Source organism: Ruditapes philippinarum, unplaced genomic scaffold (genome assembly GCF_026571515.1).
Source record: "Ruditapes philippinarum isolate M1 unplaced genomic scaffold, ASM2657151v2 ctg2912_1_1_1_1, whole genome shotgun sequence".
Classification (NCBI taxonomy): domain Eukaryota; kingdom Metazoa; phylum Mollusca; class Bivalvia; order Venerida; family Veneridae; genus Ruditapes; species Ruditapes philippinarum.
The window spans coordinates 42,803-114,891 of record NW_026855282.1 but is presented as its reverse complement, the minus strand read 5'-3'; the positions used below and the strand labels follow the sequence as shown (position 1 = coordinate 114,891).

The following is a 72,089-nucleotide window of genomic DNA, read 5'->3' as shown; positions in this document are numbered from 1 at the left end:
CCTGTACTGATTTGTTTATTTATAGTATTATAATACTTCATTTTGTACATGTCCTATAAAATATCTTGTAAAATAAATATATTTAACATAACAAGAACCGAATGATTGTTTAATAACATTATATACACCTATTGCATCAACAGTATATTACTCATTATGCTGGTTATAGAAACATGTAAGCTTACTTACATGTTGCATTACTACTTATTTTTAATTCTAGATAAAGGTATTGCTTTCTCTATGGTTAAATCTTTCTATATTTATATGTAAACATTTTAGATTATATATATTTTTAAATAATAATGTAGGAAGAGTCGTTTTGTGTTACCTTGACTTGTTTCACTGAAATACCTGATACAGTTTAACAAAAAAGCGAGTAAGATTGAATACGCTCTTTGTGTGAATAACATTTTTGTTTATGTTTATTTCCTTCTTTGTTACAATATAACAAACAAACAAAAACAGAAAAATACAGAGGCGTACAATGTCCTTTCTTTACAACTTTCATAATCAGTTAAACTTTTTTTAATAACCAAATTAATAGCTTGCTATATTTTTCTGGTTATTTGCATTTTGACTTTTATAACAAACGTATTCCAGGCGACATGTAACATAGTGTTCACATTTACCTTTACAAATTTAAGCCTACAGGTTAAGAGTGCACAAAAGTACTGGTGTTTCTCTATGTGCATATATTTGGCAGATATTTCGACAACCCAATAGATCTTGTATTGGACAAACCTGTAGAAAATACAAATACATAGACAATTTCTTCACGATGGTTTGTTGTATCTTGGGTTGCGTTCTATTAACTCTGCCTTGTCTTGTTTATGTTTGCATTTTTTGAAGAACATAAATCTTTAGAAATACATGACTATGACAGAGGAAAAATAAGATAAATAATTATTTTAAATGACAGAGTAACTGTACCCAAATTTTGAATATGACCCCAAAGAAGTAAAACGTAAATCACAAAAGCCTTAGACTGGTCCAATGGTGACGCTCAAGAATATTAATGATTGCTTACAGAAAGCACCAAAGTCACCCGCAAAAGTAGAAGATCATGACAGACAGAAAATAACAAACCTAATTGTTATACATAAAAATGTCTAAATCATCAACATTTGCCTTCCATAAATAGTATAAACATGTAAACTCTTTTACAACAATAACTCCTAATGTTTTGATTATCTGCTTTAAGTAGTTCCACTAAATACGAACCATAAAACAAGCAAATCTTCACATAACCTAAAATATGGAAAGTATTTTTCAAGCTGCCAAACATATATAAGTATACATAATAACATGTTTTCCTATATACGAATTTATTATCAATTTTATACTACAGGTGGATTGTTACTGTCACCAACATTCCATAGTAGTATTTATTTTTTAGTGTATTTCATATTATTCTGTTATAATTTCAGAAATCCACAAACGTCCTTCAACACCCTGGAGATTGGAGAATATATCTTCAAACTTTTCATTTTGGTTTTATTAACCAATTTCTCCAGAAAGATATTTTGTACACACAGTAAAAAAAAGAAAGAAAGAAAATAAAAGCCAATCACTCAGTGCAGATGTAAAGATTGCCAAAAGCAATATGCACCCCGAGATAGAAGATATGCGAAGATGGCAGGAGGAGAAATTTGAGATTTGTAAACCTTGGGGGTATTAAATATTGGCCGTTCATATTATGTAAATTAAAGTTGTTATGATAAAATATTGTCTTATATGATTTGACGCATTATGTGTGAAAATTAATATAGTGTCAATTCATTTGATTATGAAAATAATTAAAAGTTACAAGCTATAATTTAGCAGTTTTTCACTGTAAGGAATGTTGGGCTAAGGATGCAATGAACAATACGTCTGGTTAGACAGCGTAGTTAAAACTGCCGCTTCTCCGGGAGTCCAACTATCATCAAACAACCAAACTCTCGATTCAATGAAGGTTCATATAAATGTAATCTTTATAAATGAAATTATAGAACTCTTTGTGTGTGTTTTGAACGTGCTTTACCGGGTAAAGGAGCGTATATACATGACCGTTTGTTTGTTTGTTTGTTTTTTAATTATGATTAAGGTTGTAAATATACAACATCTATTTTGTCAATTCTGACAACATATATAATTTTACTTATTCTTTTTGCAAATATTTAATGAATTGTAAATATAGTTTAACTTTAATAATGTATTCATAAGTATGAATATGATAATGCAACTACCATCTACAAACAAATAAGCATACAGGCCAATTATCATATGATAGTTATATGATTTCAAAAAATGCCTCGTGATTATCGTGTTTCCAATGACATTTATAGGTAACAATGATAAAACTTTTTTTTACTGTAATCATACTTACCGCCCACCTGAGGCTTATTTCATGTAAGTGGGATGCAAACACAAGTTTAAACGCACACGGGGTCTGCTAGCCCGGACATACTTCTGTATCAACACGTGGGTTCTTCACAAGAAAATGAAGGAAAAACGGGATACAAGGACTAACACTACGGACAATTGTAAAAAAGTAATTTCAAATATGTTATAACAAACATAATGAAGTATCTAATATGTAGATGATGGCTGTGGTTCCTCGCCTTAGATAAGGAATTCATCTATGTTACATCTAGAGTAGTAAATGTTTAAGTTAAAACAATGTCATATCTTGCCTGTGATCTAGAACAAACGTTATGGTATGAATGCCATGAAACGCCATCAGATCGATTGGTATCTCAATGTTAACTATACATATGATGGTATTCTACCCTGTTTACCCTTTTATTTGAGAATCATTTTATGGGGCTAAGGCTATGGAAACTTTGTCTCTGGTTAAAATCTATCATAATATAAAAGTATTTCAAACTACATAACTAGTTAGATATTTTAATAAAAAGTAGTTATTTTCGTCGTTATTTGCGTCGTTATTTTCGTCGTTATTTAAGTCGTTTTTTTTTTCACTTGACTTTCTTCTGATATATACAAAGGTATTTGATCGGTTTTTGAGCTTTTTAACGTTTTTTATGCTAATTTAATTTTATTTTAATGTACCGGTGGACATTGAAATGGATTTAGCACAGAAAAAAACAAAATAGTTCCTTGGGCGTGATAGGTCTTTAACGTAATATGCAGGAAGTAAAATAATTTTCAGCTAGCAGTTTGCGTATCTTCAGTTTCGGTTATTTTTCTTTAATTATTACAAGCTCTCCACGAAGTATGTCTTTAGCTAAACACGTAGGTCACATGTACTAGCACATCAAATGATGACATTTTCAAACAGGACGTAAACTATACACTGTCACGCATTCATTTTAAATGATTTGTGGCGTGATACAAACATAGAAAACACACAAACGTATAAAATGTCGGTCAACTTTAAAATATGTTTTCAATCTGTCCTTGCTCTCGACTTAACAAAGTAAAATTGACAGCTGTTTAAGATTTTGTTTAAAGATTATTTGTGTTCAATCGTTAACCGTTATCCGTGTTCCTTTATTTCTATAGGCATTTATGTTAACTTCAAATATATGTTTTCCATAATATCATCCACATCATATGTGATTACATGTAAAGATCTCACATCCATATTTCCAGAAACAAAATAATGCCCTTTAAATTTAGTCTATTCCTTGAAAATAGATAAGCAGCGTCTTTTTCTATAGAAATTATCTTCAAACTTCAATTATATGTTCCTTAACCATCACCCACTTAATGCGTGTTAAGATTCGACACGCATCAGTTTTGTTCAGAAATATTACTACGTTAAAATTTTAACTTCAGTTTATTTTTTTCATTGATTTTCTTTCAAACAAAGACGTTGAGAGTAAATTGTAGGTAAGTGTTCACCAGTACAAGCATTTATTAAACTTTATTGATCAAGAACGGCACTCGTAGCTAAAAGTAGTTTTTTGCGGTTTTAATATGGCCGAATGGCAAAAATAAATGTGTGAAAATTCATTTGAAATACATCAATCCTATTGACAAAAAAATTAACTAAAACACTCAGTGTCTTACGTGTTCAGCTTTATTTGTCATTCAATGAAACAATTGTGTTAATTTTCATAGAAGAACAAAAGTCGATACTATATCGATTATCGTTCGTAATTGCACTGTCTTTATATAGATAAGACTCGTGGCACAACTACTGGTTACCTACGATATTGGATTTAGCGTCCTGTCACTGTATAAAACGAGTATTGTACTGGCGTAATTAATTGTTCGTGTCGTAATGGTCTCCTAGTCATTCGCAGCGTGAATCTTCACTTGTTTTTATTGTGCTAACTTTAGCAGTAGGTTATTTGTTTACACCTTGACTTCCGATAAGTAAGATAAAATGTGCCAATTCTTTCTCAGTATTTGTCGGACAGGTTATCCATGTGCTATTTTTTAACCAAGCATTCATAAAAAAACATACACTAAAGAGACGCAACTGATATATTTTGCTCGTTATTAAATTTCCATTTGATGAAGGTCTAGACCAATCCAATTGCTTACTATATTCTTCTAGAATAATTAGTCTAAATGTGAAAAATTGACCCAAATTGAAAAGCGTTGCAACGATTTTCGCTCAAATCAAACTAAGTATCTCACAAAGTATGATTTTCAAATGTTTCCGAAGTTTTATTCTTTTGTATATATTTATGTTTTAAGTGCAATAGATAATAAATTTCAAATTTTATGTTTCAATGCATTTGTACATTTGTTGAAATCCTGAAATGAACATAACCCATAAATTTCAAGTTAATTATGTATACAGCGAGAAATATTTTTCTTCAGATATACGCATTCTTGTTATATCCAATATCATAAGTGTTTTGTACAACTAAATCATATTTAATTTAAAATAAAACCCTCAACAAAGAATGAATGATTGATCACGATCCTGTCAATTTAAATTAACAACAAAATATTGAAGGCAAGATAAGAATGAAAAATATGCTTATAAGAATAAGACAGTATGCTGCATACACATGTGTGAGATGAAGTGAGATGAATGTTCTTGTAATAAGTTTATTCTCGATACATTTTGTTATTTAGATATCAAAAACATATCTACAAAATCAATTCAAAATCGCAACAAGAAAGCATAGTTGAATCAAAATGGGTAATTTAGCCAAGGAATAGAGCTACATGTAAAGTTTTAAATAACAAAGGAGCGCGTGTCGCTGTTACCCTGAAGCACATACCAAAACTACGGAGCCGAGGACCTCTGACAATGTGAAATCTGTTACCTGGCTAAACATCTAAAAAAATGGACATGTCCATTATTCAATCTTAACTAACTGAAATAGTTCGACAACATGGTGTTATACCTAAACAAAATATATATACCTTGTTATCTTTGATAATGTATTATATGTCTTTTTATGTCATTCAATTTTGATTGACATTATATTTCACAAGCATTATCTGACAAATATTTACAATTTAAATATGTCCAGTGGCGTAGAATTTATATACAAATACAAATTTATGTCAACCAGTTTCGGTTTCTGCAACCATAAAAATATGTATAAATTATATGTTTCTGTTAATCTATACATTTACTTAATTAAATTTTTTTACTAGATTAAATCGAATAACTTGGTTTAAATCCCCAAGAAGTACATCAATATCTGTTAACGTGTTTAGATTCTTAGCGTACGTTAGGCCGAAATGCTGTTTCTTATTTTTATGCTCGAAGTCTTTATTGAAATTACTGAAAATGACTTTTATTTTGTTTGCAAATTCTCATTCTTATTTCATCGAAGATGTCACCACAAACAATATGTAACAAGCATTCTGGCTTTAATGATTCTGGCTTTAATTCATTTTCCGTCCTGTACATCTGATGTAAATTTTACATGCAACTGCTTCCTTTGTACAATGATGTTGGTCTGGTCTTCTTAGTAGTTGAAATAGATATATGTTATATTACTGATGATTATTGTTATGATGATGAGTGGTGCATTTTTACCCTGCAACATTTGGCATAAAAAACAAAAGAGGGGGTCGTTATTGTATCAAGTATGAATCTTTAGAGTCGTGCTTATTTTCATGATGATCTTACCGTTGACCATGACGTTATCCTTAGAAAAATGATTGTCATCTTTATAATTGCAAAAAAAAATTGTTTGTTGACGATGATGATTTATTGATTGCATTCATTAGGATGAAGATACTTATAATAATTAGACTTATGATTGTGGAGGTAATAAAATATGTTGATTGCTATGCTAATGATAAATACAATATGACGATATAATTTGCATGATCTTAAAAATAAGATGAAAACGTTTTTTTGTTTTCTTTTCTTTTTTATACCGAAACCATAAATTTACCGCAGTAAGGTAAAATGAGCTGAAATTGTAAAATAAAATGATGCTGTACTATTGTGTACTTCCGCTACATTGCTTAATCTACATACCTACACATTCATGTATAATATGAAGTTTTCTAATAAATAAAATCTATAAATGGGATCTTGGGGAGGTAAATTACTACTTGATATATCCTACTTACGAATAAAAATAAACCAGGTATATATATAAGTCACATTCCTCCATTTACGGGGCATCGGTCTATTTAAGACCATACTTGTGGGGTTTATATTTAATGTGGGGCATACATAAGGCCTCGCAACTCTGGCATGTTTAAAACGATGTATGGGGGCGTAGGCTACCCTTCTAACATAGTGCCCGTAGGCCGGTTTTAGTAGTAAATGATATATGTCCCACAAATGTATATATTTTTAATGGGGTTTTATGTTATTGGTCAATATGTTTTCACCTATGGTAAAATTAAATATATAGTTGATATATATAACTTAGTACCCCTTAGTTCTGTTGTTTGGAAATGTCATTATATGCCTACATAGTGGCATATATAAAAACTGACTGCATAAAATAATGCCACTCAACTCGGTCTTATGAATAGGCCCCGTAAGTGAAGATATGTGTGAATATATATATGTATGTCATAAGTTTAAGTGGTATAATATTCTTAAACCTAGGTTAACTTCATGTAGGTGATTCGTAATATAACATGCAAGCTATTGAGAACAAATTCTCAATTTTTATTAGTAATAAAGGTGATTTTCTTCAATTAATTTCTTATTTTAATTGGTATAAACAAAATTGAAAAATCTTGAGAAAACCGTATTATTTAAGAGGGTTTTCTTATATAATGTATTGGTTATTTCACTCAACCAAAGATTTCGACAGCAGTAAAAAAAGTTTATTTATAGTAATAAATTTGTAAACAACCTGTATATAATCTGGAAATCCATTTGAAAAATACTTTTCCATGAATTCAAAACATGTTATTATCAAAATTACTGAGTAATAATATATCATTATCTTATCTACAATACATGGTCTATTTGCCATTGACTATGACTCACATGGATGGCTAAGTAGCACTTCTTTCTGTGGAAAATGTTAAATTGTATAAATTTACATTCACAGTGCTAAAACAGGAGGGCAGGTATTAGTTTACAATTTGATGAGCGTAATGTCTCTTAAAGTTCGGTTCACTTTATTAACTGGTATTATGCATGTAGAAAAAGGAACAATCGATATATAAAGTTACTTATTTGTGCATTGTTTTTTTTAGGGATCGTCTATGTACTCTGTACGTTTAAGTCATTAAATAATAGAGAAATCAACTCCTTTATATATTCGCTGTTAGAAGAGAGAATATCTATTCTGATATAAGTGATATAGTGATATCTCTAACGAGTTCAATTTATACAGTTATAGCTTTAAGAAGCATGCACTATGCAAAAACAACAACAACTACAACAAAAACGATGTGTGACTTAAATATATTAAATAATTGAAAGTGTATTGCCAAAATTAAAACATGTTCAATATACAAAGGTAATGGTGTGCTTTTTATTCAGACTGTAGAGAGAGAAAACAACTATCAAGTAATTTTAAGGACATCTTCCAAGTTTAAAATGTATGTCATAAGTTTTTACCCAGTTTATTTAGATATATATCACAATCTTTTCCTGATACGGCGACAATACGAAACACACACCTGAAGGATAAGATGATTATTTACAAAGAGAAAAAATCCCCTTAAAATTCAAATCAAGTAATTTGATAAACAGTTGATATTTTGTCCTGGTATTTATTTGCTTCCTGTACTGATTTATCTACTCATGTATTTGTAAATCTCCTTAAGACCATCACGTCATAATATGTTGAAAATTGTTGTTTACATAGTTTCTTCTAAATTTATTTCAAAGTAATTATTTTTAAGATCATTTTGTCTAAGAGCGGTTAAAACATTGTAATATTAAGATTTTCTTTATTGTTATATCTATATATTGAAATAGGATGTCTTACTAACACATAACCAAATACTAACTTTACTAACTTTGCACGTAACGCAGTAGGTAAGGCTGTCGGTTAAATGTCTAGTTGAATATCAATGCAAGACAGGTTCGGTTAGCAAAAAATAGATAAATACAGAATCCCTAAAGAAAGCCCAAAACGGCAAAATTGAAAATGTTGCAGGCTCGGTTTGATTGAGCCTGTTCATGGACGGTACTGGAAAGTGCAAGTTACCGTCCACGTCCCCTAGCACCGGCTTAAGCAGAATTCAACATTTAAACGTGGAAAAGTATAATTTTGAATTTAGAAACATCCGCAGATGTATTCATACGGCGGTTATCATGGAGCCTTCAATGTGACACTTCCGTGCCATTCCATGAAAAGCGGCGTATGGTCCCCAAGTAATAAAAAGCGTGTGCCCTAAACGAGAAACAATGGGCAAAAACTAAAATAAATGGGGAATTTTGAAAAAGGGGATCAAGAGGTTATGAAGCCTGCGTATCACAGATAAGACGTCAAAAGACAAATTTAAAAAGCAGGCAACATATCCTAAGGGTGATTCAACATTATTCAAGTAGGAATATTGGAACCACCCAACTAGAAAAGGCCGAACATTTGAAAACTTAAAATACCACAAGCACAACAATAATGTCGGTGCTGAACGATCTTCAAGGATCGAAAATATAACATCAGTTTGATTAAATGTACGGGGAGACTTTTTACAGCCGCCACACGGCACAAATAACACGGATGTGATCATAAAATAGATAAATACAGAATCCCTAAAGAAAGCCCAACACGGCAAAATTGAAAATGTTGCAGGCTCGGTTTGATTGAGCCTGTTCATGGACGGTACTGGAAAGTGCAAGTTACCGTCCACGCCCCCTAGCAACATTGTTTATGTATGAAGAATATGTTTTTATTTCATGTAAGGATTACGAGTGTTGTATTACATTTTATTTACTTTTCATTTGACTATTTTAATTTGTTTTCAATGTAGGCAACCTTATACTGCATATTTCAATTATATTTCAGTTGGCGCACTGCACATGTACTATGACTACTACATACTACACCAAACACTGGATAAACACTGGATAAAAGATTATGTCCGGTGTATCAAAACTATAAGATAATATTACAAAACTACCTTGATATTCCAGTTGATTTAGATCTACCATTTAATTGAAAACAATAGTGAAAGATAAAAACATATCAGACAATTTGTGAGGCTCGAACTCATGATAAAATTCAAGTCGTATCGCATCCAAACGACTTTAGAATCTTTGACACTTCTTATCTTGTATTATTTTATATTCACTTCTTAAAAAGCTGTTTAACCTATTCAGACAAGAATTGTAAACTTTTGTGAACACCAAAATATAATGCAACGTCACTCTCACATTATCACAGCGGCACAGTAGTTTTCGGTAAATGCATTGTTTACAACTCGATTGAACTATTTGCCAGTGCGATGATGTATCAAGTTTTCATGAAAACAATGCTCGAAACATGCGAAGGTTAAAGTTGTTCGTCCCACAGCTTGCCTCTTTCTGTCTCACATCCCAGGTCTCTTAGGTCAATTGTGCCGAACAGAAGCTTTCTGTATTTCTTTTTTTAATAACAACAACCTTTAAATATCACAGGAATGTTTAGTGTGACGTTTGAGTGATAGATGACAATGTTTATCAAATCAAGGCGATCAAATGTCAACACTTCTATACGTTTGGTCATGTGCGCAAAGAGTTATACGTGAAGTGTTTGTAATTCTATTCATAAAGCGCAAAGAGACGTGTTTTTTTTAACTTTTTACTCCACAAATGGCGGAATGTAAATTAGGTAATCAGATAAGAAGAATAAAGCGAAAAAAAATATGTTAAAAACATACCTGCATGAATCTTGGTCAAAGTTATCCCTGTTTGATATAATCGTTTTAAATAATTCAAACGTAAAATTCATGTAATTTTCATTTATGTAATTTTGTAAATTATATATGTTTCAAATTAAAAATACAGACACCTTTGATAAAAAAACAAATAAATCACGTTGGGATGTGTCTTGCGGTATATATATATGCGATAATAGTTAGGTACTGGTAGATATATAATTCATGAGCAATTAGGCGAAATAAAATTGGTTTTGGTTTTGCTTTGATGGATTGTGAAACACGCCGACTATATGGAGAGAGACCTCGCTCATGTATATATTAATGCACGAAGGACGACTGAGCAGCACAACCGTCCTTCTAAGCCGCCTTACATGTATATATCCAAATTCATCTCTATATTCATTTTATGATGGCTGACAACTATTTCCATTCGGCATACTATGAGGCCCCGAAACTTTAAATACAAAATTCCTGCATTTTATGTTGTGTATAAATGTATCATTTCGTCTTTTGAAAAAATATATGTATGTATATAAATGAATCTGTTAAGATATAAAAAGAGTGCCAGTCATGTATTGGAATGTGGGTATAATAATTTGATCAATTTACGTTTATCTTTTACCAGGGACTATTTCTTGTAATTTCAGATCAAATTTGTGTGAAAAAGTCGGTGAAGGACCATAACGTTGTCCTTTGTCGAACCAAATGGCATTTATATATATGTTAAATGGTAAGTCAAGAACTAACAAACATAATTTAACTTTACGGAATATATCTGTGTTTTTCTGAGAGCAGCCCCAAATTTGTGATTTTTATGTTTTTGTAAAAATTTTCTTTATGTTTTTTGTCCCCATAACAAATTTTTAAAACTACTTAAAATTTTTTTGGATAACGTACTTTTTAATTTGGGGGTAAAGGTTTCCCAAAGCATTTTAATTGGTTTAAAATAAGAAAGGGGTGCAGTTGGGGTTTTTTAAATATTTGATAAATTTTGGTGTTTCGGTGTATGTTTTTTGGGGTCGAATATAATATTGCATAGTTTTAATACAAATTTAAAACCAACAAAACAACCAAAAAAAAAAAATTAAAAAAAAAAAAAAAATATATAGTCCCTTTTGAAATTTTCTTTTAAATTTTGGGGGAATGCTCCATTAAGGGGTTTAAATAAGTAAAAATGAATGTTACAAAACACCCAACAAGGTAAATTTTGATTTAAAAATTTTAAAATTTTAAACTAATAGGAAAACCAAAGAATTAAAAGCTTTTGAGAAATGGGAAAATAAAAAACAGTCCGTTCCTATTGTATTTGGTGGGCCTTTTAAAGTATTTTGCAGGAAGTAAAATAATTTTCCATTCTGATCATTTCAGCGTGTATAATCTCAACCTTCAGTCTCGGTTATTGCCTTCCACAGCTTTAACCGACTTAACGGTCACGTGTACTTCAGATGAAAACAAGATGTAACCATATATACAATCACGCATTCGCTGTATGATTTCTGACATATACACTCATGTCAGGTACGAAATGTTGGTCAAATTTAATTTATGTTTTCGGTGTGCCACTGTGCTCTCGACTATACAAAGTATATTAAAATCGGCGTCCGTATTCTGATTTTGGTTAGAATTTAAAATATTTACTGTTACATCTTTTTTTTTTATTTCTATATGTTGTTTTTAGATGTTGTCATTAGACACATCATGGTTAAGATCATTTACCATATAAACTTTATTACTATAGGGATTTTTTTTCAAACTTCCTTTTATATCATCACCCATTTTATACCTGTCAAAGCTATATCCAATTTTAACCTTTAAAGACATACTTTTTTCATTGTTCTTTTTCCCTTAACAAAGACATCTAAAGTATTCTGTAAGTAAGTGTAAGATGCAAGAGATGAAAGGATAAGAAAATTGGAAAACATGAAAAGACTGATAGACATTGGTGGGTCCCCCAGCTCATCAGGCTCGGCACTGTAAGCAGGTTGGAGTGCTCGGCGGCCCTTTTTGTATTCCTTCTATGTGTGGGAACCTTCTTCATAGATTGGATGCATTCTTTTATGATGAAGCAAGTACTCTGGGTAGATATATCAGTTGAGTGTGGCAGCAGGTAGTTGTGGTTTTCGTTATAGAGTTCGTGCTGACGTAGAGGGCGTGTAAGACCGTAGGATGCCCTGTGTGACCTTGTATACCCGTACTATGCCGTTTCTCTCATATATGATTCGTACTTGAACCGTGTTGGTCGTATAGCGATCGCATGAAACCGTGATTGATTTGTACCGTGATCGTGTGACATTCAGGTGTTGGATGTAGGATTTGGGAACGGTCTCGGACGATTCAATAAGATTTGTGTACGGTCTTGACACGGTTGGGTTCACTCGTGGAGTGGACTTCAAATCAAATACGATTCTATATGCGGTCTCATAAGCTCTGACACGGTCTCTTGTGGTATTGTACGGTCGCTTATACGATCATTCACGGACATGATATCCGTTCAAGTGTTTTTTAAGTTTTGAAAATCATACACGGCTTACACGGATACACTCGAATGAACCGAAAGCTACTCGGATAACGCCATGGTTGGTTCTGTTGTATGTACAGATTTCACGGGTATAACGTATAAGCCTTTGTTTTTCTGTCTGAACGGCCCTTTTTTAAATTATAAGGGGTTCAAAAACATGGCAAAGAAACCAAACATTATAAATTTTGGGAAAATGGGTTTGGGTTTTTCGGGAAAGATAAAATTGGGACTAAGACTATTCCTAGCCGGGAAAAAGTAGATCCCTTTGTACTTTAAATTTCCTAAAAAATTTGAAAAGCTGAACAAACAATATTAGCAGCAAGTATAAACGATTTAACAACATAGAAAGTTCGTGTCATGTAAATATAGGTATAAATTTTACATAGCATACTTATGAGTGACTGTGCAGATTTTAAAGCAAATTATTCCTTTTTTTTTCTTTTCCTTCAAAAACATGCTTAATTTTGGTATTTTATTACAACAGTTCCCTTCAAAACATACTTATTTGCTATATACATGAACTATCTTTTGCATCTTCTGTTATGTTTGCAACTAGAATAACTACAGTGAATAAGTATTTTGTATGTAAGTCGAAATACTTCTTTGTAAAATATATTTTGCTACCTTAATGATACAAGCATGCATGTTCAGTGCTGCTCTTTCAGTAGTAAAACATCTAACATTTTCTTCATTATTTAGACATTATTAAACACAGTTTGATATTTCTAGAGAATTAAAAAACAATGGATTTCTGAGGAATAATGTAATTTAAGAGTAAGAATACAAGCTGAAACAAACCTTTAGATACTTCTATGTCGTGACTGATTGATATGTTATTCACTTAAATACCAAACTTGTCCCTTATTCGACAATTTAGACAAGTGATCTGAATATAAGTGACTTGAAAAAGCTGTAATTATCAAATTACTCTTTTTTAAATCAATGTTTAGCGAAGTCACTCGGCATTGTTAGTCTATGCCTATAATAGTCAATGTGAAATATAGATTCATTAATTAATAATCAACCATAACTTAATAATGATCATTGAATGTTATTATATGTTGGCGCCTATATGGGAAAATGATAATATTTTAACAATGTTTATATGCTTTTATAATTAACATTTATGGAATAATGTACCGTTATATATACGTTAAACAAAGAAAAGATTATATTTTGACAGTATGGATGATTTATTACTTTAAAATAAGTCTTTACATATCAGACAACGTATTCAGATAAAAAATACAGCAAAATACAAAGCAAATACAATAACAAAAAGTAATAATCACTGTGTACCTTCACTACGTCCCATCAACAGAGCATTTAGATAATTTAAAATCAGTCGCAAAAGTGAAAAACATCATTTTCTAGTGTTCGAGAATGTTAAGATCAAGAGCATGTCCATTTGAATACCTCTTTTGCTTGATTTAAAAGTAAGACAAATATCATCATTTCTGATATTTCATATTAACATGTACGAAATATGTAAGATACCCGGATGTATATAGGTCTATCACACTAGTGTATTTTAATTCAATAAAGGTTTTGCAGAAAATAGATTACCTTTTTACGTTTACGTTAATACGACTGTGCCATTTATGTGTTAACAAGTTTACAGTGTTGTTTAAAGGGAGAGTAGACGATGATTATGAATATGATAAATTAATTCTAATTTGTTCCCTTACTATTTAAATCTATTGTATGATTATCTCAAAGCGAAATTTTGTGAACAAGCTAAACTTTAATTTTGCTATACATTGACTCATGTGAAATGTCATTGGTATCATTTAGAATAGAGTCAAAAAGTTCATTTCTTATTAGTACTATAATAATGGTATAATTTTATCAGATTAGATCTTCTGTTACATTTTACCAAGTATTTAAAGACCTTTTTCTTCTTTGTTTTCCTCCTTCAGTTTATACATAATTTATTTAGTAGCTTATTGGCATACTTAAGAATCCGTTCAATGAACAAACAACTATACATATTCTTGCTCAACGAAACAACGACTTGTTCCTGACAGTATTTGAACCACTGAAGTAAGCGATTGTGGCGCCGTTATATGTCGCAACCCCGCTAAATTAAGCACTTTTGCCGCTAAATGTCGTTACCACCGCTAAATGTCCCATTCTTTTCTGCCATTAAATGTCACAATGATCACGCTAAATGTCGCTAGATAATTCCTTGCCGTTTTATGTTGCAACGCTACTATTTAATGTCGTAAAGTGTATAAAAATGATTAAACAAAGTAAGCCGGTGGTATAGATAACAAAAAAAATGAGTAAATGTTAACATAATTATAAGGTAGTTTTTTGACATAAAGAATGTCGCGATCCATCTGCCGACTTAAGATGATTGGTTCGCAATTGGCACATTTTCAAGAAATATTTCAATTATTGATAAAAGCAATAGAAACGTATAATTCGGATATTTATACAAACTAATTATTAAACAATTATGTTATTTAGTTCCTCATGATTACTAATATTTTGTTCAAGAACAATTTATTATTTTATAATCCACATGTAATTAGTTCATGGTTTGTTATCACACATGGTACTTAAGACTATCAACATAAATATATATGGTATTGCATAATTTTCATCATAGACCAATAAACTTTAAATGTCCTTCTTTTAATTAGAATGTAAAAAAGGAAACATTGATTGAAGTGCAGTATGCAATTATGCTACATATTAGGAGCATATAATACTCATCTCTAATGTACACGATGCATATTCATATCGGTACCCTCTTTGCGCATGCACAGGTCATTTTCTGCTGGACACAAGCACGCGACATATACCAATCCAATATAAGGTCATTCTACTGATTTCGAGTGAAAAGAAGTAAACCACAGAACAGTAAAATGTTTTCACTATGTTTTTCTAAGGATATTTTTTCAATTACTGCAACCTACACAAAATCGCGATGTTTCACCACATCCACATCCACCGCCTCGGTATGTTCTGTGGACCAAACTGAACCAATGATTTGATTATGCACATAATTATCATACATTTTACATATTATCTTCAGATAAATATAAATAAAGAGTAAAAATACATTTAAAATTGAACACCTTATTCTCGGTTTCACAGCAGCAGGGGTTACTTATTTGCCATTGATTTTTCTTGTCAAAGGTGCCTCTCTCTCATTTTGTTTAAAGCACCGATACCCTCTTTAGCAAAATATTAGATAAGAAATATCAATCTATACATTTTGTCATAGTTTGCGGTGTAGAAGCCGGAGAAAATATTTATGCGACATAGAACTCAATATTACGTACTACATGAAGTAGCAGTATCAGCAGTAGGAAATCATGGCAGTTGTATATATAGCGTGAACTTGGCAGTAGCAGTAGCACAACAGTAGCAAAATTATTAAGCGTGAAATTGGCAGTAGCACAGCAGTAGCATTAGCAGAAGCAGGAGCTTAGCAGTAGAACAACAGTAGCAGTGGCAAAAACAAATCAGAGGTGACAGTTACACAGCAGTAGAAGAAGCAGAAGCAGTAGCGCAGCACTAAAAGTACATTAGCAGTAGCAGTAATATTAGCACAACGATAGCAGTAGGACAGCGGTAGCAGTAGCACAGCAGGGACAGTAGCACAGTGGTAGCAGTAGAACAGCAATAGCAGTAGCAGAAGCACCAGCAGTAAGTTGTCAGTAGCGTAGTAGAAGCAGTCACAGTAGCAGTAGCGCAGCAGTAGCAGCACAGTTGCAGTAGCTGTAGAAGTTACGGTAGAAGCACAGCAGTAGAAATATCACATAGCAGTATTAGCAGTAGTGCCTCAGTAGCAGTACAATAGCTGTAGCACAGCAGTAGCCGTAGCAGTAGCAGAAGTGCAACAGTAACAATATGGTAGCAGGAGCACAGCAGTAGCAGTAAAGTAACGGTAGCACAGCAGTAGCCGTAGCAATAACAGTAGCACAGCAGTAGCCTCAGTAGCAGAAGCGTTGCAGTAGCAGTAGCGCAGCATTAAACGTAGAAGCGTAGAAGCGTAGCAGTAGCCGTAGCAGTAATAGTAGCACAGCAGTAACCGTAGCAGTAGTAGAAGCGTAGCAGTAACAGTACCGCAGCATTAAACGTAGCAGAAGCGTAGCAGTAATAGTGGCACTGCAGTAACCGTAGCAGTAGCAGAAGCGTAGCAGTAGCAGAAGCGCAGCAGTAGCAGTACAGTTTCAGTAGCACATAATAAGCTGTGCGGTGACAGTTGCACAGCAGTAACAGTAACACAGCAGTAGCAGTGACTGGAACACAAAGCAGTAGCAGAAAGAGAAATAGCTGAGCAGTGACATGAATAATATATTTTAACAATCAATTAGCTTTTGCATGTATCATTACAACTTCTACAATATGAAGGTTTTCAGTGTACATTTTGATGTTCAAAATAAATTTCTATAATAAAACACTATGAGTGAAGCTGTTATTTTAAATTATAGAACATGTTTTAGAAAACCAGAACACAATGTAAAAAATATTGTTTCATATTTATGTAGTTGTATTTGAACAAAAGTTTTAATTTTACAATCGAAGATGAATTTTTTTGTAATGCTGGCTGAAAAAAAATCACATAATCGATTTCAAACCGAATATAACGTAATTTATCATTAAATGATGCATATGTTGTGTATATCTATTTTTGCACTTTACGAACTGGACGAGATTTCTTTATTTATCAAAATTAACATTAAACTCTATGATTACGATTAAACGGGCAAAACGCAACTTTGAGTCCGGATTTTAGTACGTGACTTAACATTTAATTTTCTATATTTTCACGATATTTTCAGCAATTGGTAGTATTTTTCGGAAGTACTGACCTTTGGTCGATGTACATGTAAATGTAATCAAATGAACAAACATCGAACATCAATTTCAAATATGCAAATATAAACATGATGAAAATTAATTTCCTCTAAGAAGCATGTAAAATAACAAGAGTTTTTGCACTTATTTTCAGAGTTACATTTAGTACAGCATTTTGCATGTTGATATTTACACTGATGTGAAGACATGTGGCAAGATATCAGACGCGGTGTATATCCAGATAACTTGTTACTTATAGTTGATTGAATAGGATGACACAATGAAAAATGATATTCTGATGCTAAAACACTAATTATGTCACTTTGGAATCGGATTTAATAAGCAGGACATACCACGGAATTCCATACATTACAGCGTTCTGCTTACTGTCTATTGCTTTTTGCGCATAATTTAAAGCAATGATATCAATACATTCCGATTATTGTGATAATGTCACAATAAACAGTGTCCTGTCTACTGCCTATTACTTTCTGTTTTCTTTTTGTTTCAAAATAAGGAATTTATTGCAATTACAATTGTCAACGAACTATATAGTTGCCGAAATAGTTCCAATGTTGGTGTATTTACTCATAGGTGGCATTCACATACATACGGAATATTATGTTGTAGTAGCTTTCTGAGGCTTTGTATTTTTTTTACGAGCAGCGGTGGAAAATTGATAGGTCTCGCGAGATATCAATATTCCAACGTTGCGAGTAGAAAAATACATAGTCTCAGAAAGCTACTATAACATAATTTTCCTTTTATTTTATACCTTTTCGTTTTATTCAGAAAATAACATGTAGTCGTCAAGAAATAAATTCATGATTGACGGATGAATACGTAATTCTTGCAAACCGGCCACGCCTTAAGTAATTTTGGTTCCCGTTTCCAAATGCAACGTTATACAAAGCTTAGATCGGAACCAACGTCAAAAATAGTCCGGCACTTCCATATATGGTACCGTATTTGTCACTAACATAATACGGAAATTTCTATCCATTGAAGCGTATTTGCGCTTTAATATTTGCGTGTATTTTATAGGGAGAAAATTTATAGGTATATAATAAACAATGTTATGCACACATCCAGGCTCCCTCAAAACATTTTTTGCTGCGACAATAGATATTACGACCTGACTTTTGTTTGTTTGTTTGATTTGGTTTTACGTCACACTGACACAGTATAGGTCATTTGGTGACGTTCCAGCTTTACTGGTGAAGGAATACCTCTGGTGCCGCGACCTGATTGTAATAAGAAATAAAAACACGGCAGAGTAGGACCGGAAGGTGATAATCGGCCTGCAAAATGAATAATGGTCCCGAGGCCTTCAGCCCGAGGGCATTATTCATTTCAGGGCCGATTATCATCTTCTCTGACAACTATGACGTGTATTTATGTCTTAATACACTTAGTAGATCTAATAGTAGCATTTTTTTTTCTAAAAATAAAATACTTTGATATTTTTTTCGTCGAAATTCCTGTCTGTATTTCTACTGTATAGTGACTGTTGTTTTTGTGAGTACAAAGTACACTAGAATCTAGAATCAAGTTTTATTTTAATTTTTTAATGAAACTGTGGTATCATTTCTTTAACTGTCAATAGTTAAAAATCTGTGTTTGTACAAAATTCGCTTATGCTCTCATAATACAATCAAGCGAATCGTGCTTAAAATCTACTTTCGCTTTTACAGTTAACTGTTTAATGACGAAAAATACGACGTCATTGTTTCAGTTTGTGCACGTACACATGTTAAGCGGGCTGATAATTAGTTGACGGCCTCGGGCCACAAACTCATAATAGGTCACGTGACACGTGACACTCATAATCAGTTGAACTCATAACTCGCAATCTGGTTACTCTATATAGTTACAAGTGTATTAATAAGAAATTAATACACGGCAGAGTAGGGCCGAAGGTGATAATCGGCCCGAAAAATGAATAATGGCCCGAGGGCTTTAACCCGAGGGCATTATTCATTTCAGAGCTGATTATCACCTTCTGGTACAACGTGTATTACTGGGTATATCTAATAGTAGCATTTTTTCCTTAAAATTCCTGTCTATATTTTTACTGTACAGTACAGTACATTCTACAGGGTTGTTTACTTTTTGTATGTTCAAAGTACACTAATGTAGAATCTAGAAGCAAGTTTTATTTTCCTTTTTAGTTTTTCGGAATGAATTTGTCATATTATTTCTTTAAATTTCAATTGTAATAAAACTGTGCGTGAACGAAATACGTTTCAGCTCTCATAATAAAATCAAGCGATTCATGATTAAAACATACTTTCACTTTAACAGTTAACTGTTTGATGACGTAAACTGCGACGTCATTGTTTCAGTATGTGCACGTGCACATGTTCAGCGGGCTGAAAAGTAGTTATCGGCCCGGGCCACTTACTCATATAAAGGTCACGTGACACTCATCAGTTGAAATCATAGGCGATTTTGTTACTATATACAGTAACAAATGTATTAATTATAAAGAATCGATTTTTATAGCTGACTTTTTGTACTTGTTTTTACTACTTCTTGACCAGTTTTACTACACCAAGAAAGGTGAACGTCTAGTTGGTCCTATGGGAACCATGTTCCAACGTAAAACAAAAATAAGATAATGACTGTGTTTTGCGTACTGCTTACTGTGAACATCGTATAATACTAAACATTAACGCATGCTGACAACTACGGAATTCCATAAACGACAGCCTACTGTTTACAGTCAATTGCCTACTGTCAACTGCTTAATGCTTACTGTCAACCGCTTAATGCTTACAACATGTACATATGACTGCTTAATGTTACCGTTCGCTGCTAAATACCAACAGCTAAAGGTCAACTGTTTTATGTCAAATATTCGATTAATTGCTTGAAAGTATTTATTTCATTTCTTGAAGTTTTCAGGTCAAGCTTGTAAAGTTGTTTTGAAGAGATATATTCACTGGACTTGCCAGAAATTTCACTGAGTGGCTAATTTATGTAGCAAACTTTGCCACTGTGATTGCGTGCTTACTGTATATGCATTTTTGGCCAATGTGACTGTGAGTGGCCACTATTTGTTCAAAACTAATTTCAGAAATAAATATGTTTAAATATATATTTAAATCAATGGGTTGGTAGTACGTATCTACAGAAGTTTGACTGTACGTATAGAAGTATGCCATTGACTGAGAAGCTGCAACACATTTACAAAACTGCTCCATTGTGACTGACTAGCTTCTGTGCGTATAGAACTTTTATTGAGTAGATACTGAATGTACAGATCTTTCCACTGTGACCGAGGGTACTATTTTTGCCATTGCGATTGGGTCGCTATTGTGTGTAAAAACACTTTTGCCATACAAAATGAGCAGCTACTGTATGTACAGAATATTGCTATTGTAACAAAGCAGCATCTGTGTGTGCAGAACTTTGCCATTATGGTAAAGTAGCTACTTTGTGTACATGATATTGCCATTATAACGGGAAGCTTCTGTGTGTGCAGAATTTTGCCATTATGACTGAGCAGCTTCTGTATGTACAGAACTTTGCTATTGTCACTGAGCAGAAAAAAGTGTGTTCAGAACTCTGCCATTATGACTGAGTAACACTTATGTGTACATAGTATTGCCATTGTAACTGAGCAGCTTCTGTGTGTACATTATATTGGCATTGTAACTGAGCAGCTTCTGTGTGTACATTATATTGGCATTGTGGCTGAGTAGCTTCTGTGTGTACAGAACTGTTGCCTGCTTTTTAAATTTGTCTTTTGACGTTTTATCTGTGATACGCAGGCTTCATAACCTCTGATCCCCTTTCAAAATTCCATTTCATTTAGATCGCAATTAAATATATATCATACTGCATACAGTAATTTCACAGGGCTTTCGCGGGCATTAATAAACCAATTTAAGCGACATAAATATATTTTTCCTGCCTAAGTCGAGCTGCCGTTTGTGATAAACGGGTATTTTTCGTCTGCACAAATGGAAACATTTTCAGATTAACTGAAGATGGCGCTAGCAAACCGGTCGCGAGAATATAACATTTCAATCGCAGGCGATTTGGAGGTGTATCTAAAACGAAGGGAATATCATTTTAATCGACGGGGAATGCGGTGCAGAAATATTTAGAAATATATTTACATTTAACCCAGACACGGAAAGATCGTGCACTTTTGCAAGGAAAAATGTTCCATCACGTGCGAACTTTGCGGGCCTGAAATTGATTCTTCTTAAATATGACATCAAATTGACGTCTAACCCGACCGGAACACAGTCCAGCTGATTTAAAAATGAAAGTGTCTATGAAATCCGCAGCACAGTGCAGATGAAATGCAACACAGTCAAGCTAAAATAGCAATGGTTAAAAATGACAGTGTCTATAAAAAACCGCAATACAGTCAGAATGATTTAAAAATTAAAGTGTCTATAAAATGCAGTGGAAATCGGTGTCTTATTATGAGTTCGTAACATGTATAAAACGACATATTTTTGTTTGATTTATTTTTGATCTTAGTTTTCTTCTTCAAAAAATTCTGAAATGAAACTCCTTAACTTAAAACATTAATTGTTTTCTTCTGAAAATATTATAGAGCAAATATCTTATGCATACATACTGGCATATTCAGTTAAAAGGTTAAGATAAGTAAGTATGTCACAAATACATGATTTTTTAAATTTTAAACTATATAATATTTTATGGATGTTTAATTTACGCTTTATTTTATTACATTTGTTTAAAGCTGCATGTGCCCAGGTTGGCAAAACTATTTTAAGAAAATCAACCTTGAGAAAAGTGTACTAAAATGCCATGAAAAGTAAAAAAAAATATATTCACAATTCAAGAATTAATTTACATGTAATATGCAATTAATAACTGATTTTGCAGTTTTTATCACCATGCTTCAACTGTGCGACTACACATCTATAGCTTTTTGTGGTTTGATCTATTTTTGTATGTTTTTTTTTTAAAAAGATTTTATGATTTTTTGTTGACGTGATAATATTTTACTTTTCAAAAACAATTTTCACGAAAATTTGAATGAATATGGAGGCTTGCTGCCTTTATATGTAAAATTCTGAGAAATTTGCAGGAATATTGGTACATATTATTATTTGGCGATTGTTACTTTATCTTACTTTACAATGTTTCTTTATTTTGGATTTACATCAAACATTAAAAATGAACTGCATTTTACTTAAGCATTTATTTAGATACACTTCTGAGGTATATTCCATTGTTATTATACTACGGGTTCTATAACACCGCGGGTTCTAGGAAATTATACTGTATGTTTAATGGTACCATGGGTTCTACAATAACACGGGTTCTATAATATCATACTATAGGTTTAATGGTACCGCGAGTTCTACAATAACACGGGTTCTATAATATACCGTAGGTTTAATGGTACCGCGAGGTTTAATGGTACCGCGAGTTCTACTATAACACGGGTTCTATAATATCAAACCTTAGGTTTAATGGTACCGCGAGTTTTACAATAACACGGTTTCTATAGTATAAAACCGTAGGTTTAATGGTACCGCGAGTTCTACAATAACACGGTTTCTATAGTATAAAACCGTAGGTTTAATGGTACCATGGGTTCTACAATAACACGGCTTCTATGATATCATACTGTAGGTTTAATGGTACCGCGAGTTCTACAATAACACGGGTTCTATGATATCATACCGTAGGTTTAATGGTACCGCGAGTTCTACAATAACGCGGGTTCTATAAGATCATACCGTAGGTTTAATGATACAAGGATTTTTACTATTATGACGGGCTCTGTGACGTAACGGGTTCAATAATACCATGGGTACAAAGATACAACGGGCTCAATGATACCACTACATACTATGCAATAACAGGTTGAATGAAATTGTGGGTTCTATGATACCACGATTATTATATCAAGGGTTCCATACGAATGGTTTTATGATACCACCGTCGCTAAACTTTTTCCGGCGTTACGGCACAATTTACGTAAATCAGCGTTACCTCGTAACAGCGACATAGATATCCATGTCTCTGCTCATAAAAACGACTTAAATCACATTTTATCAGCTCATTTCAATTTTCTATATCACCAGAAGTTTAGAAAATGTCATATGTCTACCGAAAATCGGAATTATAATGTAAAATATGCATTGTTGTACTTATAAGAGTCATCAAAAAGCCAAAATCAGCCATCATTTTCACGAATGATCTTGAAAAGTAAACAATTTCGTGGAAATAATCTTGATGAGGGAAAGAGAGTAAGGCCTTCTCAGCCGTATACGGCTTTGCCTATTTTCAGTCCGGTTAAATAAAAAATCCGCCATTTAATGCACAATTCTGCGTTACTTATTGCACGAATCGTGCGTTATTTTAACATTCTGGTGTTACTGGATATACACGGTGTAAAATAACGCCGTTGAATAGCACACGACTCATAAGACGGGTTTTGCATATCAGACTGGTGTTTCCGTTAGTTTTAACTATGACAGAAATAACGGCATAGGGATGCCAGCTAGATGAGTCGTGTGCCATACAATGGCGTTATTAAAATTAAAAAAAAACGAAAAAAAACAATAAACGATTATAAAAATTGTTTCGAAAGTAAGCAACATGTTCTTATTATCAAATTTAAGTAATATTTTTAAGTCATTTAGTGTTCTAAAATGGCATTAAACTTGTCTGAGATATGTTACTAAGCAAGCCATATCATCGCCTTTTCTTGTTTTCTATAAAAATATGGTCTAATTACGAGATTAAGTGTTCTTTATGTTGAGAGTACACGTTATAAGCGAATTAGGTAAAATTGCGTGCATAGGACGTGTATATAAATCTCCTGTAATAAAGGGGAATAAATCGTGAGGGCATAGAAGATTCAAGCTTTTCTTCGATTCAACTACTTTCACTTTGCGGTCAGAACGTGTATGTATATATCCAGTAATAAAGGGGAATACATCTTGAGGGTATAGAACAGATTCAAGCTTTCCCTCGATTCAACTACTTCCACTTTACGGTCAGAACGTGTATGTATATCTCCAGTAATGAAGGGGAATACATCTTGGGGGATTATAATAGATTCAAGCTTTCCCTCGCTTCAACTACTTTCACTTTGCGGTCAGAACGTGTATGTATATCTCCAGTAATGAAGGGGAATAAATCATAGATTCAAGCTTTCCCTCGCTTCAACTACTTTCACTTTGCGGTCAGAACGTGTAAGTATATCTCCAGTAATGAAGGGGAATGATTTCTTGGGGGCATATAATAGATTCAAGCATTCCCTCGATTCTAGTACTTTTAATTTGCGTCAGTACGTGTATGTATACATCCAGTAATGAAGGGGAATAAATCTTGAGGGCATACAATAGATTCAAGCTTTCCCTCGATTCTAGTACATGTACTTTCAATTTGCGTCAGTACGTGTATGTACATCCAGTAATGAAAAGGAATAAATCTTAAGGGCATAAATAGATTCAAGCTTTTCTTCGATTCAAAAATAGCCAGGTACAGTTCTTTAATTTTGCTGTCATTTGCATGTTTTGGAATTTATATCTAGTTATTTCCATAATAAGACTAGCTCGTTTTGTTTATTATACTTAAGTTTTTTCATAATGAGGCAAACGTATTTGTTCTTGTTGCTATATTTAGGTTAGTGCTCGTTGTGGTTGTTTTGTTTGGATCCTTTCATAGTTCGGGCAGCTTGCTTGTTTAAAGGTCTTTTCATAATTTGGCAATCACTTAGGCTCTTTCATAATGCGACCAGCGTTTTGTGTTGGTCTCATCAAGTTTCTTTCATAATTTGGTACGTTAATTCTTATTTCTGAGCTCTTTCATAATGCGGCCAGCTTGTTAAAGATGTTTTACTTTTAATACCTAGGCACTTTTTTAATGCTGTCAACGTATTTTGTGTACGGCCATCTTGTTTTTGTTGTTATATTTACGTCATTTCATAAAGCGGCATGCGTGTTTTGGTTTTACAATGCAGCAAGGTTGTTTGTTCTAGTTGTTATTTTTAGGTTATTTCATAATGCAACCAACATTTTTAGTTCTGATATCTAGGTTTCTTTTATAATGAGGCCAGCCTCTATTATTCCCTATTTTTTAGGTTCTTTCATAATGCTGCCATGTTGTTTGTTTTAATTGCTATATTTTGGTCCTTTTATAAAACATCCAGCTTGTTATGGTTTTTACATATAGGTACTTAAGAATCTAATGTACGTACATTTGTGTAAATAATAACACACACATCAATTGATTTCACAATTTCATTTTTATTAATTATATGGACTATAACATTATATAAGCATTGAACATTAATTCTTAAAAAGTAAAATGTCTGTAAACATATCATACTTGCAATCAATACTTATAGTACACTCATTATAATATATATAACAAAATGTACATGTACATCTACCTATCTCATTTTACTAAATAACATGTGAAACAGTAATATGTTAATTATAATATTTTCTAGAAATTGTCTTATCTTATATTTCAATATTAAGATATGGAAACTACATAAATATACATAATTATATATTGTAAGTATCAGATTGAATATTAACCGCACTATTTGAAGAACAAAATCACAATAACATTTTATCATTACATTTTCAATTCTTCAAAAGGTTTTATAACATCCTCTCCCCTAGCTTGTACAAATAACATTGTCTGTTGTTTTGTCAGAAAGTTAAACTTTCATGCTCAAACATTATAATTATGGACTAAAAATTATGCTCTACACAAAAAATATGTCTAAACTATAACAAAGGGCAATACCTACAAAATTATGTCACTGCATTTACCCCAATAAGATATATCTGGCAAATCGTTTCAAGTAGATTGTAACCTCCAATTATGTATGAGATGTGTTTAGGCAAAATGTAAAAATATGAAAATTTAAAATACATAATAGAAATAACTCTAAAATGTGCACATGGGAGCAATTTACCTCAATGGCTTGGAACCAAAAATTAAGCTTTGCGAACATTAAAGGGTTTTATGTGTTATAAATTCTGTTATAAGAAATATGGTTTTTACACACAGCCTTTTTATTAGATTTATCTACCTATGAATATTCAAGAAAACTAAATATAAAAAGCATGAAGGAAAACCAAGGTGATTCCAGTACAAACCTTCTTTACAACTTCATTGTGTAAGGGTATAATTACTGATATGAATGGGTTAATAGAGAATAAGTGCTATATTGAATACATTCGTAATACAAAAATACATATCTTAATACATTATACATAATCGTTTCTATGAAAACTATATACATGTAAACAAAAAAACATATCTAAAAGTAATAAGATGTTGTCCCTAATTCACTCAACTGAAATCCATTGATTTTGGCAATTTATTAAGACAATGTCCCATATAAAATCTCTGAGCTCTATGCAACGACCTTTAAGGAAGAATAACTTAACAGATGTTCCCTTCATGAGTCTATGTAAAATAGAACCCAAAGGCGGGGTCAGATTTAACCCTAGAGCATGATTTGGACAAACTTCAAAGTAAAGTTTTATTAGAAAATGCTACAAAACAAATATCTTATCTCTAGTCATTGCACTTTTGTAGCGATATTTTTAAAGTTTCGACGATCCTAAGAATTCACCACAAGGACAATGCACTCAGGTTAACTAAAACACAGGATATGCAAGTTGTCATTTATACATGTATTAATCAAGTTTAAAAAAAACATTAATTATTTCTAAATCTTTTAAAGATATTATTTTTCGCTTAAGGCGAATGCAAATAAGTACACAGGGCATATATGGGTGCAATTTAATGAAACACTCGAAATTCGTTACAAGCATAATATCTTTGAAAAGCTTATATTTATAACTAGTTTGCAAATGTATGGTAATAAAGTTGCATTGCTGTCACTAAAAGAATGTTACAGTAGTTAAACTTTTTGTATATTTAAAAAAAATTACTGTAGTTTGATCTATATAAAACACTTTCTAAATGTTTGAATTTGTTTTGATTTGTTTGTTTTGGGTTTTACGTCACATCGACACAGTATAGGTCATATGGCGACGTTCCAGCTTTACTGGTGGAGGAAGATTTTAGGTGCCCTTTCGTGCATTATTTCAGGCACGAACGGGCACCTGAGTAGAACCAGCGACGTTCCGTAAGCTAGCTAGATAATATCAAAATTTAATCTAAAAGTAAGCGATAATCTAATAATGACATTAGAGTTTGCAGCTGTTATACGTCCTACATGGATGTAATGATCATTTTACTTGGCATTATTCTTGTAACAAATATAAAGTGCGTGCAGTTGTGCTCTATGTAAAATAGAAATAAGAAGACTGAAACTAAATACAATATACCAAATTTCAAAGTGTGCATTAATTTAAACAATTACAAAGAATAATCTAATACTAAAAAGACAGTCTGACAATATTAAAAATATGTTGTTACAACATTGATTATACAATGACGCAAAAGTTGACGTCATACATATAGTAACATGACAATATCCCATCCTTCTGGATGTACCCTTATCGTGTTAACTGAATGTATGTTACTTTCTTTATAACATATTAAGAGATAAGTACTATAATGTCATTTTGTGTTTTCTTTTCTCTGAAGTTTAATGTACATGTCAATAATAAATATACCAGTTTAACAATGAGATACACAGTAACTCAAACATAAAAATGGTAAGAACTTATAGATAACTATAAACATATGTTTATATATAAGCAGAACAACATCAAATATAACTAGAACATGGATAATATACAATAATGTACAATTATATAGATGCACCTATAATTGATAAACACATCTGAACAGCACTAATAATGATTTCTATTGTCTTGTAATGATTTAAGTGTACTATGAAGATCTTTTAGATTAATAATATATGTCATAATTATGTTGCGGTTCGGATCGGAATATATCTGTCCCGAGGAGACCCGCCCATTGGGCAAACTAAGACACTTGCCAAGCTACCGCACATGGAAGGGTCCCCTCTGGACGGACATTCCCATCCGAACCACAAACGCATGTCAGATATTTTTTCTTGGATATTCTACCATATTCCATTATATTTTAAATTCTTTTTCCCAATGTTCAACGGAAATTTATGTCATTACAACCGTAACTATTTTCTTACAACAGGATGTGATTTATTACGGTAAAATTACGTCATTGTAAGGTGCTATAGTACAGCACGCGCAACTGCCATGACTGATGAAATTTCCAGAATGGGAAGATTAAGATACTATTTTCATTCTTTATAATTAAACGAAAAAGACAATCGTTGTAGTTTTATACAATTTTCCTTATGAAAACGTTTTGAAAGTGCATATGGTCATGTATAAAAACCGTTGTCTTAAGATACCCAGAAAGCTTTGGTTATATTTACTTACAACCATTTAATCTACGTTATATAATTTGTTAAATCATTATAACTAATAATATATGTTCATCTTAATTAAGATAAAACCAATAGCAAATTGCAATACATGTATATACACCTTCGCTCTTTTTTTCTAAAGTTATATCAACCTTTCAAATATCATTTTTGCCATATAATTGTAATTATATAAGAAACCTCCAAATTTCCTTATATCTCATTATTGTAACATAAGCATACAAATTTAAAAAAAAAACAACAACAACAACAAAAAACTTATATCTTAAGTTATTATTACTAAACTAATTTGTACAAGATTAAACATTATTTTTTTTTCAATGTTAGTCATTATGTAGATATAGGTTCAACTTTTTCACATATAATTTTATCTAATTAAATAAAAACAATTTAAATCATACTTTCTTTAAAGTGAATTGGTCTATAATGGAATATTTACAATGCCATAAATAAATATGTTGATAGTATTTAGTATCATATGTTAAAACCACGAAAGGAATTGTATATACGAGTGATGTTGGTATTACAAAGTGTATAAAATACATGACCGAATGACATATGAACATATATAGCATATAATAAAGGGTTTCTACAACAAAATATTATAACTCATCATATATTGTGTTCATACTAAAATCTCTTTAGAAATCAATCAACTTTTTTGTTTTCAGTAATATCTCATAAGAGTATCCAAAAGGCGCAATCTCTTATTTATTTATCAATACAAAGTACTTTAATCTGGAATATATGTACATTCTAGACCAATCCACTTTAATTTTAAGCGTTTTTTACAAGTTTCATTTGTGTTTTCTAATGGTATATATGTAATTCACAAACAAGTTTTCTGAAGGAACTCTTACATATTTCACAGTGGTCTTGGTAAGACCTTTCTTTTTGGATGTAAATTTTTCTTGAAGAGAACAGATTTTAGGTACAATTTAAGATGCAAAAGTAAGTTACACATTGCTGGTCTGTTTTCGTTTCATTCAGGAACTAGAATATTTTAGATAGTATTTGTGATGCACTTTTTTAAAACAATTTTCTTTTGGATATGTTTCAATAAAGCCAGGAACCAGGTGTTCATGTTGAACTCTAGTAGAAGCATCATAAATAATCATTGTCACTGTAGATTTACTCAGCTGATTTTCTGAAAATAAGTATAACATGTATAAAGAGGAATAAAGAATAAATGAGAAAATTGAAATATAACAGGGTGAAATAGTGTAGATTACAGGATTTGTTATGTAAAACAATAATTATGTTTTATGGATTTTATGATTAACGCACATTTAAGGTAAAAGAAAGTAAATGCAAATCATGAACTTCCATAGGCCAGGTTGTTTTAATTATAGTTAGTAACTTAGTAATTTATTTATTATAATGGCATGTGTAAACATTTTTTAGAAATCAAATCATATAACTGTCAAACATATATAATACAACTAGCCCATAAGTTTTCTTCATTTGTAAAAATAGTTGACATAAAGTGATAGAAATATGAATATGTCATATATTGAAAGCACTTTATATGATCATTATATGTCCACGACCTGACATATGAGTAGAACCACAGACCTTCCGTAAGCAAATTGAATTGAATAATACATCTTCCGCCGGCCAGCTGAAATGGATTATTTAAGCATATTAGCTGGTAAATAAGTAGAAGTACGGACCATCTGTAAGTAAAGTGAATTGAATTATTTAGGCATGAGCTGATATCCGAGTAGTCAATCAACTTAATTGAATAATATAGGCATGCGACGACAAGTTCAGAGGAGAAACTCGGGCCTTCCGTGAAGGAACTGAATTGAAAATTACACCTTCCCCAAGCCAGCTGAATTGAAATTTTTAAGCATAAGCAGATATCCGAGTAGAACCACAAACTTCGATCTGTAAGCCAACTGAATTAATCATTTAGGCAAGAGCTGACATCTAAGTGGAACAATTGCCTTTTTCAGTCATATGAATTTAAGTACTTGACATAAGCTGATATCCGTGTAAGAGGCACGAGATGATATCCAAGTACAGCCGACCAACTGAGTAAACATATAGGCAATTGTGATGACATCACATAAACATATGGCCTGCTGTGAAATAACAAGAATAAAGATCAACAAGGCAAAGGCAACGTTCATAGGACGCTGCCCCCGAACACACCCAAGTAGGACACCCAGAAGGCACCAAACAAAAACTTGGAGTGGACACAAGGGCGAAAGGAGTAGGACATTTAATGTGAAATAATATAAACAAAAACGGGCCCATAAGGGAATTAAAGGGAAAAGGGCTGCACGGGTGCAAAGGTGGGGGGGATAAGCCATCTGGGCATAATAGCTGACATCTGAGTAGAACCACTGCCTGTTGTCAGCTAAGTGAATTTAACTATTTGGCTTAAGCTGATATTCTAGTAGAACCACAGACCATTCGTTTAGATAACTAGTACAAAACTGTGCTTAAGAGGTATTAAACTCAGATGGTACTGAAACTCGGCTTACAAAACTCGGCGAAAAATTTCTCTAAAAATCGTCCGTTTATAAATGTGATGAAAGAAGCAATTGTCTTTTGCATGGAAGCAGTCTTCGATATTTAATTTACTATCTTTATTGGATTTAATTGATCTGTCAATCATAAATATAATTTAAAGCTTACCTTGTCAACAAAGGAACATGGTATTTTATTTTTGTTGTTCGAAATTATCTATATCTACACAATCCTAATTCTGCATCACAAAGATCTTTGTTGATCTAAGGCCGCTGAAACGAGAAATAAGACACAAGATTAACGCATATCTTATTAATGGGGAAACTTTGCAGAACAATGTTTCATTCTAATGTAGTCAAATGTTTGTGAACAAGAGGGTCATGATGACCCTTATGTCGCTCACCTGATTATAAAGACTCTAACTGACATGAAGCAATTATTTGTGCAAGTTATCAATGAAAATAGATATTAATTCTTATCTTAAGCTGATAATTAATCACAAAGTTCATATTTGCATCTGAAATATATTTAAAAATAGAGGTTGCTATGAAAAGTAAATGGTAGTTAGTATGTCATTAGTTGCTATAGAAGTTAAAGGGACTCCACTGAGGTTTAAAAGGATAAAAAACATAATTTGAATTTCTTACATAAATCAGAAGGGGCATTTTAAACAGAAATATATGCAAAGATTAAAAGTTAAAAATAATACTTTGAAATAAATTGAAAATCGTAATTTTTATGTTTTTCTTAGATTTATTTGAGTGAAGCGCGTTTAAACACTTTTCATTTTGAGTCATTTTTTCAAAATTTGAATAATCATTCTGGAAAGACGAAGTGCGCCAATGATCTGAAATTTTGCACAAAGATTATTGGTCTTAACCTACATCAAATAGTAAATTTATCTGGAAAAAATATTTTCAGTCCCATCATGACAAAAGTCCTCAGTGGAGCCACTTTAAGGGTTGCTAAAGTATTAAAATAGCAATGGTCGTTTGGAAAGGTTCATTTATAAACATTTAAGGAAAATCCATGACCCTTAGATTGGGGCCAATATCGACCTGGATTCTATAATTTGAACTTGCTAGAATTCACAAAGACAATAGTTTTCATGCCAATAGTTCAAAAGCTTAAGTCTCGATGGGATTTATTAGAAGTTGATTATTTTAGTCTTAACAACATGTATAAAAATGCATACGCGTATGTAAAATAAAAAAATTTAAGACCACTTTCTGCTGGTTCAATTGAGACCTCCAGGACAACAATTTGAACAAACTTAATAGTGGTCCACAAAACAATATTTCATGCAAATTAAATATCTAAGCTTTATCCTTATGATTTTAGAGAATAAGGTATCAATTTTGGCTAGACTACATACATGATTAGAGAATAAGGTATCAATTTTGGCTTGACTACATACATATTAAGACAACCTACACCCTCCAGGCAAACCAGGGAAATTTTACCCCCAAACTATAATTTGTATAAACTTGTTTGAGGAACACTACACAATGTTTAATAGCAAAACACATAAGCTTTAGGCCCTTGTGAATTGAAATGATCTGTTTAAAAATCCATGACCCCCCTTTTAATCCAACAGCTATAATGTAACAAACTTGATTTATTTTGAGTATGATTCTTGACAAATATTTAAGATTGAACCTTCATTGTATAAGGGAAGTTTATCAAACATGTTGGGCAAACATTGACCCCAGAACTATAATTTAAACATACTTTGTAGAGGTAAACTAGAAATATATAAATGCAAAATCCTTGCTTTATTCTTGAAATTTATTTTAAAAAATGACTTTTAAAATTTAAAAAAAACAATAAGGCCCCCCGGGCCCCTAGGTTTTAGTCAGTTTTGACCTAGGGCTATAAATTTTTTAAAATAAACCACACTAAGAGTTTTTTCTGGGCGATATTCCAAAGTGAAAAAGTTTAGCTTTTGACTTTACACTTTTTTGAGAAACCCCGGAAATTTTTTTTTTTTTAAATAAAATACAAAATACGGAAAAGCTAAAAAACCCATCCCCCCTACCCCCACAATTTAAAAACGCCAAGTTTTAAACTGCCTGGGATAAAAATTGGTAAACGTTCACTGCACAAAAGTTTTATGCCAAAAAAATCCCAAAAATTAAACTCTATTTTATGGTTAAAAGGAAACTGTTTGACAGGTCAGCATCTAATGTTATTAAAAGAGACACAGTCACTTAACTAATAATTTAAAGAGTCCGGCAATTAATGTAAAGATAAAAATCTAACGAGAACAATATTTCCAAAAATAAGAAAAGAAAAACAATTTTAATTTTTAAAAATTTAAAAAAATTTTAAAAGGAGTAAAAGGGGGGTTAATTTAAAAATTTGTGTTGCCCTTTTTAATTTAAAGCCTTTTTTTAAAAATAAATTTATTTTTTATTAAAAAACTTTTTCGGGAAAAAAAAAAAATCATGGTAAAAATATTAATTAGTTGATTTGTATGTATATAAAATACATTTTCAAGTAAAAGTTGATATATGAGTATTGTTCACTGTTAATAATATATTTCAGTTCTTAAATATGCATGTATTGAAAAAAACACACACACATTCAATATAAAGTCACTTACTTGTGAAATATTTCCATATCCTAAGCCAACTTTTATATCCATTAAATTCCGTAAAACATTCCTTGAATTATTTCTATTAATTACGGTTTTATTTAAAATAATTGATTCACGTATTAATTTTTATCGTGGAAATGAACATCTTTTGCCACCTAAACCAAGACTTACTTTAAGACATCTGAAAAAAGATATTCTAGCTTTTCATTCAAAATTTGTTGTGGTGCCAGCGGACAAGGCGTCTAATAATATTATAATTGTTTGACGAATCCATTACATTAACGTTTTGCATAAGGAACTAAATAGCACTAATGCGTATTCTAAAACCTCTGCCTCCGAAAAAGACATTGTAAACAATCATTTTACTAATATTTCTAATCTTAAAGTCCAAATAAATGAAAAAGAACTCAAACTTCCTATTATGTATTGGATTCCTAAATTACATAAAAAACCTTACTAAGCCAGATTTATTGCTAATTCTACATCTTGCACTACAAGTAAACTTTCTATTTTATTGACGTCTTGTTTGACTGCCATTAAAACACATGTAATTAGATATTGTGATAAAGTCTATGAAAACACAGGCAAACATCTCTTAAGGTCAATTAAAAATTCTGGTGAAATCTTGGATAAATTCAAAATTAATAACTTTCAAGCTTCAACTGTCAGTACATACGATTTTTCTACACTTTATACAACTTTGCCACATAAATTAATCAATGATAAACTAATTTCCCTAATTCAGAAAACTTTTGCACGGGAAAAAGTTACCTTTCTAGCATGTAATTCTAACAAAGCTTTTTTTTACTAACGGTATTGTTAAACATTATACTATGTGGACCTGTGACGAAGTTTGTAGAGCACTCTCTTTTCTTTTAGACAACATTTATGTCAGGTTTGGTAATACCCTATTTAAACAGATCGTAGGAATTCCTATGGGTACTAATTGTGCACCCCTGGTCGCCGATTTGTTTTTGTACTGCTATGAAAGAGACTTTATGTTGAGTCTCTCTGAAGAGAAACAACAAGATGTTATAGTCGCATTTAATAATACTTCCAGATACCTTGATGATATTTTTTAATTTAGATAATCTTTATTTTGATCAAATGGTGTCTGACATTTTATCCGCATGAACTTCAACTTAATAAAACGAACTCTTGAAATTTTAGTACATCATTTTTGGATCTTCATATTACTATCAACAACAATTCTATTCACACGAAAATTTATGATAAAAGAGATGACTTTGACTTTTGTATAGTTAATCATCCACATTTAGATGGAGACGTACCCCATGCAACATCTTACGGGGTTTATGTTTCTCAGTTAATTAGATTCGCTAGAGCTTGTAGCAACGTAAAGGATTTCAACGAGCGGAATATTTTTATTACCAGCAAGCTTCTAAAACAGGGCTACCGCTATCATAAATTACGGAAATATTTTACAAAATTTTACAATCGTAACTTTGATTTAATTTCTAAATTCAATAGTGATTTAAAAACCCTTCTGCGACAAGGGATTAGCCAGCCTGGTTTTTATGGCGATGTGATTTACAAACTTCGTAAGATTTTGGGTCATGGTAATTTTTCTGCTGTTTTTACTAAAATCATTAAACGTTTTATTAAAAGAGGTTATGACCCTACTATTTTAAGACATACTGCATGTTTAGTGTTCAACCCTTTTACAGTTGGACACTACGCTTTCCTCTTTTGATTGCATCTGACGGACCAAGTGGGAGACTCTATGATGGATAGTTCGTAAAGCCATTTGGGACTGAATTGTCTTAATGTTCGTCTTCTGCCTTGCTTCGTCGGGCCCTTGTAGGTGATTTTCTTGTTGCTCTGTCTTCCTTTAGGACATTGAGTACTTTTATTATGGTCATTGGGTTTACTTTTATATGTTTCTACATGATCATTTTAGTGTTTTACTTATTTAAACTTTTGTAACCATGACAACTGTTAGAATTTCACTTGGCGGGGATTCATTTTATTTACACTGTCTCGTTTATAGGAACATGGTGGGGCTAAGAGCGAGGTTTGGTGCACCATTAACCGGTTTAAACTCACCAGCAGTCATTATTATGCTGCTGACCGTTCCAAGGCGGCGCCCCACTGTGTTCTTCAGATGTATGTCTATGTTGTTTCATACTGTTTTGGTGACACTTTTGCTTGTGTCCCTTGTTGTTTTCTCGTCTACGGTAAGTATCTTCCCCATTGCCTCTAATTTTTATTTCTTTGATTAACTCCCCCCCCCCCTTCCCCCGGTCTCCTGTCCCCTTCCACTTTGTGGGATTATTATTATTTTCTTTGAATTCCTAATCAGTTACAAATTATTTATCATTTAATGATTAACGTGTCTTTGCCCTGTCCTTTTTATGTTTGGGGTCCGCCTGGGCTCCTTGCCATTGGGTTCTTGTTGCTTGGTCATATGGGGGTTGCGTTCATTGAGCGCCGCCTTTCCTTGTTGATCTTGTTTATCATATTTTATTTATAAACAATTGTCACTTAAATTATTAATTTAAAACGGAAGTACATGTATGCCCTAATTAAAGTTTGAAGAGCCGCCATTTTGTTTCTAATTGTCCATCCTTAACTTGTTTTGTTTATTTAAAATCATTGAAATAATTTATTTAGTTTATTTTACAATGATTTTTCCTTGTCTATTGTTTGCTTGGTTTTATTGTTTTAAACTCAAATGTTCCCCACCAGCCGCCGTCGTCTCGTATCACATGAAAAGTTTGTGATCTCCGCATATTTTCTCTAACACGGATATATTCTGTTTCCGGTTTAACGGCGAGCATCTTGACTGTAACTGACTGCGGCAGATTTTCCAGCACGGAAATAAAGTTCTGTAAACTTCTTGCAGTCATTTCTATATACTCCATCACCACACGTTCAATATTCAACATGTCACGTGCCAGTAACAATAAACTTTCATCTAGATTGATGCCCGACAACCTAACATTAACTAATGACGGTGTTGATATATTTAATTGTAGCCTCCCAGATAACCCCCGCAGGTCTAAGTTTGATAGAATTGAAAGTTGAGACAAGTCCAAGTTCCATCTCTTACAATCATGGCCGCTATTTTGTTTGTAGTCTAACTCGTCCAATGTTAACTCTTTCATTGATTTTTGACCGGAGATAAAATTGAAAAATGTTTCCAGTATTTTGTGAGATAACGTGAAGTCGCCAATATATAAATATTGTAAGTTTTGACATCGCGCCATGTTTTCACTCAGATCTTCTTCTTCATTTGTCCATTTACCACTCCACAAAGATACGTACTTTAAACTGGGAAACAATAACCGGTTTATCTCAGCCTCCTTCTTCTCGTCACCATAATAGTAAAGTTTCTGGATATAACTGAGATCTGTGAGAGAGAAAAAATCTATAATTTCACGTAAACTGCTTGAAGTGAATCTGATGTATATATAAAGTGATTTTATGTTGGTTTTATTTTGTTTTAACAAACGTTGTAACTGCTTACTGTGCACGGTGTCTTCGTTAATAAAGAAATCTTGTAAACATAATTGAATATTTTCACTTTGAGGCATTTCTTGTAAACACGACGTGAACATTTTCTGTATGTTATACAATGCATTAATATTGTACATGTCCTCGCGACCTGTCCTAGTTCTATAGTCGCGTGTTTTCTCGTCTTTATTTATTACAGACATTAAATCACTTGATATTGCACACATCCGGTCAGCATTCATTCCACTTGTAAATTCACAAATTTTTGACATGTCCAGAATGTCTTGAACATTTATACATTTTTCTAGAACAGTTTTCTGAGCGTCACTTTGAGAACTTATGAATATGGCGGCAAAGAATTCTTGCACTGTTTTGTGAGAAAACGATAATTTGATAATTTCTTTGATTAAAGTTTTACTTCTACTTTCTGACAGTATTCCTGAGAGAAGACTTAATTTCATGTCGTCTGCTCTGAGATATTTTTCAGCAACCGTTCTATCAAATACCAGCGTATTTTCTCTGTTTTCGCTAAATAATGTTTGGTAAGCTAGTTCTGCTAATGATATTATAAGACTGTAAAACTTTTTACAAAATTCATGACTTTTGAAGTAATCTGAAATTTCACTGGCAGAGGTTTCACGAGATAGTTGGACTTCCGGGTGTTTTTTTGACGTTCTCGATAATAGAAATTCAATGATATTGGAGTACATTTCATGTTTTGAATTTCCTATGGAAATGTTGTTACACCATAGGCAAACTATATACAAGAGGAGGAGTGGAATCACTTGCATGTGCTCTAGGCGACGATCACTTATCACTTTATTAAAGTCCTGTGTTTTACTCTTCAACACCCTATCGTTATGGACACCGGTCATTTTCCTTATAGCATTTTCTTCTAGTTGCCGCGTAGAATCTGCACTTAATTGAACCAATTCTACTTTTTTGTTTATTTGACATGTTTTGAGATTTGAAACTCCGAGCTTCCACGGTCGAGTTGTCGTAAGGATAACACAATTGTCACGTACGTACCGATGTGGGATTTGTTCTGTTACTTCGCTGCAGCTGTTATTAGGGTGAGCCCATTCATCAAGACCGTCCAATATAATCAAACATTTTTCCCCACGTAAAACTTCATTGATTGTTGCGGAAGAAGGAAGTTTCTTAGTAATTTGCTGTTCAATCATATCGTCAATGTTACAAACAGAAGTACAGTCTCTTAATAAAACCAAAAATAGGAACTTAAAGTCAAATAACGTTTTTAACTCATCATCTTTAAAACAGGCGTAGTTTTTATCGTGACAATGAGCTTGACACCACGTGATTGCAAGATATTTTGAGAAAGCAGTTTTTCCAAAGCCTGCATCAGCTGATAGATAAATTTCTTGCTGGTCTGCACTTCCGGTTGAAAACAGGTCTTTCAAAGACTTCATCGGAGTTCTCTCTTCTTCATGACAAGTTAAGGACTTCTGTTTTACGGCGACTATATCTGGCATCACGTAGAACCCAGCTAGAGGTGTCTCTATTTCTTCAAGAAGCGGTGAGAGAGGTATTGAACTACACCTTTTTCTGTAGAATTTAATCAGGTCGCCTTGAAGTTCTGAAAAGAGAGAAGAAAAAAAAAGTAAATCAGCGATAATCTTTCTATATAAGATGTAAAATGCTGAGGTGATATGATGCTTGCTTTTTAAAATTTTCTTTTGACGTCTTAACCTTCATAACCTCAGATCCCCTTTCAAAATTCCATTTTATTTAGTTCCGCCCATTGTTTTCTCGTTTAGGGCAAAAGCATTCTTTTAATATGGGACCATACGCCCCTTTTCATGGAATGGCACTACTGTGTCACATTGAAGGTTCCTGATAACCGCCATATGAAAACATCTGCGGATAATTCTAAATTCAAAATTTCACCATTTACGTGTTAAATGTTGAATTCTGCTTAAGCTTACTTGCACTTTCCAGTACCGTCCATGAACAGGCTCAATCAAACCGAGCCTGCAACATTTTCAATTTTGTTGCGTTGAACTTTCTTTAGGGATTCTGTTTTTCTCTATTTAATAACTTAAATTTTGCATGGTTTTGATCCGATAATGCAAACGGCGAATAAGTAGTAGATTTATATGTAATACTTTATTCAGATGCTGTGTTTAACTTTAACAATGCATAACTGTAGCTAAAATCTGTTTTAACAATTGCATAAATTCATATAAAAAACGATTTTTTTTCCATCGTTATATTTAATACATTATTCGCTTGAAAATAAACATTTTCCTTCTTCATTAATTATTGTAATCAAAACATACGAAATATATTTGATAATGTAAATGTATAACTTCAAAATGGCAACAAGTATCCGTATTATGCACATAACAACTGTATATCTGAGGCACCATAGTTTGGGAAAGAACATATTTTCACAAATTCCGGGGAAGGGTGGGGGCAGGAAGGTGGGGTAAGTGACAGTTTTGGGACTTTAAAGTTAATGTCTCTGCAGTCTGATCTATTTCTTCGGAATGTTGATAATCAAATTGTCAAACCTAATAAACAGTTGACATACTAATTATTTCATTAAATGCTAGTGAAAAAAACACTTTAAAAAAACTGATTCAAAATAGTTTATATGCAGGTCAAATAAGATTGTATGTGTCGATCACATATTTGATCATTTTATTTTTTTAAAAAACAGTGATATTTTCTTATTGTCTTTGTAAATCACTATTTCAAAGCGATGTGGCCTTGTTAGATATTTGTTTTTCATTCTTAGGATTGGTCTAGCCCATCCATCCCCCGTAAAAATAAACGGTAGAACCAAACTTCAATAGTCATTACAAGAACACAAAAAATCATTCCCACTTCTTGATGCAATATGAAAAGCTTTTGTGAAAAGCAAAGCATAATTTTAATATTTTTTGTCATTCACTCAGTCCAATCCCAGGTTCTACCGTCCGTAAAGCCGTCCTTTTCTGTATGTCTATAAGATTACATTGATTTCAATACCATCGTTTTAATATCTCTGCTGCTGCTGCTGCTTGGTTCCATTCCAAAAAAAAAAACTCGAACAACAACCTCGGCTTAAGCATATTTCTTTTTGTTTTAAATAAAAAAGTCAAAGTATGGACGATATGCGACGCAAAGACACACTCTCGCTGCAAAACGTACCAAGTACGATTTGCACCGCAACACGTCCACATGTGTACGATATGCGACGCAAAACGTCCACACGTGTACATTTTGCGGTATGGACGTTTTGCGGTGTTACAAAGCACACACGGACGGAGACCATTTCTAATATCCGCTTTGCCTTAGGCGATGAGATAAAAGCATACCTGAACTAGCTTTTTCACATTCTAGTTCTCTTTGTTTAGAAGAATCTTCGTCATTGAGTCTTTGTTTCTCCTACAACGTAAATAATGATACAAATATTATATTTTATTCGGTAATTTTCAAAAATATGCTTTGTATAAAGGTATATCGGTATTTAAAATTCTGTGTAACACACAATGTTCAAATAAATCTCAAAAACATTAAATTGACTTATTACTGATGTAGTTTTGAGACAGTTTATTAATAATAATTTCTTTTATAGAAATTCAACTTTATTGCTATGGACAAATAATTTATTCCTGAAGAAAATGTTCCGACATTTCTGGTGCAATTGCACATAATTTTGTAATTTTGCACAAAGAAATTTATTTAAATGTCTTGAAGATTTCATTTGACTGTTATAATTTTATCACATGGTCAATGCCGACAAGTTGTTGAAAATAACTGTAAATTACGGATCAAAGTTATACTAAAATTTTCAATCAAGTTCGTGATGTCTCAAGTGCTGTTTTGTTCAAGAATGAAAATCAAATCTGTTCATTATCATTAATTAAAAACTTTATTGTAATTTCAGCAAAATAAAACAAGAATGCATTTGTGAAAAAAATGATATTCCACCTACATGTATTTTATAAAACAGAAGAAGTTTTTTTTGTTACTATATAATTGAACTTTTCCGTAATGCAGTAGTGTCTTGTGAATTTTAGGGTCAATGTCATATTTCAGCATGTCAAATAAAAGACAATGTGCAGATGTGTCTAATGTTAATGCAAATGTCATAGTGCAATCATTAATTCAAAAATAAAGGAATGTTCTATAGAACAAATAGGGATTTACTGTATTAAACTTTGAATTATGGTACAGTTACTTTTCTTAAATACTATCATTTCAATTTAGCATTATCAATTTCTAACAAGAGGGCCATGATGGCTCTGAAATCGATCACCTGTATATAGGCCCCCCAGGGCGGGGCTATTTTTTACACAAGGGCTTTTATTTGAACAAGCTTGGTAGACACCAATTAGAAGATGTTCTATGAGAACTATCAATATCTTAGCTCTAGCGCTTTAGGTTTTTTTTAAAGAAGATTTTTAAGATTTTACTGTACACATATAGGGGAAAAGTACGACCCCTGGGCTGGGCCAATTTTGACCCCGGAGCTTTTAATTGAACAAACCTGATAAACACTAACATAATATATTTCATGCTTAGAATCTTAACTTTAGCTCTTGTGGGATTTTAAAGAAGATTTTTCACTATACACATATAAGGGATATCAATGATCCCGGGGCGTGGCTAAGTTTAATCCCAGGGCCCTTAATTGAACAAACTTGGTAGACACCCATTAGAAGATGTTTCATTCTAAATATCTTAGCTCAATCCCTTTGGGTTTTTCAAAAGAAGACTTTAAGATTTAACTATATACATAAAGGAAAACACAATGACCCCCTGGCGCGGAGCCAATTTTGATCCCAGGGCTTTTATTTGAACAAACTTGGTTGACACCCACTAGAAGACGTTTCATGATTTATATCTTAGCTCTAGCTATTTTGGTTTTTAAAGAAGATTTTTTAAGGTTTTTACTATATACAAATACCGAAAATCAATGATCCCCCGGGGCGGGGCCAATTTTGACCCAAGGGTAGACACTGACTATACGATGTTTCATGCCAAATATATAAGCTCTAACCTTTTCGTTTTTTTCGTTTAAGTTTTTTTCTTTCGGTTGCCACGGCATTCAGAGTTCTGCATGGAATTAAATTATTTGAAATATTTTTTAAGTTGACTACCAAAGGAACATTCCTGTTAAGTCTGGATGAAATTGGCTCAGCGGTTTATTAGGAGATGTCGTTTTAAGTAAAAGTTTACGGACAGACGACAGACAGACAGACGACGACTAAAAGCGATCACAAAAGCCCACCCTGTCACTTTGTTTCAGGTGAACTAAAAACATTATCGTCTTTTTATACATGTTGTGAATCATAATGTCCTTATAATGTGCTCAAATTGTTTCATTAGATATCCCTATAAAGCTCACAACTCTCTTGCTAGATTTCATGACCTCTAATTATTTCAAAAGCCAGCGTTTTTCTTGCTAGAGGTCATAAACTTTAGACTTACTCCATGCTATTGAATCCCTTAACAGAAAAAATGCAAAACAAGTATAAAGACATTCCAATATAAGTTGTTTGTCTTCAAACATGAATATTTACTGTATGTACATAATGAAAATTAATGACCCCGGGGCTGGGTCATTTTTGACCCACGGGCTAAAATTTGAACAATCTTGGTAGAGGTCTGTTACACAATGTTTCTTGCAAAATATCTTACATCTAGCCTTTGTCAATTCCGAGAAGAGGATTTTTATGGTTTTACTTTATATACATAAGGAAACCCTATTTGAACAAATTTCGTAGACGACATAAAAAAATGATATTATGTACCAAATATCAAAGCTCTAAGCTTTGAATCCTCACACAAGAATAGTTTTAATTATTTTGTTATAATTATGTACAAAGTCAAAGTCAATTACCCTCGGGGCGGGGCCAATATCGACCCCATGACTATAATTTGAAACATGTTTGGTCACAATGTTACAAGCCAAATATCTAATCTCTAGCCTTAGAGATGATATCATATACCAAATATCAAAGCAAAAAGCCTAGGATTTTTAAAAGATTTTTTTTCTTTATGTACAAAATGAAAATCAATTCCCCCAGGGCGGGGTCTTTTTGACCCCATGCTATAATTTGAACAACATTCGCAGAGGTTGACATTGGACAAGTGGTTTTTCACAAGAAGATTTTTAAGTTCACTATATAATCTATAACACATGCACACACGCACAAACTCACACAAGTACACACACGCACGCAAACACAAACAGGTGAATTGCTATATGTCCCCTCATAGCAGATGCCGCGGTGGCATACTTATACGACTGTGAAAGTCGCAATACGGTCAATGTCAAATTGAAGAACAACGCCACCTTTTATCAAAATACCTAATTTTTATTTCATATATAGATGTATTTACAAACTTGAGAAGCAATGATTGTTACAGCGAAAAATACTTTAGATTATTTTCATACTTTTATCACCCTCTCGCTCCCACTTGGCTGGCAGGGGTCTACTAGACTATGTGTCTTGTCAAATTTCTAAGCGCTATTTTTGTTCAGAAAAATTCAATTATATGATTTTGTTTTATGTGCTGTCCAATGTATACATTTTATAGATTACTTGCATTTGTTTATCTATATTCTGTCTTGTAATGTATATATCACATTTGTATACTTGTTCTGTCTGTAGTTATTTAAAAACTGGTTGTGTAATTGTCGTTCAAATCTTCATATATTATAGAGGATAATAAATAAATAAATAATAAAAACTAACACTGCAGATTTCATGTGTGACTTTCAAGTTTTACTGGTGGAGGAAAACTTCAAGTGCAAATCCGTCTATCATTACAGACAAATGCGGGCACTTGTGTGAAATCACTGATGTTCCTTAACGTGTTGTTGTAGAGGTCCCCTCGGGATAAAATACAAAGTCCTTGATGGGATTCGATCTCATAGCAACTGGGCAAGTTGTTTGTTTGAATACAACGACCGTAACTAATTCAATAGGCAAATTTTACTAAACATGTATACTGTTCATAAATAGAAAACACATGGCCAACCACGACGGTCAATCTTAAACCAAGGGCCATAATTTGAACTATCTTCAAGTTGGTAGAATTCGGTGTCACATTTCTATCCTCTAGCCGTTAAGAGTTTCAGAGAATATATTCTAAATGTTTGCTAAAAATATTTTGAGGAAATTCCATGACATTTAAACAATGACAATATTAACATCAGAGACATCATTTTAAAATCATTAGTAGAAGACCTCTAGTTGATGTTACATAATACATACCAAAGATATATACCTAATTCATTTTAAAATATATTTTTAGTATCATTTGGTAGCTTTTAGACCTACTTATCAAACAATCCTGTACAAAATGAGGTATCACTTAAGGTGACTGATACCCCTGCCAACCAACTTAACATTTTTTAAGTGAAAAAAGACTTTTGAAACATAATTTGAACTCGATTTATATTTTATTTTGTTTTATCTGTGTTCAAAAAATTATAACAAATAAATGTCATTCCAGAAACAGTTTCTTCATTTTTAGAAACAGTGACCTTGACATCAAATCTACTGGGTCCAACAGCAATGCCATGCTCAGTCTTTTCACAAGCTTGCTAGGTGTAAAGATTTATTACAATATATCATTTTTATCAATTGTAATTGTTCGGAAATCACTTATCTATTCTAAGTAGCAGTTACAATGACCTTGACCGGAGAAGGTCAAAAAGCTCTCTAAATCAAGGTCACCGTTAAGCTTGCGATATACCAAATGTGATAACAATATTTTATTCCTGGCTGAAGTTATCATCCGGAATACATTTTCTTTTTGCAGTAACAATGGGCTTGATCTTCGTTCCATGGGGTTCAAAGGCAATCCCAACCGTTTACTTCATATAAGCTTGCTATATACAAAGTTTGATTACAATAACTCATTAGTAACGCTAGTTATTGTCTAGTAGCCGTTTCTCTAATGTTATTTACAGTGACCATGAATCTTAACTGAAGATAAGCTTGCTACATACCAAGGTTTGTTTGATTACACTATGCTATTATTCTTATCTCTATTTTTGTCGGGAGAATTCTTTTCTCAATTGTTCAGTGGCCTTGAGTTTTCGAGTGGAAAACATAAAGTGGACCAACGGACCGACCAACCTACCGGCCGACAAGCTAACTCCTATATACCCCTTTAAACTATGTTCATGTTGATATAATATTGATAAGTGACCATCTATTGATCATTATATTAGGCCAAAATACAACATCAGTTTATAAGCCGATGCTTCAAGAAATTATTCATGATGCATTGCAGACAGATGACCATCGCATCGCAAGTTGTACTTAGGTTAAACAAGAATATTGATGCAACGGACATCACGAAAACAAAGCTTGCTAACCTTATTGTGTGTAAGCTAATAATACATGTTTGTATGTTAACGTACTGGTATATCAATCGGCAACAAATTTATAAATAATAGAAACAAAGTTGTACTTCTTTTTCTCGGGTCATCTTTGTCTCAAGGTCAGATAAATTATTTTTAAGCTCGTTATATTCCTCTTTAGTTGCGGCATTTTCTATTGATTTAGAAACTTTTGTCATTTCTTCTTTGATTTGACCCAGAACTTCTTCAAAGCCGTCGGTAGTAATTATGAAATCCTTCTTCTTCAGCTGATGAAAATAACAATTATGTTAAAATTGCAGCCATTTAATTTATGTTATTTACCCTTCTATAAAACATAATTTTTATATATAAGGTCAGACTTTATTTCAAAATTACCACAATTGTTCTAATTTATATCTCGTTATTTTGTGAGGACTTTGAAATCCACTTTTATAACATGATGTGTTGTATAGATATCTCAAAGTCAGACTATATTTCTTACTGCACTTTTTATCTTACTTATAACAACGTAAGATACGGTTGTTTTTGTGTACATTAACTTTTTTTGAGCATGTATATTTAATTTCATCAATTATACCCTTTCACTGCCATTTGGACGGCATATACCGTCCCTATTATTTTCGGCGTATTTGCCATATAGACGGTTTACCGTTTCTATAATAATAATAATGATAATAATAATAATACATTTTTTAAAGGCAATTGTCATTTAAATTTGACTATAATAAAACCCTTTTAAACACTTTGTCAATTACCCTAAATAGGTCTTGAATTAAAACATGTGCTATTTCTAATCCTAACAAAACACAATTTCAAACTTATATATGTTATTCATTATTTACACTTACATCTTGTAGTTTCCTGACAGCTCGTTGAGCAGCCAGATGGTGTACAAGGTCCTTTCCATCTTGTAGAATTGATATCATATCATCAATGTAGGAATTTGCCTCCGTTTCGTCTAATTCCATGCAGCTTGAGTGAAAAATCGCATTTCTATACTGCCTTACCTATTGAATGGAAAACAAAACTACACACACAATTATACTGTGTTCAGCAATGATACTTTTAAAAAATCTTAAATTTTAAGGGATTAAAAAAATGTTAAGCGAGACACCCGATTTTCATCTTCTCGACCCTTTCCGTTTAAAACTTCGGGTTTAAAAAACCTTTGAGTTACAATATAAGAACCCCAGGGAAAGAATACTTTTTAAAATTTTAATTTTATATCATTTATATCCCCGGGGCAAAGTTCCCTTTCTGAAACAACATTTTTGTAAAGTTTGGCGACTTTTAGCTCAAAAAAAATTTTTTTCAGCTATTTTTGATTTCCCAAAGGGAAAACCAAACACTCATGCCCCTCACGGGCAAGGGAAATTTTGGCCCAAAAATACCCACCTCAAAAGTGACCCGGGATTTCGAATATAAAACCCTTTCCAAAAACTGGCAACGGTTTTAGGAATTTAAAGGGAAATTTAAGGTTTACTTTTAAACATTTACAACCCCAATTCAACAATTTAAAATGTTTTGCACAAGCAAGTTTTTAATTTTTTATTGAACATGGGATTCGTTCAAATTTGGTAATCTCGCAAAATTGGCCTCATATTTATATGGACATAGCGCCAACTTAGTGCCGTAATGAGTTACGTCTATTTTAAATTCAATAAAAGTATTGAGCTTTACTGTAAGATTTAATCAATATTCAGCATCAAAATGAAAGATCGTCACGTTAGTGCAGTATCAATTTAATTCGTTTAATGATTTCACAAAATTAAAATTAAACAAAGAGTAAATAAACAGATAAACCTTTGCAAAAAGATTGTTTGGTCCTGTTACATTGCATCCAATATGATTATGAAAATATTTGTTATTTATGATAACATGTAGTAACGCCGAGCAGTCCACGTCGGCTGCTGATGTCTTGTCCTTGTACCCAGGAGCATTTATAAAACATTTACATATGCTCCATGGGTCAATTGACCAATCATGGGCATCGCTGTTTCTCCAAAAAGGTGCCGGTGGTATTGATGCATGATTCTGTATAATGCTATCATAGATGGCACCACATATGTTGTTTGGACAGGGTTTCTTATTATTTGGAAAGCAGCAGTTACATTTATCTTGCTTGAGTGGACATATTACTTTTGAGACTCGAACGTGGTCTGGCTGGAGAGTTGTTATCTGACAGACGCCACATGGTACAATTGGTTTAGGGGTCTTTGTTCCTTGAATTTGGTTTATAATATCTTTGTGCTGCTGTTTTCCTATGTCATCACAAAATGGTGCTAGTCCTTCTTTCAGATAACCTAAGCCTAGGCCTGCCTTGACCCACTGTCGGTATTTGCTGTTCTTTAAATGTATCTCGTGCGCCATCACGCTATCTAGAAAAAAAGGAATATTTGTAACTTCATTTGTAGAATCCAATGAAAACCAATTTAAACTACGACTGAACACCCAGAAAGCTTGGCCGAGTAAATTGCCCGTGACATTAAAGTAAGAACGAAGACATGGTCACTATCACAAAGGGGTTTTGTTGGCACTAGATCTCCCACCTCAGATTCATTGTTAGAAAAGGGCATCATTCATCAATACACAAGTAGATAATTGGGTCACATTTGGATATGTCTGACAGTGCTTCAGACAAGATGCGTATTTGCATAAATACGCAATCAATTTTTTTTCCCAAATAAATATAAGTCATATCAGCATTTCAATTAATTGAATAAAATATTCATTTTATTATCACCATACAAATTAGGCTTACGCAAACCGAACGGGAAGAATTTTGGTTTAAATTGCGAATTAAGGTACCAAAATCAATTTAACGATTCCTACGTCACAACACGTGCTTTCTGTTTGTTATCACATTTTAAATGTGTCTGGCAGTTTATATAGAGGTTTATCATTATCAATCCTGACAGTTAATTGAACCATGACAGTTGATTGAACCAACATTTTACAAAGAGCGGATGTCAAAAATTAAGTTCATCTATAAGCCACAAAACAAACACTATGTTTATGTATATGTTGTAAAAATTTTCAACAAAGGGAATAGCTCTGTCTCTTGTACTTTATTGGTATGAATTTAGTGAATGATATAGTTCCCTTGGTTATAAAATTTTTAAGAATTGGTACGAATACAATAACAAGAATGGGCTAAATACGCCCGGATGTAAATTTATTTCTGTAATGAAAATAATCTTCAAATTAAGGTAGACACGCAATTAAGTAAATTGTCTGAAACATATTTTGTCTTAATTATACTAACGATACTGTATGACCTCCAAGGTGGAAGCAGTTGACCCTAAGTGTATGGTTAATAAAACTTTAATAGAGGTCTACTAGGCAATGACATATATCAAAAATGGTCGCATAGTATTTATCTGCACCTATTTCTATTAGGATCAACACATTAAATACATTATATTGCAATAAAAATATACTGTCTTGACGGTCAAGGTCACAATTAATCATCATTGCCAGTTTTGTAATAAGTGGTCTTTTGTCCAAGAATAAACGAATTTCATGAATAAATATCAAAATTATAGCAAGGTTTGTAAATTTAAATAATTTGACCTTTAAGGTTCATGGTCATATCAGAATAATTCATTATATCAGTTTTGTCCAAGTTTTACTAAAATCTGTAAATGAATAAAACAGGAATGATAACTTTAATTAATTTAACCGTGAATGCCATGGTCAGTTTAAGGTTTTAGGTCATTTTAAAACAATTCATAAAGTGAGATGGGTTCTTTTGTTGAAGAACAAACCAAATTTGTCAATAAATAACAAAGTTATGACAATAAACGTATATTTCAATAATGCATGTTTTGTCCGATGGGTTCATTTTTCAAGAATAAATTAAATCTGTAAATAAATAGCAAAGTTATTACAATATAACAATAATTTGACCTTTACTGACTATGTTAAATTCAAGTCAAGGTCAAGTTAAATTAAGTCTCCTTTTATTTCTGGTTCCATACATTGTACTCAACTACGAAGACAATCCATTTATCAAGTTTATTGCTTGCAATGTCATACCCAATTATAGCAAAATAATAGCATGTGAAATAACATTTATATGATGTCAAGGTCTTTTAAAAGTCAAGGTCAAGTTTTAAGATATTGTTCTAACGATAGATGCGTTTAAGTATAAACACATTCCATTCATAAATAAATAAAGTTATAACCAATTAAAAGCAAGCAAAATTCAATAATTTTAATAAAAATCTTCAAGTTCAAGGCCATTGATGAGTAAAGATCAAAATTAATTGGTTTTTGTCGAACGATTTCCTTCTGAGAATTTTTGTGCATTAGTGTGAAGACAATCAATTCATAAATAACATATTTACAACCAAAAAATAGCAAAAGTCAATGCTTTTACATTCACGGCCGTGCTCATTGATGCTCGAAGGTCATACTAGATTTTGCCTGCATACAAGTCTGGTCTGAAGAATTATTGTGGTCAGGTTTGAAAATACAAGCAAAAGATTTGATTTTGAATGTATGTCATTTATGAGTGACGGTCAAGTTCAGTCTTGTCAACTTAAAGATCTTGTCTGAAAGGTTGTTGTTTCCTAATCAGATAGAAGGCAATTCATTGAAAAATAAAACACATGTTATGATCAACGTTTATTTTTCAGGGCTCAGGGCGGTACCCGCAACATCACCGACAACATAACTTTAGCAATGGCTTTCTTTTTTTTTTATAAAAAGTCGAAATAAAAATTATTTTTCTCTAACTGCAAACCATTCTTTATTCGATAAATTCGTGTTAATTCAATGAACTCCTTGAATAAAACAAAATCAAGCCTGCAAAACGGTCGCATAATAATTCGTATGCACCTCTTTGAAGAAGAGGGCTTATATCGGTCTGTAGGTCGGTAAGTCAGTCTGTTGGTTGGTAGACCACATGCTTTCCTCTGTTTATCTTAAATACTATTTATCATAAAGTCTTCATATTTCACATATTGATTGGCTATAACTAGTAGATGGATCCTATTGATTTTGGAGTCACTAGGTCAAGGGTCAAGGTCACAGGAGCTTTAAATGTCAGAATGGTTTCCGATGATTATCTTAAAAAACATTCATCACAAAGTTTTCATATTTTAAACAGTGATTGGTCACGACTAGTATATAACCCTTTTGATTTTGGTGTCATTAGGTTAAAGGTAAGGGTCACAGGGGCCTTAAATGCCAGAATGATTTCCGCTGATTATTTTGAATTTTTTTCATAAAAAAAGTCTTCATATTTCACATAGTAATTGGTCATAACCAGCAGATTACCCCTTTGTGATTTTCGGGTCACTTGGCCAAAGGTCAAGGTCCAAATTGCCTTAAATATCAGAATGGTTTCCCCTCATTATCTTAAAAGCTAGTTATCACACAGATTCATATTTCACATATTGATTGGTCATAGTAGATGGCTTCTATTGATTTTGGGGTCACTCGTTCAAAGGTCAAAGTCTCAGGGCCTTAAATGTCAGACATATTTCCGCTTATTTTCTTAAAACAATTTATCACAAAGTTTTCATATTTCACATACTGCTTGGTCATAACTAGTAAGTGACCCCTATTAATTTGGGGTCACTAAGTCAAAGGTAAAGGTCAAAGGGGCCTTGAATGTTAGTATGGTTTCCGCTCATTACATTGAAAGCTATTTATCACATAGTTTTCATAGTTCACATGGTGATAGGTCATAACTAGTAGATGAACCCTAGCGGGGTCACTAGCCCAAAAGATCAAAGTCATTGGGGCCTTATTTGTCAGAACGGTTTCCGCTTACTATCTCGAAAAGTATTTATCATAAAGTCTTTATATATCTCATGATTGGTTATTAGATGACAATTAGATGACCCCTATTGATTTTGGCGTAACAAGGTTACAATTCAAGTTCACACATGCCTTAATTGTCAGAATGATTTCCGCTGAAATTTAAAATAGCGATTGATCATTACAAGTAGATAACCCCTTTTGTTTTCGGGATCACTATGTCAAAGGTCAAGGTCACATTTTCATGAAAACTTGTCACAAAGTCTTTATATTATATACATTGAATAGCCATATGTAGTAGGTGACCCATATTTATTTTGGAATCACAAGTCAAAGGTCAAGGTCAAAGGAGCCTATAATGTAAATATGGTTTATGCTTATTACCTTGAACACATTTTATCATAAAGTCTTGATATTTTACATATTTATTAGTCATAATGGGCTCACTAGTTTAAATGCCAAGCTCTTTATGCTTCACATATTGATTGGTTATAACTAGTAGGTCATTTTTTATGTGTTTTTGTTTTTCTATAACTGTACGCTTCCATGTACCCATTTATGGCAAGTTTCTATAACAAAATTACGAAAAATGTGAATCAAAGGCTATAAAGTCGTTAGACATTTCTTGTTTAACTTGTTTAGTACTATGAGAAATCGTGTTGCGCGCAGGCCTCTAGGTCAGTTGTCAAGGTGACAATTAGAGGTCAATGAAAAACGTTTGTCTGGAGCAAAACTTATACATGCATAAAGGGATTTCAATATAACTTTGCACAAATATTTTCTTTTGTGAGGCATTGTGTCGCGTGCAAAATTTAGGTCCCTGTGGCCAAGGTCAAGGTCACACAAAGAGGTCAAAGTTCAAATAAATATATGTAAATGTGTGTTGGGAAATTTAGTCATCATTTATTGAGAGATTGAAACACAAAAGATCATTATGACGACTGCTGTTGTAAAGTGTGAAACATGTAAATTAGATTAATATATGCAAGGTCAAGGTCACTTAAGACGATTGCCAAAGTCACTTAAGATGATAAAATAATTAGATACTGTCCAAAACATTTCTCCTACACATATAAAGGGATTCTAATGAAACTTCATACAAATGTTTTCCACTATGAGAAGCCGTGTTGCGTACATTAACCAGGCCTCTAGGTCAAAAGTCAAGGTCAGATTTCTTGATTATAGAAAAATGCTTGTCCGGAGCAAAACTTCTTCATGCATATATGGATTTCCGTATAACTTCGCATAAATGGTCACTATTGTGATGCCCAGTGTCGCGCGTAAAATTAGGGTCCCTGCAGCTAAGGTCAAAATCACACATATGGGGTCAAAGTTCGGCTAAAAGTATAAAAATGTGTATTGAGACTTTTTAGTCATTATTTATTGATGGATTGAAACACAAATGGTCATTATCATGACTAATGGTGTAAAACATGAAATTAAGGTTTATATATGCAAGGTCAAGATCACTAAAGATGATTGTCAAGGTCACTAAAGTTAATATATAAAGATTTTGCCCAAAGCATATCTCCTACACTTACAGAGAGATTCTAAAGAAACTTCATACAAATGTTCACCACTATGAGAGACCTTATCCGGTGCATGAGGGATTTTAATATAACTTGGCAAAAATGTTCGCTATTGTGAGGTGGAGTGTCGCACACAACATTTAGGCCATTGCGGCTAAGGTAAAGGTCATACATAGGGGTCAAAGTTCAGATAAAAAATCACTAAAGATGTTAATGTATATATATATTTTCCAGATATTGCCAAGAGTATATCTTCAATATGGATATCTATTATGCCCACATATCTGCCAAAAGCTTCTGTGACGGGCGTATATTGCGACGATGTTGCCCTTGTTTCAAAATAAAATAATCTGTTTTATATCAGTTGCTGATTCTCACTATGAGCTATAATGTTTTGTATATTTCACCAGTTTTCGGTATTCTTATTATTAGTATGTATACAAAATTGGAGAAAAAAAAAACGATTTTTGGCTAAAATTTCATTCCTAATTCGCTTATAAAAATATGGAATGAATGCTCGTGCATGTCGGCCATGCCTACGGAAAACATGTGTCAGTTACCAGTCCGAGTTGCATACTCTTATCAGGTCCCGAACGGCGTGTTGTTTAATAATACATAGTTCCGCCAGTTTAGAACACAGTTATATAATCTGGGAATCAGATAATTAATTTTAGGTTTGTAAACACATTTCTTTCATTTACTTAACAAGAACTACTACTTACTTTTGTCGTTGGGTATATATGAACCAAAATATGATTATAGTATCCTGAAATATTCGGTTCTCGATAATGTAACAATAAAATGCAAAAACAACAAATGGAAAAAAGACTCACCTTTATTCTAAATACATCCTTGAATCCATAAATATATTCTCTTTAAGTTTTTTAATTGTTAACAATCAATGAAATAACAAATAAAAAATATTTTCAAAAAATATAACAAGTGTCAAAAAAGGATTTCCAAAATGGCGTCTTGAATTCTCGATAACTCGAGATAAATCTCAAAACGAGGCTGTATTAAGTATGGTGGCCCAGTGTTGACATGCTATAGACAACAGTTGCAGTAGAACACTGTATTCTTTCTCACAACACGGACTGGAGAGCAGTATTTAAGGTGAACCCAATGGGAACAAGTAGCATTATCACACTGTGCCCAGTGGGTGAATTCTATTGCACCATGGGAATGCTTGTCTACATAATATTGATGACATTGGCAACACTTATCTTCATCAGGTATTTCTGATTCATTTTCACTATCAGAGAGGTCTGATTTTTCAGAAAGTTCAATGTTTTTGTTTGGATGGACCTGGCTTTTGTTTATCATTTATTTGAAGATTGAAGCTGGTGGCTGAATTCTTTTTGTTCTTAGGAGTTTTAGTTTTTTTCTTTTTAGGATCATTTGAACTAATTTTACTGTTACTTTCATCAATGTATTTTTTCATTTTTTCTACAGTTTCACCTTCCAATGCTTTTCCACCAACAATACTATTAATGCTTTTACGTTTTTTCTTCATGATTTTTATATGTACATCACCACCTTTCTTATCAAAAAAGTTATTTTCTGCTGTTTCAGATTTTTTGTGATCTCCTGATGCTGTCACTTCATCATCAACTATGTAAAGTTCAGATGGTTTGATTTTACTTTTTAAAAGTTCAACCATAGAGGACGAGTTCTTGAATGGATAAATGCCTGCCTTATTGAAAGAAGCTTGTAAATTTAAAGGACTTAGAGCAAATGAGTACGCCTTGCAAGCAAGTGAGCAGACATCATAACGAGTGACAACTCTGTGATGTGTTCTAGCAAATTTAGAACATTCTTGAGCATATTTCAGTTGCAGGGACCAAAACATCCAATGTCCATAGGCTGGAGGATATGAGAGGTTTGTGGTGGCAAGACAAACAGAACAATATTTTTGCTGTTTAGCCCATTCAACAAGATCTACTGATATGTGACTACGATGACCATCATACAGTATAAGAATTGTGTCATCTGATCTTCCCTGGCAAAACTTCATAAAATGATTTTGCAAATAATCTTTAAAAACAACACTATTTGACCAACCACTTGGTGTCATGATACCATCAGCACCTGGACTTTTTCCTTCCAAGAGACCATCTAACATTCGGACACCAGGGAAAACAAAATATGGAGGGATTTGCATTTCCAGCTGCATTGCCAGCCCCTATTATAGTGACAGTTTTACCACGCTCAGACATGATAACTTGTGCCTTACAATCTTTTCCACTAACAACACTAGGGGGTTTATATTCAGTATTTATTCCCTTTTCATCAATGTTATAGATAAGGTGCGGTTTGTCAAATAAATCATATTTACGTAAAATTCTTTCAAGTTCATTAAAGTATTTAGTGACAGATTCTTCACTGGCACATTTAGCACGTTGTTCAGACAGACTTGAAGGACGGACAACATTAAGTTCTGGCCACCTTTTTATGAAGTTATAAAAACCAATTAAGAGTGAATGGCTGATCATCTTTCCTCTTGCCTAAAGAAACAGCATAATCAGAGGCTAAATTGACTACTTCAGCCCTCGTGTAACCATATCCAACAGAAGCAAGATCTTTTAAGTGTTCACACAATTTAGCTTCTTCATCTAAAGAAAGCACAGGGCAGGGTCCTGATTTGACACAATCAATTGATATTCTATTATCAACCCGGTCTCTCAAAGTAGTAAGAGGAACTCCATTTAGCTTTGCAGCTCTATATACTGGAATTCCTTCATCTTTCACCATTTTATAAGCTGATGTCATAGCAGTTGGTGACCATAGCCGTAGTCTTGACCTATCTGCAGGTTGAGTAAGCTGAAATGAACCAGAATAAACAATCTTTTAATGCATATTTAATGCATATTTTGGCTTATTTTAATACCACATATATTAAACATGAATAAATAACAAAAATGTGTTCATTTCCTTTATTAGATGGTCTTAACATCAACTTAGATTCAATACAGATTATGTCCAGTCTGTATTTAACTATTGCAATTAATAAGATCTATGGCCCTGATTTGCTTCCGTATTTTATTTTTTTGACAGGTGCTAGTGACGTATCACTTGGGCTATTTTTAGAACTAATGTTGATTTGCTTGCGTCATCCATCGGCTGCTGTCAGAGGCTTGCAGATAAATTAAAATGGAGGATTGTATAAAACAGAAAAAAAAGCATTAGTGAAAACTGTATAAAATTGATGATTTGTAAATAAAAGAGTAAGTTTACCTTTATCCTGAACATTTTTACCGTGAAAACAGTTTTTATTGAAGCAGCTGAATACACAGTGTTGACTTGGAGGTTTCCTTGTCAAATGACGTCAAACTCGTGAAAAAAAACACGCGATTATTTATTCTATCGGGAATTCCATTATATCGAGAACTGAATATCTGAGGATACCAATTTGAAGGACATTTTGATATATGACATAATGGGAATCTCCTAAAATAGTTGCTTCTCTATTTTAATACATCGGATAAAAATCCAACAACATTATGTCAATTCAAGAACTAATATAACAGTAAACAGAACATTGTTGATATACTTATCGTTATGATTGTAGAAAGTACAAAATGTTTACCTGTTGACATTAATTCTGATTTGGTTATGCTCGTACAATAGTAGGCATTTTCAAATTGATTATGATTGTCAGACATATTTTCATTCATAGTTGTACGAAAATAGACTTAATTTTCCTTTTGACAGAACAGAACAGAACAGAAATTTTATTTGAACATTTACAGTTCATCGTTACATACAACAAATTTTACATGCACATAATAATAATGTAAATATCATATTATAATCATGTAAACAACTTTATATATTTCATCAGATCATTACAAAGAATTAAATTCATTTGTTTTGACGTCAAATATATAAACAATTATTACACTATCTGTTTTTGTTTACATCTAAAAGAACGTAGTAGAATTGCATTCATTCCGTATTAATTCAGAGGTTATTATGAATAATAGCCTAGATGTTCCGACCCTTGAGGGTTTGATAAGTGGTTTTCGAGTGCGACCCAAATTTGAATAAGAATTATTTAAAGTTTTACAGTACAATGTATGTGACATTATCTTTTAACAATGCTTACACATTTTGCTTACATTAGACAAATGTCAAAGGAAAATATAAAATAACATAAATAAGGCAAAGCCTCAAAGGGAATGTTTTATATATACAACATTGGTTGCACAATTTTTACTACACATCTGCAAACTTCCGGCCAAAATATTCACTCTCACTATTTATTCTATTTGTCTTATTAGTTGCGTTAAAATTTATTGTTTTGCTTGAATTTATTGTAAATTGTTCCACATAAATAATTCAATTTTTAGTTATTTTACGGTGAAAAAAAAATACAAAAAAAAAAAACAACAAACAATGAGTTTGAAGTCCCATTTTGGTTGTATTTTCGCCAAACTTGATATTAATAATTACGGTAAAGAGAAATGTTTTCCGAATGTCAGTTTGAATGGGAACCGTAATGAGACAGGAATCCAGAAAACTCTTCCCGGCGTGCATGTAACCTGTTTGTGCCTGTTCGTCAAGCTAGCGTACATTTTCTAAAGTACGATCTTGTCCCGTAAACATTTATAGTCTAACTTAAGATATAATGTTTAGCAGCCAAATGCGCTCATTCCTATTTTTTAGTTAAGTTGCTTACAGTATATTTGTGCACAATTCGGCAAATTGCATGAATTTATTTCCTTCATAATTTATAAAAAATGTTTGCAGTCTTTCTTTTATTGGAACGTATAGTGAAACACTTCTATATTTCAGGCCCAACCTTAACGCTCTAAAATAATAACAAGCCGGATGTAAAGAGGGATGTAACAATAAAAAAAATCCAATATATCATGATCTTTACTAAAATAAAAATCACACAAACACACAATGATAAGTGACGTGATAATTTACATCCGTGTACAATGTAATGTATATATAAGTTGTAAGGTCAAATATTATGTGATTTTACTCCCAGCTGCAAGATCTGTAACAATACTTGTAGGGATCCGGTAGAAAATGCAACATGAAAAAATTGTTATCTAAGTTCAAGGCATTGTACTTCCAGATAAGATTAGACGTTTATATTAAAGTATGGACTCACTTTTTAACTTCAGTGGCATATTTTATATACATTTAGCACAGGACCATAATAATATCTATTCGGTCATGTAGTTTCTTAGTAAAACACGTCATTTTAAAGGACTTTCAGCTACTTTGGCATATATTTTGAAGGTCTTAGTAAATATTCATTTATGTGAAGTTTGGTCACAATCTAACATACGGTTAAGGAGGGATGATTTTATAAAGACAAGGTAGATAGCAAAGCTCGGTGGAAAACTAGCCATGCACCGTAACATGGCAAGCAAAAATAATTTTATGTTAATGAATGTCCTCCACAAAAAAATACAAAACTTAGATATTTCATGTGTAGCATTACCTAGTTTTCATATAGATATAGACTGACACATTTGAAAGTATTATGTAAAACTACATGGCTTAAAACTTTACAGTTCAGAGCTTTTGTAATGTAGTGGACTTCTACAAATGCAATTAATAAAATGATTGTCATCATGATTGAACACCATTTTTTACATAGATAAACATCTGATGGCACATTTGAACATCCTTTTCTCAAAACTAGAGTTTAGTTATATATAATGTACTGTCGACTCTCGTTATACTAAAATTATCGAGATAACGAAATGTAATAATAACTACTCGTAAAACTTACTTTTGGTACTCAGCAAAAGTTATCTAAATTGCTTCAAATGGACTAGAATGGTTATTGTTCCGTGTAAATTTATTTAGGTAGACGTTTTGTATAATAACTAAAAGCTTTTATTCTCTACGCCCTGTGCGTGTTTGATCTTAAGTCTTGAAATTGACCTCGGATATTGAGTTTAATGTATGACCCTTGGTTTTTGATGATTAAAATGATTATCAATTGATCTACTTTTCTAATACTATAATTTAGCTTCAGTCGTCTGGTTTATTTGTACAAACAGTTTATCATGTTAAAAGGATTTTACAATGTCTGTCGGTACGGACCTTAATATCTAGCTCGTGGGTAGCTGTTTACAGCGGTAAAAAGGCTGTGCAAAACTTTCCTCTAAACATCAAAGATCTTTGACGATACCCGGTGCTTGGTTCTTTTTCTTGCATATTTATTGTTTTCTATTTTCCGAAAATAAATTATGAAAATTTCATATTTTTGTTAGTACCTTTTCTTATAAAAGCGTATGAACTTACAACGTTATCTATAACGGAACAATGACATCATTCTAAAACGCAATTAATTCATAAAATCCGCTGTAGAATAAGGACAGTTCGGGCACACAAAATGTCTTACACGGGATGTAAGAGAGGATGTTTCAGCAACATAATAGAATATAGTCTTGACTTAAATGAAAAATCAAAATATCTGATGTATGTTATTGTAACTAATACGTCACATGATAAGATTGCAATGAAAAGCTTTTGGTCCAATTCCTAAGAAGAACGTTCAGTTATACACAACGTACTTTTCATCTGACTTTTACGGTAAAAAAGAGTTGACATTTGTGCATTTTTATTTATCTCGTGCGCAGGAGATACTTTGTCATGGCCACGAGTTAATTTGTCGTGTGCATGAAATAATTAGGAAGTGCGCACGAAATACTATATCGTGGCCACGAGTAAATAAGTCATGGGAACGAGGTAATTAAGTAGTGCGCATTAGATACTATGTCATGGCCACGAATTACTACTAAGTCATGCGAACAAGATACTATGTCGTGGCCACGATTTACTAAGTCTTGCGCACGAGATAATTTAGTGGTGCGAACGAGATACTATGTCATGGCCAAGAGTCACTAAAAGGTGCGCACGAGATAATTAAGTCGTGTGCACGAGGCACTATGTAGAAACGAGATAATTAATCAAACAGATTACACTACATCTTTGCATTTTTTTAGTTGCCTACAAATGTGCAATAATACTATGCTGCCCCTACTTCACTTTTCTGTCACAGTGTCATATATACAAGTTATTGATTGGACAATAATTTTACAGTTAGTGTCATTGTGACACTGATTATTTTACACAATACTCTAAATATCATGAGGTGTCATCTATTGATCAGTTGCAATGTACATACAAGGTTATAAAACCCATGGATTATATACCAAGTTATTCATCAGACAAGAATTTTACATGAAGTGTTATAGTTACCTTGACCTTTGACCTATGAACTCAATCATCAATGTAGGTCATCTACTGGCCATGGACAATATCCCTACTAATATAATAAACAATGGCGTATTCCTTTTCAAGTATCGTATGAGCTAGGTTAACAGGCCAATAGTATGCATTGTAGGAGCACATTTGTCTCGGAGCACATTTGTCTTACGTAAGACCAATACGGTCGTATTTGTCCCACATGAGACAAATGGGACCTCAAATGTCTACCCCAAAAAACTCATTTGTGTGACAAATGTGCTCCGATCAAGTTTTTTAAGGGACAAGAAAGCACATTTGTCTCATGTGTTTTTAAGGGACAAGAAAGCACATTTGTCTCATGTCATTTTTTATGAATTATTTGTCACATTATTCCCACGGCAGAAATTCTTTTTTAGAATCGAGGTTCGCCGTTTTACCTCATGTCAAGTGTAATCATCAATAGGTTTGCTTATGCTTTCTTTATGAAAACCTAAAGTGAACTATTAATCATAATATTTCTAATTCAAGTAATTGATTGGCTTAACCTGAAGGCGTACACTGAAACAAACTAAATCCCGTTCACGATGGTACAATGGTGACAGCGCGGTGGCACGATGTTACGTTGATGAAAACGCGATGGTGCGATGGTGAAAACATAATGGTACGAACGTGAAACAACGACTGTACGATGGTGACACAACGATTGTACGATGGTGAAACAACGAAGGTTCGATTATGAAAACGTGATGATACTATGGTGAAAGACGATGTTACGATGGCGAAAATACAATGGTACAATATGATGAAACTGCGATGGCATGATGATGAAAACGCGATATTATTTTCTCTATCGTGTCATCGCATCATCGTGATTTCACCATCGTTTCATCGTGTTTTAATCATCGTACCATCTCAATTTCACCTTTGTACCATTGCGCATAGCTGTTCAGGGAGTCAAAATGTGACTTATGTCCAAACGGAACACCGTAATCGGTTGATATTGAATGATACAATATCGTGACTCGTTTCGCATCTTGCCGAAATCTCGCATCTCGCTTCGCATCTAGTTCGTGAGACAAAAAATTGATTGCTAAGTAGTATTCCCTTTATAGTCTTCATAAAATCACTTAAAGGCCCATTATGCCTGATAAATGTTTTTATTTGTATTCCTTTAAAGCTTTGTAGTTTTGGTATACTTTTATAGCTCCAAAAAGTTACTCATTGGCTAATTACCTAAAGCATTTTTCATCTGCTGCTTTTTTGCAGTTTGTACAGTTGAAGTGATTTAGAATTTTGTATTGAAGTCAAAATACTACATTTTTTATGACGCATTATTTCACATTTATCGCGAATGTCTTTAGATTACAAGCATCTAACTTCCTCAGAAATCATTATTTGAATATTAATAATTTCATACTTGCTCTATTTAAAGAAGTAAAAATGTATTCATTTCTGAAATCTCGTGGTACGGGATAATTCGACATTGCGAGATCTCGTGTTACAATATCGTGCCTCGCTTCGTGTCTCATCGGAATGTCGCGTCTCGCACGATTCTGAGTCGTCCGATATTCTATAATTATGGCATTACCCGGATTATTTTAGGAACTCATACATGTTGTAAGTGCTTTTTCAATGGCGGATCTGAAAGCCGCAATTCTTGGAAAATGACGATTTTTACATACATATATTTCTGATGAAAACAAAATACGTATGTAATGGTCTTCTTTTTTTCTTCCATAGATCATTTAAGGGCCCCCGTGACAGATTGATGAAAAAAAAACACCTGTCCCTTACCGCTGTAGGTTCGACATATACACGGGGCATCGAACTATTCATCGAACTTTGCGAGGATCCCGGTCAGTGTCCAAATGCGGAATACATATCCGCATGCGCACGTCATAGCTATCGCGTGCGCACGTAATAGTATCGCGTGGCCACGTAAAAGCTATCGTGTGCGCACGTACTAAATAAGAAAATTGTATGTCCCCTTTATGCCACCGTAGATACTACCTTGTTTTTGCTAAGAATATTTCTAGTGCCATAAATCATTTTTAAAACTTTAAGCATTGAAAATAAACGTATCACAATTGATAACGATAACAATAGACTTGCTGCATATGTGTTTAGGTTCTGGAGAAATTTTCATTGTGACATGCAGAACAGGGATATTCTTTAATTTAATATATGACTCCTATGCAGAGGCAGGAAGTTTTTGACTGACCTAAAAACGGTTTTATAAATACAGAAAACACTGAACAATGGTTGGTTGCCGGTAAACGGACGGGCATAATTATTACCTTGTACAAATGTGCTTCGAGTGTCCTTTCTATTGTGTGTCGAACACATCTGTCTCATTTCCAATTTGCCGCAAATATGAATGTTTACAAACACATCGGTCACACTTCGTGAGACAAATGTGCTCCGAGACAAATGTGCTCCTACAATGCATACATACTGATCATCCCTATCAGAGGATTGTCACACAAAGGGAGTTAACATAGTCAAAATTAAAGTATAATTTATTGGCCTTGGATAGTGATTTTTAAGTAGTTATAAAGATTTGTGTTGCATTTACAACTTAAACCAGAAAGTTAATATACATGTATATAGATTGTTATCTGGTTTGTTAATCATCTTGTACGCGTGACTTAACTAAATTGTTCGCACCACAAAGTAACTCGTGCCCACGACTAAGAAGCCCGTGGCCGCAAAGTACATGGTGCGCACCACATAATTATCTCGTGTGCACAACTTAGTAACTCGTGTGCACGACATAGTATGTAATGCGCACCACCTTATTTTTTCGTTCCCACGACTAAGTAACTTGTGGCAATGGCATAGTATCCCGTGCGCACGACTTAATAACTCGTGACCAGGACAAAGTATCTCGTGCGCACCACCTAATCATCTTGTTAGTTTCAACTATCTTTAGTGTCAACGTTCGACCCCAGACTGCGTTACACAGGTACATATGCATTTTTTAACATCAAGCCAACAAACGCATTTTGGGTATTTAAAAATTAGATCAATATGAATAAAACTGAATTAAAATATATAATTGTAGATTATGTCATTTGTAAACTAAAAATAAGGAAGGAAGTAGGCGAAAAGTATTAGGTCGGTTCGCAAAAGCAGAGATAGATTATTTAAATTTGTTATATTAAAAGGTTGCAATTTATAATAATTATGTTTTATTTTCAATTATTATATCTCATAGGATATTGACCTTAAGGTATAGATATTCTTGGTGTGTATTATGTACAATAATACATTAGATTGCATATTGTTTAAGCCTTATCCATGAATTAGCGTTGTGTGCCGATAATTGTCACACATTTTCATCTAATTAAAAACCAGTTCCTTATATAACTATGAGTCCATTAAAATTTAAATTTACCCTATTTTCTGTTATATTATTAAAGGAAGGTGTTTCTTAAATAATTAATAATAGTTATTTCAATGACACAAAAATAATTCAGGCTGTGTCAATCTGCCACAACTAGGGAAAAATGAAAAATTTAAGATGGATTCCAAGATAGATGCCATATTGAAAGAATCGTACATCATACTCAACAAAATCATGGCTTAAAATATATATACAGTAGAATCCCTATTTAAGACTAATCCAGATTTAAGACCATCCCGCTATTAAGACCATCTTTTAAGCGGACGGAATAGTTTGTTCTTTATGTCAATAGTTGCATGAGCCAGAATTAAGACCCATCACGATTATCCACTTTTAAGCTAAAGACCACCAGATTTAGTCCCAATTCTTTGATTTATTCTTTATTTGAACACACCATTGACACAACTGATTTAAAATTCAACATCTATCAAAAACTGTTATTGTCAGGTTAGGTATGAAATAGGGTCTGAAATAAAAATTTAGAGTTACTGTGGTTCATTGTTGCTTTCAGCACATTTATTTTGCGAAGAAATAATTTCTTATTTGACAGGTGAAATATGTACATTATATAATAATTAATATTGAAATCAGACCCAAGAGAATTAAATATTACATTTCTTCAGAAAAATGTTTTGCTCTCATCTGATTAAATATTATAACATATATTGTATTTGTAGGTTATGATACATATTGTTTGTTCATACAAAATGACTTAAAAAGACCATGGCCATATACGTTGTAATCAATGATAAGAATACCCACAATTAAGACCACCCCGCAATTACGACCACTTTGGTCCAGTCCCGATAGTGGTCTTAATTGAGGGTGTTTACATGTATATTGCTCTTTCAAGTGATTAAATTAATAAAACATTTACCAACTAGGAAAAGTAACCATCGGTTTTTAATTAATGCTATATCGGAATGTAAATGACTCTTATTAAATTTGCACAGTGATGTACTCGTATATTGGTATCGACAGTCATCTTGAGCTTCAATGTCGCAGATCGGAATAAGTCAGTACTCGGTATTAAAGCAGAACTTAGATGATAATTTCAGAAATCTGGAACCCAAACTGCATTGATATGTAGCGTATTTACGCACTTTGGGGTCAATTTCTCGATTTGACCACAAATGCATTTGACCCAAAAGTGTGCTTTGAAGTTTACCGCACTTTTGGGTGCGGTGTTACATTGCATAAAGATAATATGGATATTAAATAAACGACATATCAAGTTAACCTAGTGACTAAGTTTATGGTAATTGTACAAAACTTACCTCTATCGTCATTCTGCACGATACATTTTCTGTTTACGCATAAATTGTTCCTTTGTTGAGTGCATGAATAATTTCACATATTGAAACACAATTCATTTATATAATGCCAAGTAGAATATAATAGCTAGAACAAGTATGCAATGTTAGTGCGTATAAACTCTCCGTTTGTATAAGAAATAACTGCCATAAGTAAACACTGTTTATGTGATTTCAACCACTTTTCAGTGAGGACGCTTTAATAGAATATGTAAGTCAAAGCGGATTGGTTAATTTCGCGCAGGACATAATTTACTATCATTAGATCTGCATTTTTAACGAATGAAATAGATTACAAACAAGAGCCACAGCAAATCGGGGGGCAACACTCGCCTTTTTTCTTAAAATGTAAAAGACATCGGAGTAAAATTATTTTAGTATAGACTACTCTAAACAAAAACAAGCGAATACAATTATTTAAATTTCATATTTGAATTTAACCGTCAAAGTCATTCAAAGCTCAAGATCACATTTGAATTAATAAGTTTTGTCAGATGCGTTCCTTTGTCAAAGAATTAATCTAGTCCTAAATTGAAAATAAAATAAATAAAATTGATCACATACCCATGCCGCTTTTTCGACTCCTTAAAAATGCTATTGCAAGGCCGTGCATATATTTTGACGTGAGGTCGTTTGCATTATAAAAGTAACAGAAAGAGCATCGGAACACGAGGCTATCTGACGAGTGGGCGTAGGGACCTTTGTTTTGAAAATGTGTTAAATCGTATACATTTACATGCATAGTGCGTTAACTGGAGTGCAGGTTTTAGTTACCCGCACTCCAGAGCATTGGTTGCTTTTTTCTGGGGCAACAGGGAACGTGTTTTTATGTTTGACTATGATACAAAAGAGAAAGAACATAAAAACATTCGAAAATCTGATTAATCGTACACATCAATTAGATATACGGTGGCACAAAGGTGACATGTGTATGTTTTTATTTCTCTCGTGGCCACGAGATACTATGTCGTGGCCACGAGTTACTAAGTCGTTGCCACGAGATGGCTAAGTCGTGGCCACGAGATTCTATGTCGTGGCCACGAGTTACTAAGTCGTGGCTACGAGATAGCTAAGTCGTGGCCACGAGATAATAAACATACACTATATATATCAATACATGAATTTTTTAAACTTAGAAACTTACTTTTATCTCGTGGCCATAAGATACTATGTCGTGGCCACGAGCTACTAAGTCGTTGCCACGAGATAGCTAAGTCGTGGCCACGAGATAGCTAAGCCGTTGTTTACTTAGTAACCCGTGGCCACGACATAGTATCTCGTGGCCACGACTTAGTAACTCATGGCCACGACATAGTATCTCGTGGCCACGAGATAAATAAAAACACACACATGTCACCTTTGTGCCACCGTATAGTTACATGTTTTGATGCTCTTTCTATTACGTAAATGTAAGCGTTTCACTTTTGGAGCGCTAATAAAAAAATAAGACTTTTGAACTTAAAAAAATGATTATTTTGCACTTCAAACAGTCTTTATTCATAGAATGTGGTATATAGTTCATTACTTAATTTTATTCAATAATATTTTGTTTGCCAGAAGCTCGCATAATATGATTTTTATTCAACTCGTTCAATAAGTTCAACATTGATCCTTCTATCATTTACTATGCAATATCCTCTATTTATAATTGTTAACAATTTTATAAGCATTTTCATTTAATCCATAGGACATTTTGTCCGTTAAAGAGCAAAAAATTTGTAAAAAGAGCCACGCAGATGATTAGAGAAGTACACTATATTAACATTTATGTCACCGTTTCATTTATGCATAAAAAAATCATCTCGAGTTAATTGTATAAAAAGCATTAAATTAATTTTAAAGGCCCATTATGCCTCAAAAACAAAAACAAATGTTTACTTTTTTTAGTGACGGCAAACATAAAGTATATAATGTTTAAATATTGGTTTTAGAGAACTGTTAAAAACTTGTTACCTGAAAAACTATAGATACATGTGATATAATTTATTATAAAAGTAGCAAAATGTAATCAATGTAGTATTTTGACTTCCATACAAAATACTTATTCACTATTACTATACTTATTGCCAAATAGCAGCAGATGAAAAAAGGGGTTTTGGTAAAAGCCAATGAGTAACTGTTTGGATACTATAAGAATACACCAAACTTAACCTTTTCCCTAATATAAACGTGTTTTGACGGCTTTTTGTCGCCCTCCCCCCTTCGAGGCCTCAAATAGTGAAAAAAATGCCCAATTTAGGCCCAAAACACTGTTTTTCGTTTGCGGAATGTTGTTTAAAAAGTGATCAATTTTTCGGCGCCCCCCTCCCCATGAAAATGATACATCAGGGGGTTGCCAGAATGGGAGATGTGTCCCTTTCTGTATGGGGGGTTTGTAGGGGGGCGGCAGTCTCTTCATCGCCAAGAAAATTTTGGATATGTGACAGGCTAAAAATGGCCTCAGGTCGATCTTAAGGTAACGTGTAACCAACGATGAAAAGCCTGCATTGCGAACCCACTTTGAAACCATTTTTGATTTCAAAAAAATGCAAATAGTGATTTTTCGCAATTTTGAGACATCTCCCTGTTGCCATGGTAACATGAAATTTAAGATTGAGCATGCTGTTATAGAGGCTATGGTTCAGTCAACATTTATGCCAAGTTTCATCAGTATTGAAGCATTTTTCATAGTTTTATAGCAATTTGAACTTCTAACAGGAGGCTTTTCAATGAAATCTGCCATTTTTTCACAACATGCTTTTATGGTTAAAGGTTGAATAGTTTTTGAGAAATAAAAATAAAAGCATTTCTGTGGCAAAATTGGCTGTAAAAGCTGCACGCCTCCAGATGAACAGAAATATTTCAGAAAATTAAATTAAATAAAAAAATACTGGGATTTTAAGAAAAGTAAAACGATTCAAGATTAAAGTAAAAATTTCGATGTTATATGCGATTAATGACCAATTTTGCAGTATTTTGAACCGTATTTCCACTGCGTAAGTAACGCAGTAAGGGCTATTTTTGCATATTTTGAGCTCTTTTTGTTGATTTACATGGGTTGTTAGTGCTGTTTGAAATGTTGAAATTATTATCTTCGTTCATTTCACAATGTTCTATGCTTTTTCTCATTTTTTATGAAAAGTATGAATTTGGAAGCGCGCTGCTTTAACGCGCTAACGCAATACCATTACGTAAAAACGTTCCTGAGGTAAAACCATTACGTTATGGCAAAATTTAGAATTTGAATTGCTTGTATTTGGCTCTCTTGGAATAAACTATAACGGATTGTACAACGTTTGTGTCTCGTGAGATAGAAACCTTCGCTAAATACTAGATCAACATCAAGATATTTCAATAACCCTATTTAAAAACAGGAAACACTTTCTAGACCTTGATGTTATAATCAATCGCGTGTCTCAAATATAAGTTTTCATAATTATTATACAATAGATTGAAATATTAATCGATGATATCTAGAAAATAAAAGAATAAGCTTTAAGGTATATCATGTTGAGAAGACAAAACAAGAATATTCAAGCATTCTAAAAGGTGAATATCAGATATTTTACATAATTATATACATATTTTTTATATTTTATTTTCAGTAAAATTGGTTACTCGACTCAAATTAATGTTCTGATCAATATCTTATAATAACGTTATTTCATTAAATGACACGATGTTATATAAAAATAAAATATATACATATATAGTAGCTATATTTATTCAATCAATCATACCATTCACCTTTTTGATGAAATTTACTCGAAAGAAAGCATATGATCTATACTGTTTTGGTGTTTAAAACCCAATTAAACAAACACACAAGTAATAGCATGCGTCGTGATGGTTTTATCATGAATCTTTTTCATCGAGTAAACGAAGTAACTACAAAATAAAATGGGATAAATATTAAATTCCTGTCATCTTCGTGACAACAAATCATGCTGAAGATATTTTTTAAGAAATTCATATCAATGTCAAGCCAATTATATACTTGTACTTAAAATCACAGCAAAATTACATTCAGCTCATTTTACTAAACAAGTCCCGGAAATTATCTAAACTTGTGTCGCTTTAAATGAAGTTCACTGTAGTACTAAACTTCCCATATACAAGGACATTACTCATGTTTAAATGATTGTACATAACATAAACTAAGAGGTATTTCAAAATGCAGCGGCAAAGTATTTGCTGATCAACAGGAAAGTATAATTGAAAATATCTCCGGTTACAATTAATACATTTTAATTATCACTGAATGTATCATATGTTTCAGTTTTCGACACTTATCAAACAATGTAACGAGGGAAAGCTGTGTCCGGCTCCCATCTTAAACTGACTTAACATGATGAAATTATTTACATGTAGCATGACTTTTATTTATGAAAATATCATATACATGTATTTCTAGATAAAAAGCAACAATTATAATAGTTTGAAGGAAGAACGTACTTAAGTAACATCCTCATCACCATTAAAATGAAGATAAAAATGTCATATTTTAAACAATTTATAATCATCGGAGTGTTTTCATTTATTTTATAGTGACTAAAGCTATTTAATCTGCACGCCTCCAGATTATCCAACATATTTCATGAACATCAAACTTGAGAAAATATATAGAACTTTGAAGAGTAATAATTAATATTTTATGTGCGATAACTGACTGATTTTGCAGTATCTATTACCATATTTTACCATACTTTTGCGTGACTTGCGTAGTAAGAGATATGTTTGCATTTTTTAAATTCTTTTTTGGTTATTTACATGGTTTGTAAGTGCATTCACAATGTGTAATTTTTTTTAAACAATGTGTAAACTATTTGACTTTTAAATACATTTTCAAAATTGTCATTGACAATTAGCATTATTCCGGAGGTATGCTGCTTTAAAGAAAGAATCTAGAACCTTATTTTCCCGTAACATATACAATGGAAGGGTTTATGTAAACTAAAACTAAATTGATTAATTACCCTCATTAGTACTATATTTATATAACCGCATGTATTATACGATAAATTTTGGTACAATATTTACAATATTTACGTCAAGTGTTAAAATCTTTATAGATTAAATAATTGAAAGCTTTTGTGAAAAAGCCTAGCAAAAATTGAGTAAGAAAAGTATATTCAGAATAATTTCAAACACACAAAACAACAATCTGTTTCGGACATCACATTCTACCGGTGATAAGAGGGCATGGAATGTAGTTTGAAGTTTCCAGGTCCATCCATAAACATACTCAATCAAACCGAGCTTGGACGTCCTTTAGAGTTTTAACCATAGCCTACATTTTCATTGTATAAACTATTAAATCTGCAGTAGTATGGGCGGAATCAACACACCTATATTAAGTAAAAATATTCATAATCAAGTGATGCAATGCTTTTAACAATTCACAGCAATTTCATTTGTTTAGAAATTTGGATTTATAGCAATTTCAAATATATCATACCAAGGTAATATTTTTCTGTACGTGAGCATCAAATGTGTGTATCCTTGGAGAGTGAGGAGTCATGACGACGCCTCATCCCCGCCCTGACCGGGATCATGCTATTTTGATTAGGAACAGTCATTCATATGTTTTTACATTAATTTACGTGTCTTTTTATGAAAATCATGCATGACTCCTGCTTCAAAACAAGTTAAAAGTCACACGACTCTAGGGTATGCCATGTATATGGTGGCTAATTTGGTACACTTTGCGCGGTTCGTTGTCGATAGCGACAACACAACCAATATCGTTATCGCCTTTCCGTTTTGTCGTCTTGTCGCTAGCTAGCAAAACGCGCCAAAAGGAGCATGCTAAACGGCGCGTTGTCCTTCAGCGCATTGTCGCGATGTCGCCCTGTCGCTTGGTTTATAAGACAATGCTTCGATTTGAGCCGACCGACAAGGTGACATCGCGACAACACGCCGCACGACAAAGCGCCGTTTGTCATTCATCGTTAGCGACAACACGACGCACAAAAGCGTTCCAAATCAGCCACCATACATGTATGCATAACTTACTGTCAAAATCCTCCGCTGGTAAATTATCTTTCTTCGGAACTTCCGCGTCTGCAATAGTATAGTACTTTCAAGTTCGGTCAAGTGCAATGGCTTTTGTCTAGCGCATTTAAGACTATCTTAAGCTCGATTAACAACACAAAACCTTTTCAACGGAAAGTGCGGTTTCTTCGAGTTTTAAGATGTGTGCTGAAATAAAAATGCAAGTTTCAAAATATGCCTTAGACATGAAATAAACCTGTTATCATGACAAATATTATACTCGGTACTAAATTAAATCATGAGTGGTTTTTAATTAAAGAAACAAGTAAGATCTGCAACACATGACTCTCATATAATCGGAATGATATCAGAAATGCATGTGAAGACAAAAAAACAACAATGAAATATATAAAACTTTTTTTCATTCTTCTCGTTAAAAATACTTGATCAGTGAAACATTTCTTTCTGAGTATGCAACTTTTATTAGAGGACAAATTGTCTGATTATTACATGCACAATTCTTGTCACATAGTCTATGCTAAATGTATGCTTTTATCATCATAAGGTGAATAATTTTGATATTCACTTATCAAATTAATTTAGTAATTTGACATGACGTTCATAAAGTTCGAAGCAAATGATGACAAACAAAATATATTGTTTGTTTCAAGATAACCTAAATATTTCATGCGTTCTGACTTTTTTTTTCTTTTTTTTTTAACTTTCAAACAAAACTTTACTATGACATTGATGACGAGTGTGACATTACATTAATACGATTCTCATCATGATGATATTACATTTTTGTGATGTTTAAGTTATACCACTGTGTTTTTTCTCAATATTTTACACAGGTTTGATGTGATGTTTCTTTGCCATTTACAAAGTCCCTTCACATTTGTTATTTCTAAGTTACGTTTAGTCAAAAGCATTACAAGTTTATTTGTCATTTACCTACATTAAAACCAAAAGCCCCTTTCAATTACTGAAACAAAAAGTATCTCGTGCGCAACACTAAATTATCGTGTGCGCACGACTTTATAAATCGTGAC

General features: G+C 32.8%; 2 protein-coding genes and 1 long non-coding RNA gene across 3 annotated transcripts; all 3 read right to left on the bottom strand.

Moving 5' to 3' along the window:
* Nucleotides 1–26,157: 26,157 nt before the first annotated feature.
* On the bottom strand, nucleotides 26,158–35,063 carry LOC132742741 (uncharacterized). Its single transcript, XR_009627465.1, has 3 exons — nucleotides 34,006–35,063; nucleotides 31,569–31,672; nucleotides 26,158–30,069 (listed from the first exon to the last, which is right to left on the bottom strand). It is a non-coding gene; the product is annotated as an uncharacterized LOC132742741 (long non-coding RNA).
* Nucleotides 35,064–36,292: 1,229 nt separating this feature from the next.
* On the bottom strand, nucleotides 36,293–65,241 carry LOC132742740 (uncharacterized). The gene is made up of 6 exons (XM_060731205.1): nucleotides 65,029–65,241; nucleotides 47,633–48,207; nucleotides 46,678–46,836; nucleotides 45,919–46,095; nucleotides 40,800–40,869; nucleotides 36,293–39,073 (listed from the first exon to the last, which is right to left on the bottom strand). The coding sequence occupies exons 2-6, from the start codon at nucleotides 48,197–48,199 to the stop codon at nucleotides 36,660–36,662; spliced, it is 3,387 nt and encodes a 1,128-aa protein (XP_060587188.1). The 5' UTR covers nucleotides 48,200–48,207; nucleotides 65,029–65,241; the 3' UTR covers nucleotides 36,293–36,659.
* LOC132742743 (uncharacterized) lies at nucleotides 55,585–56,526 on the bottom strand. Its single transcript, XM_060731207.1, has 2 exons — nucleotides 56,362–56,526; nucleotides 55,585–55,947 (listed from the first exon to the last, which is right to left on the bottom strand). The coding sequence occupies exons 1-2, from the start codon at nucleotides 56,374–56,376 to the stop codon at nucleotides 55,585–55,587; spliced, it is 378 nt and encodes a 125-aa protein (XP_060587190.1). The 5' UTR covers nucleotides 56,377–56,526.
* Nucleotides 65,242–72,089: the final 6,848 nt, after the last annotated feature.

Coding starts and splice junctions, on each gene's coding strand:
- LOC132742740 (XM_060731205.1), bottom strand. CDS start 48,199: ATGGCGCACGAGATACATTTAAAGAACAGCAAATACCGACAGTGGGTC. Junction 46,096..46,677: donor CTGTCAGGAAACTACAAGAT/GTAAGTGTAAAT, acceptor TATTTTCATCAG/CTGAAGAAGAAGGATTTCAT. Junction 39,074..40,799: donor ATGTGAAAAAGCTAGTTCAG/GTATGCTTTTAT, acceptor CTCTCTTTTCAG/AACTTCAAGGCGACCTGATT.